The 69,417-nt window shown below is 51.1% G+C and overlaps 1 protein-coding gene across 1 annotated transcript; it reads right to left on the bottom strand.

The window, feature by feature from the left end:
* Positions 1-973: 973 nt before the first annotated feature.
* PLVAP (plasmalemma vesicle associated protein) lies at positions 974-31,293 on the bottom strand. The gene is made up of 7 exons (XM_078669645.1): positions 31,189-31,293; positions 30,605-31,105; positions 17,755-17,851; positions 13,038-13,762; positions 9,770-9,794; positions 5,472-5,553; positions 974-3,032 (listed from the first exon to the last, which is right to left on the bottom strand). Exons 2-6 carry the CDS (start codon positions 30,986-30,988, stop codon positions 5,474-5,476), a joined length of 1,311 nt encoding a protein of 436 aa, XP_078525771.1. The 5' UTR covers positions 30,989-31,105; positions 31,189-31,293; the 3' UTR covers positions 974-3,032; positions 5,472-5,473.
* Between the last annotated feature and the right edge of the window lie 38,124 nt (positions 31,294-69,417).

Here is a 69,417-nt window from a genome sequence, read left to right on the forward strand (position 1 = left end):
TGGTGCGTTTATTGTGATCAGTTGAAACCGGTGGCCGAAGATATGGCGTTCCGTATCTTACAATCATATTTATAAATTGCTAGGCCAGTTTAACTATGACTACACATTTACTATACATCAGAGGAGCACTGGAAATTTATTTAATATGCATATCCCTGTTATAGCCACAAAAAGGCAAAAAAAAAAAAAAGATTGGTGTGAATTGAAAATGGTGGCGGTTAACATCTGTGTCTTAACCTTTGAATCCACTTGATGACAGCCATCCCTTTTCACTAAGCTTTTAAGGTTTCATCTCTCTGCCCAGCAACAGGGGACAGCCAATCAGTAGGTTTTAGGACCAGCAGAGGAAGTTTGATAGAGGTCATTTCCTGATATACTAACTTAGAATATCGAGGCGCACTACCTCGTTCTCGGTTGATATCCATACGAGTGAAATGACAGTCTGTCCTAGGCCGCGGGTGATACCATGATTGACAGCCGGGGGTGGTGTGGTTCAAGGAAAGACTTGGTGTAAGATGTATAGCGATAACTCGCCTCACCCGGACTCTTCGTCTTCCTCCTCTATTGTCAGGACAACACCATATCTGTATCTTAATGTAAATATCTTGTGATTGGCTGAGGGCCTGATGTAGCGGTGAATAGAAATGGAAAACCCTCGAATTCCTGTTGGAAGTGCTGAATGGAGAAAATAATCCACTAGTGGAGAGTTGACCTTTATGGGGATACAGCGGTGGAGGACAATTTGCAGATTAATTCTCCTGCGGAAATGGAGTTTCCAATACCACCCAGCTGTACATGAGATCCTATAAGTTTGTCGTATTTGGTAACCTCATTGTTAAGTTTGGCACTTTGTGGTTCTAAAGATTTTTGTAAAGAAAGATAACTCCTCAGAGAGTTAAGTTACAACCACAAAGAACATTTCACGAAATCAAGTCTTTAATAAAACCTTTGTAAGGAGACCACAAACTACAAATGACTTTACATAAAATCTTTATTGTGCACCAGAAAGGATTAAATATTTACAAGTCAAATTTCTTCAGTAGCCTTTTACTGTTATCAGGATAAGTTACATCGGCAACCAAAGGAATGCCCAGCCTTGTAACTACAAAGGACATGGTGTTTATTTGTAAAACAAAATCCACAGCAGGGTAAAAATATTTACAAGTCATATTACCTGCATTTGCATCTCAATAAGATTACGTTTGCTATGAGTCCTCTACATGTAATCAACAAAATTGCACAATAAAAAGTGTAACTGAAAGATGTTTCACCAGAGAACAAAGATCAGAGACAGCAGACGTCTGGTTTCTTCACAAAAAGTGAGAACGAAGAATGCAAAATATGCGATTGTGTGTTCTAGGTTTACTTTACACGGAGACCTTAAATATAATATGTAGGGATTTTTCTGTGTCTATTTGTGGTACATGTGCTTAAAGACACACTCTGCAAACATCAAGATGTTTCCTCCAGCACTTCACAAACTTTATCATCTTCTCAAAGATTGATCATTTTGAATCATAAGGAAATATCTGGCAAAAGTATGTTTTGGTAAAAAGGCCTGCCTGTATTTGAATGATTCTCTGGCAAAAATAACACATTTGCTGTGAAATTCTTCTGCAGAAACTCCTTTTGTGAAAAAATGTGTCCCACAAGCAAAGTTTTGTTGAGCGGATACATTTTTGCAAGCTTCACAAAGTGCAAAATGTGGATAATAAGCAAAAAAAAAAAAAAGCCACCCACAACTCCTCAGACTTTTCTGTCGCTTCGGAGAAAGAGGTGTCTTGTTTCTCTTGTGCGTTTATAGGGCGTGATTTATTGAAAAATGCTTGCCAAGTTTATTTGATTCGATTATTTCCACAGAAGCTTGTTCTTGTATGATGGGTGTTACATTAAGACGACTGTATGCAGCCGGTTTCAGGTGCAACAACATTGGTGCTTCAGCTTAGAACAAAAAGCTTAACAAATGGCTTCAGTGGTAGGGGAGACACAGCACCAAGACCTAAAATCTAATTTTGCTTGAAGCTCAAAAAATTCATACTGCTACAAGAAACTGGCCTCATTCTACATTGAGAAAGTAGCTCTGTGAGTCAACAAAACAGGCGTTGATGTTGCAAGCACAGCTACATGTGCAGCACAAACTGTAGAAATAAAAAGTCACACCATAATAATGTACTATAAAAGTAGAACACATTTTAAGGAAAGAAATTGGTTCAACTGGATATTGAGGCAAAGGTATTCTGTACTTCTGTGTTCTCAAATTCTGCAATAAATTAGACTGATGACAGTAATTATTGAGCAGAGTTGGTACTGGACTGTGCTGTGAAATAATGTAACAATATTATTTTGAGGCCTGCTGAGGATGGGGTGCATGTTTATGAGAGACAAGAAGTTTGAAAATGCAGACATATGTACTAGTTTGACTAAATAACATTCTGACAATGGAGACAAAATCTTAAATCATGAGGACATTCCGTCAACCATGCAAGTGTCGATAGAAAAATCTGCGTACAGCAGCCAAATACAAGCACCTCCTGTAAAGGATTTCACAGTCTGCCCTAGAGTACAGAGAAGGCTTGGTGCGATGTACAATTAGTTGGGAACTCTGCTGCTGTAGATCTGTATGTTGATCAGTTGCGTAGGAGTGGGTTTGGCCTAAATATGTTCCATCTTGCTTGTCTCTCAGATTTCCTGTTGCGTGCCAATTTCCAAATAAGAGATTGCTCTCTCTCACAGCAATATTTTGTTTATTGTCTTGACTCCTATGAATGCTGTGGCGTCTCGGAGTCCAGAAAGGAGACGCCCAACTAAGAGGAACTGGAGACTTGGAATATTCCATATAACCCAGGCTAACAATCGGTGTCAGCGGTGGGATCTTGTTGACCTTACTCATAGATGGCACATCCTTCAGGAGAAGTAAAACGAGGAACGACGCACGCAAGTTCTCAAATCTGTGCCCCAGATGAGTCTCTCTTGGGAGCTTCCTGTTGAGTCAAACTAATTTTTCTCCTGCGATAAGAATGTTTAATTGGCCCCTGAGGTGGGAAAGAAAAGCAAAACAATTAAACATGGCCAGCAGATTCTGTAAACAATGCATGTGTCATAAAGGATGTTACAAATTGCTTCTGGTTTTGCGTAACTTGTTTTTCATTGTTTTCAAGTGGTCTTCAGGATGTGTTTCCCTGTCCCACCCCTCCTAGATTTTCCAACAACCGTCTGAATCTTGGACGCTGGACCTCATGTCCTCTAACTTTTGACTTTCTGAAAAGAACGGAAAGTAACTGAGAGGACCATGACGTGGGTAGAGTTATATATAGAATAGAAAGAAAAAAACTGTTAAAACATTACCCCCTTCTCAATTTCACTCTACTCAAAGTGACTCCATAGTGCAGGCGCAGAACGGAAGAAGTGCCTAGAGACGGGTGATAGCAAAGCCTTCACACGTGATGTTGGGCAAACTGGAAAAATTGGCTTTACCGAAGGAACACTGAGTTTTAGATCCTTAATTGATGTTGCTGATGCAACATTTACCAGGGCATCAACAACAGGGCTGTTTTCCAACCGCAGGAATACCTACCCATGAAAGGCATGACATACGACTGGGAGGGGATGGGGTGACTTATCTCCTCGGACAAGCATTCAGGTTGGGGAGGTCTGGGCCACTGAGACCTTGGTGTGGGGTGTGGGAGGAATTCCAGAGGCAGGTGAGGAGGTGTTGGAAATGAGACCAATAACAGCTCATCCACTGCTTCTCTTGGCAGTGGGAACAGCTTCCCGTTGCTGCATTGGCCCAATGAAACTTCCATACTTCTTATGAAAAAACTTTTAAGCATCACACTTAATAAACCTCAGTAAGTTAATTTTTAGCGCATTTGAAGTTACAAGTTGAAGGCTTCACAACATTGCACACTTTTGAGAAAAATAAATCCTTCCAAAAAAAAAAAAACTCTGCTCAGGACAGGTTTTGTACAGATAAATCTTAGAAATCATATTATTGTCATGGCTTCAATAAATATGAAAATAATGTAAGCTTTGAAGAAAGTAATGGACAGGTCCCACCACTCCAACTAGCAGCCATTACACACATTTATCAGCATTTCTCCAAAGCATAGGTGCTCCTAAACATTTCCCCGGGGGTCACAAAGTACTGTCTGTGGCATGCCCGAGGGCCGCACTTATGCCAGCAGGGCGAGAGCCGATATAATAAAAGGTGGGCGTAGGGAGACGCAAGGCAGATGCATGGTGTGGACAACAAACCAAGCCCACGTGACTTCTGTCTGCTATCCACACTGTATTCTCACACACCAAGAATTAAAGTCGAAGCATTAACTTCAAATGTAAAATGTGAGAGGGAAAGAGATACTCATCTGGTGGTTTAATTGCCCCGCTAATTTGCAACTTGCCCCACCGTACTTCTGTGGCTCTCATTTTAAGGGACTTTCACTGGCTGCCCATAAAAAACCCACATATTCTTCAAGATATGTTGCCTGACACAGAATGCCTTAATCAAGGCCTAACCCACCTATTTGCATTCCATGCATTGCTAGTACCAGATGTCTCAAGTTTTAAGATATTCCAACATATCCTATCTAAAAACACCTCGCATCGCACAGCTAGATTTGGCAGTAGACCTTTTTCTTATTTTGCGTCATCTTATTGGAATAAACTTCCACAATCTATTCGCCCATGTGAGGATCATGCTAAATTCAAAACGCTATTAAAAACATGGGTGTTTAATGTTTCTCTTTTAGTCTCTGGTGACTGTGCATGCCAATCTGCTGTGCCTAGTGCCAAGATGCTCCTCAGGGAGTGAGTTGTGCTCAATTTGCAAGCTTCCAGAATAACATCCAACTGTCGCGTCACTGAATAAGACATGTACTTCTAACCTTCAGGTCACTGAAAAGGACATGTTCACCCAACCTGGACATAGACCAGAAGATGAAACCCTCAGTGGAGAACCCAGACTCTTATCTGTGGAGAAGTGTGGCTCAATGGTTAGAGTGGCAGACCCTGATGCAGAGGTCTGGCCCGGGACCAGGGTTCAATTCCCCGCCTCGGCGGGTCTTGGGCTCAAAAATTCCACGGACCTGATAATTCTCGCCTCGGTGCCTATTCCAATCATGGAGTCCCACTCTGCAACTCTGGGCAATAGCTTGCTTAATCTCCACAACGGCCCCCACAACGCTAAGGATGCCTGGCCCCCACCTCGGGGGTGCCCAGGAGTGGACACCTCACAGGGAAAGCCAGGATGGGTTCCACAGCGGTATTCGTACAAGCGCCTTGAGACCCTTGCGGGTGAGTAGTGCGCTATACAAGTATCAATTTACAATTATCTGCAACAGTGAGGAATGGCACGGCCAGTGAGGCGAGAGTGGTACCCGTCCATCCCGATAACCAAAGTGTCTGCTGTAGAAATGAAAAAAAAAACACAATATGCTTCTCAGGGCTCTCCCTTTGGCTTCTTGCCCTCTTACCTTCAGTATGAGCCCGGGTTCTTGGATTTGTCTCCCAAAAGCCTGTTTATTTGATCATTCAAATCATTTAGGTTTACACTGCCTAAAAAAAAAAATACATAAAAATTAAAAAAACAGAAATGAACTTGGTTGGAAGGGTGGGGTTTGTGCTGCAAGCATTTACCAGAACATGGTTTGAATATTGGGTCACCTCCCCCAATTTAAACCCTCCCGATATACACTTTGCTTCATGTCCACCACTTCACCCAACAAGCCACCCATACACAGGATGTTTTGTATTCTCAGACTGTGCTAATGGTGCATCGACTGATGCACACAGAGGATTTACCACTGCTGAAACAGTTTGCAAAGAGCATAGACTGTGGGTACAAAGAAAACTGGTTCTTAGATAAAGTTGCTGAGGGGTGGACAGACATTTATGCATACTCAGATTTCCAATAGAGTTGTGTCTCTGAAAGGCATATAGGGAGATCCACCATCTCACAAGTGATGTTGCTACTTCACCCCCATACCCAGAGGTCTCCACATAGGCATACCACCCACTAATTGCAGTTGTGCCATCATCTGACCCTACTGCAGGTTGGAATTTGTGGTTGTGTCTGTTCCCAGGGCTACTTGTCAGAAGAGCTGCCCTCCCTAGAAGGGTGTAAAGACATTTGGGGTCAAAGTTAATCTCTGAAATGTGGAATCATATACTGATTTTGAAATCTTATGTGCAGTGCTTAATTTGAGCCGGTGGTTTCCAGTGTTCGGCACCAGCACTTAATTGTCAACACCGATGCTGATGACAGTCTGCCACATGGTGGCGCTGTATGAGATGAGCACAACAACAGTCAAGTGTGAATACAATATACATTAAAAATGACTGTTACCTGTTGCCCAAGCCATTTTTATAGCTTTGGGGACTTGAAATAGGCTGAACTGTCACACTTGTAGGAGTGCAATGGTTATTGGTTCTGTTTGTACGGTCACTGACAGCCGCAATGTGTGGTGCAAGCTGCAGTGACCTCCTGACGAGAGCCCTGGCTCGTATTTTTTTTATTTTTTATAAATTAAGCGCTGCTTACGCTGCATCTATGTCGATGGTGGCCACGGTGTGAGGAATTAATACACTTCTCAGAACCCACTATGCTGACACCCAACTGGGTATCAACATTGGGTTAGGAGGGCACTCAACCACGCCGCACGGTCATGCCTGGCCCAAGTGGCCGGCGGCCTTGGTGAGTGAAGGACCAGTCACAGGCAGATGCTGGCCGGATTATGTCCCTTGTTTATCCAGGGATAAGGGAAATGATAGGGTAAAGGGAAGTGGGTAGGGTGGGTATAAGGCGGTAGAAGGTTTACGATTAAATATTGGGATGGTGTGTGGTGAGTGAGGATTAGGTTTGGGTTAAGAGTAAGAGATACGTTTGGTAAAAGGGATGGAATTTGTGGAAAGTGTAGGAATAAAGTGGGAGCTGGTGTTCGGTTTAGAGTAAGGGTTTGACGTTAACATCAAGGGTTAGGACAAGGTATCGGGGCGGGGTACGGGATGGAGGGGGAACAGCGTTTACAACGCAACTTTCACAACGCAGTACCTTTACCACGCAACGTTTACAACGCAAGTCGTTACAACGCATTGCGCTGGGGGGCGCTCTAGGATAGGGAATAGTTAATTTACTATCCACAACCTTCCCTACTATTCACGGGGACTGGAATTGGAATAGTAAATTAAACTATTCACTATCCAGCGCCCCCCAACGCAAGTCGTTGTAACGACTTGCGTTGTGAAAGTTGTGTGGTAAAGGCATACATCCGGGATGAAGTTTGTGGTAGGTTTAGGATTATTGACAGAGTTGGGGTTAGTTTTAGAGGGAAGGTATAAGGGTTAGTGTCAAGGTTTAGAGCAAGAGGAGGGGGCAAGGGATTGGGTTTGTGTATGGTGTAGAGTCAGGGTTAAAGGCAGGAATGCTGTTGTGTCCAGATGTGGGGCTCGGGACCAGTGGTAGCAGGATCTAAAGAAGGGTCTGACTTACCAGGGGCAAAGCCTGTTGCCTGAGTTGGAAATGAGCGGTACGGTTAGGGTCACATACAAGGGGCTGGGGACCTCTTATCGGAAGGTCCCAAAAAGGGAATGCCCCAATTTAACCTGGACCATGTGTCACTGGCTGGCTGCGAACAAGTACTTTACTGAGTCCACCTCAAGCACTGGTGCTTTGTCTGCATTGTGGCATGAATAGGATAGATGTAGTAGGCGCGGACATGACCAGGCCGGAACACGTGTGACAATAAAGACCAGGAGCTTACATATGTGCCAGTGAAGGTCAGGAAAATGCATAAGTGCTTAGAAGAAACAAGCATTTCAGCCATCACTGTTTTGTATACTTATTGTGCCGTCGTAAGTGGGACGTGTACGCCCAAACGTGGGCCCCGTGTACACTGTGGAGAAGTGTGGCTCACTGATTAGAGCGGCAGACCCTGAGGCAGAGGTCTGGCCCGGGACCAGGGTTCAATCCCCGTCGTGGCAGGGTCTTGGGCTCAATGTCCTCGGACCTGATAATTCTCGCCTCGGTGCCTATTCTAATCATGGGTCCCACTCTGCAACTCTGGGCAATAGCTTGCTTAATCTCCACACCGGCCCTAACAACGCTAGGATGCCTGGCTTCACCTTGGGGGTGCTCAGGAGTGGACATCTTACAGGAACAGGCCAGGAAGGGTTCCACAGCGGTATTCGTACAGCGCTTAGAGACCCCTGGGTGATAGGCGCTATACAAGTGCAAATTACATTTACTGTGTCACTGGAGCCAAGCTGTACCCAGCTGATGAGTCTATAACTAGGGCAAAACCTGGCTTGGGTTGATTGTTTTCTGGTCCAGGGAGGGCCTGGCTTGGCTGTTCGGGCCGGACTGTTCCTATAGGTGCAAGGTAAAGACTGATTTGCGTATAGCTGGGTCCAAACGGAGGTGGCATGGTGGGCAAATCAACCATAGATTGGGATGCTGCTCTAGTAATTACCAGTGGCTGTGATTAATTCAAACATTCATCCATCACAATTTTGTTTACTTATTTAGAAGAAACAGGTCAGCACAAGCCCAGAGGTGGAGTTTTGAGAGGGTCACTATGCAGTGACCGGAGATAACTTTGGTCATAAATAGCATATTAGACTCTGAGGATCTGCATGGAAGGCTCATGCTGTGATCTTTTGTAAGGTGTAGTAGTTATAAACATAAGTGTTGAACCTCAAATTGAACACAAAGGCCTTATTCCAGGCATTCAAACAATATCCTACAAATAGGCCCTGTTAGCAGAGTTTGTTTCTTGTGTACAGTCATCGTAGCATGGAACAGTGAGTCGGGAAACAGTGTTTTCACGCCTTAGTTATGCCCTACTGTGGTAACAACGTGGAACTTGACCGTTGCTCTGTAGGAATAAATGGGTGAATGTGCACCGGGGCAGGACAGCCGAACCACCGGGGCAGGACAGCCGAACCACCAGGGCAGGACAGCCGAACCACCAGGGCAGGACAGCCGAACCACCAGGGCAGGACAGCCAAAACCACCAGGGCAGGACAGCCAAAACCACCAGGGCAGGACAGCCAAAACCACCAGGGCAGGACAGCCAAAACCACCAGGGCAGGACAGCCGAAACCACCAGGGCAGCACAGCCGAAACCACCAGGGCAGCACAGCCGAAACCACCAGGGCAGCACAGCCGAAACCACCAGGGCAGCACAGCCGAAACCACCAGGGCAGCACAGCCGAAACCACCAGGGCAGCACAGCCGAAACCACCATGGCAGCACAACCGAACCACCAAGGCAGCACAGACGAACAAGCAGGACAGGACAGACGAACAAGCAGGACAGGACAGACGAACAAACAGGACAGACGAACAACCAGGGCAGGACAGCCGAACAACCAGGGCAGGACAGCCGAACAACCAGGGCAGGACAGCCGAACCACCAGGGCAGGACAGCCGAACAACCAGGGCAGGACAGCCGAACAACCAGGGCAGGACAGCCGAACAACCAGGGCAGGACAGCCGAACAACCAGGGCAGGACAGCCGAACAACCAGGGCAGGACAGCCGAACAACCAGGGCAGGACAGCCGAATCACTAGGGCAGGGCAGCCAAAGACCAGGGCAGCCAAAGACCAGGGCTTTTTTTTTAAGGGTGCCAGGTCACTGCCAATGTCATGCCCACATGTTTTGGGTTGCAAGCACTACGGGGGGCGCGCGCGCCGGAGCAGAGACAGACTGGCAGAATTCACCAACACCTCACAGGGGTGGAGAATGCGCAGTTAGGTAGATGCAAACACTTACCGGCTGGCTTTGGGCCTGTTCCGAACTGTGGGAAAGAGCGAGAGACACGTCAGAAAAGTACAAACATTGAGAAAAGAGCAACTGAAAAAAAAATTGGTGTCTTAACAGCGGTATTTGAACCCTTAGTTGTAATAATCATTGATACAACGCACATCACTCACTAAATTGTCTACTGCCTACGAAGCAAGTTTTATTATTTACATCTTTGTTACTGGTGTTCAAAGTAAGAAGGGGGTCACGAGATGGGCCTAATTCAACTCAAATTTTTCTGCTTTTCTGATGTTAAGGTTTTACAAAATTGGCAAATTTGTACTTGTTTATATTTATCGGAAAAAACCTCTCCAATAAACTGGTTAATGTTTTTAACAGCAAAATATCTACTTCCTTTTGAAAGAAAGTGTTTCTTTTATCAGGCAGTTGCACAAAGTTGGGAATACTTTTATAGTATTTTATTTAGAAATTACTCCGTTTTGAAAATTGTACATTATTTTGTGCAACTTTAAAGTCCAGATTTGTGAATTAAAGTTCGTTTTTTTAAATAAAAAATTATACCCTGGTTTGCTGTAAATAGTTTATCTGTGCAACAAAAGATACCCGACTACTACTTGTGTACAGGACACTGCTAAACCGCAACTTCAGATTAGAAATACTTTTTTTGTCACATAAGAAGAACTTCTTAACTGAGCTGAAACTCTAGAATGTTCATGTAGAGTGAATTTTGCCTACAAATTTTGTAAATAGTTAAATAGGTGTAACCTTAGTGCGCGGATACACACACACTTTCTCACCACTTTCCCTGGTTTTGCACCAACTTTTGTACTAACATGTAAGTGAATAATTACTTTTTGAAGTGGTCTGTATATCCAAATTTCTATTTTCAATTTTGTGACTGAAGAATACACAACTTTTATTATTTCACCACTGAAATCAATTGTCATCTTAGACTAGTGTGGCGACCCAGTGTCTATATATTGACAAAGTTGTCACCCTAAGCGCCAGGAATTGTCTACATGTGAACATGTACTGTACGTAAACACACAAAACGAAACCTTAAAGGCAAGCAGATCTTCAATGTCTTCAAGCCTTGCTGGCATTTAAAACGTATTACGAGTATCATTTTAATCTAATTCATGGTGTGCGGAATGAGACCAAAACCTGTGTACTTATGAAATTTGATCCAGACATTTTAGTCATTTTTTTTTTAAAGATTATGAAAACGTCTTTGTCTTTGCTTTTTCATGATTGTTCTTTAGTTTCCTGGTCTCTTGCAACCCAACATTTTTGTAGGTCTTCTTTTTGAAAATGTGTATGTCTTCAATTGGTTGTAGCTTGGTTGAACATGGTGTAATTATGTGTTAGATATTCTAATTTTCTCAACAATCTATAATAGATGGTGAATTAATTTTTACATGGACAACTTGTAGACCGTCTTACTGATAAACTTTACACGTTTACGTTGTTATTATTGGGTATAAATAAACTTTTAGAAATGTATGCAAGTATTTGTTCTACATGCAGTCCCACTGAAATTATACAGCAAAGAAGGACAGAATTATGAGCCAGGGCAGACTACATTAAGCCACAAATCTGTGGCTTAATGTGGCACATTTTGTGCCAATGCTATCTCACCATATAGCTATTTTAACAGATTAATACTGTCTGGGTAGACGTTTTGCATCCCAAGTACCATTTTGATACCCGAATGCAGCACTCGCGGCGACCAGTTTACCGGAGTTGAATTTTTTTTTTTAAACTAGCAAATTATACGGCACATGGTGGGTTATGTGGCAATCTTAGTAAATGCTAAAAACAGGGCAGCCACAGAATTGCATAATTATAGTGAACCCCTCCATATAGAACAGTGAAATAAGTCTCTAAATTGTATAAGAGATGCACATGCTGAGCGGTCAGTATTTTTGCGTGTCTCAATGTCAGATGTTTTTGTTAGACAGGTGGTGTGGATTTTAAAAGGTTTGTTCCTAAACAGGATTTTGTTTCTCCTGTACTTGTCCAAATTATTTACAAAACCAGAGTTTGTTCAAACTCATTCCTTCAAAATGGATGGATGATTTTCACGATTTTTAAGAGCACCTTTAATCCCAGTGTGTTCTAGATATATATGCAGTTTAATAAAGTTTGACAATTCAGTGCATCCCCAACTACTCTGCTAGCTTGGAAATAACCGAAAAACTTGTCCAAAAAGACCAAGCCAACTAGGAAATATCTAAAAATTTGACCCAAAGACCAGGTCAGCTCCAAAATACATAAAAAACAACCCCAAAGTCCAGGCCAGCGTGGAAATTCCTCATAATTTGCCTAAAACACCAGGCTAGCTTGGAAAAACCTGAAAACCCCATCCCAAATACAAGACTAACTCAGAGATACCAGAGTACCTGTCTGCCAGACCAGACCAGCATGGAAATACCTGAACTGCTGCTCATTTAATGCAAAAACATGACCTCTGTCTCTGCACTAACACTTCTCAGAGGCTTCGCTACAGCCCCCGCTCGCATTCTGCAGTTTACTTTCATGATCTTAAGTTTCCAAAATAGGTAAATTGCCAGAATTATATACTAGCCAATAATTAGGGGAGCTAATTCGCTCCACTTTACCAATTCACTCCAATCTACTAATTCACGCCAACCTCACTCCAGCAAATCAAACTTTGGAAAAATAAAGTGCAATTCCCAATTTGCGTAGAAAAGTTTAGAATGTATTAAGTTTATAATATATGGATTGTCCGGATTAGTCGTTTTTGCATATTTAATGATTCTACCCATAAATTGCATTTCACTATTAATTTAGGGGTTTTGTTTTAGCACTGGACATGTATTCCCCAGTCGGCGTCCCAGCATTTAGAATGAGAGAGCACATGTCGAGGACTTTCTCAACCCAACTAGTTCGAGTAACCTTAAATTTGCTCTTTGTCAATGTGGCGTTGTCCCACAATGGTCTCTCTCGTAGGACTGTGCCGTTTAAAATCAACTTCAAGGAACTATTCAGTGTAGAGAACTTAAAACAAAAACAACTTACTTTTTACTCAGGCCTACATCTCTCACAATCAGCAAGAACAGACATTCTAGAATGTTTGTCTGATGAGGTCTGATTGGGTTTTTAGATCTACTGTGACATCATTCACCCAGGACCACTTTATGTCACTCTAGTCTAAAGATGAATTTGTTAACGACGTAAAATTCAACAATCAATTTCTATCAATAAAAAAGCAGGCGTATTTGTGCTCCATGAATGGGTTGTTCGGGTCACCTACCGGGATCTTGGGGCATCGCTCTGCCTCCCTGGTCTTCACCGACAGCTGCATCTGGGTTGTTTGTAGCGCCTGGCTCGTCTCAACGACGCGCTTCCCCAGGTCCTCCTTCTCTCGCTTCAGACCCTCCTTCTCCTTGTAGATGATGGACATCTCGGCATCGCACATGGCCTGCTGCCGCTGGGTCGCCGCCTTTATCTCCAGCCCCATGGACTCCTTGGTCCTCCGGCATTCGTCCAGTTGGTTTGTGGCCTGTGCCTGCTGTGTCCTGAGCAGGCTGTTGTCTGCTAAGACAGAGGACACTTGGCGGTTGAGTCGTTCGACTGATTCTTTCATAATACTGTTGATCTCAGAAGAGAGAAGCTTGCAGTCCTGGCCAAGCGGGTTAAAATGTTGACCAACGCCTGGGCGAGACTCGAAGGGAGATGAGGCCTGGTTGGGCAGGGCCCTTTGCAAAGCTGCGTTAAAGTTAACCTCCAACTGCCTCAGCTCCCCCTGGAACCGGTCATCAATGGCTGAGCAGGAGGTCTTGAACTGGTTGAGTTGGTCTGAGAGGGATCTCTTCTCTTCCCGCAACGCAATCATTTGCTTGTGGAAGTTTTCGCGCTCCGCCACCGCTGAATCTGCTGTCTGCACCAGTGCTTGTTTGCCTGTGGTGCAGTTGTGAATTGCCGCAAGCTGGTTCGTCTCCAAGCGATGCTTCTCCTCCCTCAGCTGCAGCTTCTCAGCTAGGCGTGCAAGAAAGAAGGGTCAAAGTTAGCGGAAGAAAAACTCACTTTTTATTACCAACAAAGAGAATTGTTTGATGCAGAATATTTTTCATGCTCTCAGGGTCTATTGAAAAGGACTCCCCTTTCCTATAAGAAGGCAAAGTGGTTTGCCTTAGATCACACAATGCGTAGAAGGTCTATAGCCAGGGACTCACCCAGCATACACGGCTGTAACTTTAGTCATTGACCACTATTGTTGCCCCTAGGAGACAAGGCAGGTGTTGTGTTGGAGTTAGATGCATGGTGTGACAACACTGAAGCAGGAGGAAAAACACTGGAATGCTGGGAGCTCTTGATCACAATGGAGTAGTGCGCGGCCAACTATGGCTAACAGAGGCCTTCCCCATCACTCTGTAGTATCTCTACGTTTCATTTTCTACCATTAATGGAGAGAAAATTGCCTTTTAGCCCCCTCCCTCGTTATATAACATGGGGAGAGGGCCTTAAAAGGACTGTATACCCCAAGAATGAAGTGCTATAATGCTGTTGGGGCATTCCACACACTGTGGGTAGAATGTTCTAAATTAAACAAGGAGAAACATAAACATATTAAAATGTTAATGCAGAGGGCCTATATCCGATATTACTGGCCCTCTTCCGCTCTGTTGTCTTCAATGGAGCTCCCATGATTCCAATGCTTTAAGACTGATGCTTGGTCTTTTCTGCTACTTGAGACAATTAGGGGTACGGTTTACTACTGGGTCAACCCCCAATAAAGTCTGAATAAGTAGTTGTGCCCTCTTACACATTCGCACAAACGCAAGCTTCAAGAATGACCAGACTCCTCCTGGGCCAACCTCCGCACTGCGTGCGGTAACATATTTGGCCTTAGTCGCCAGTTTCATTTTAACGAGGAGATGTCTCTACTCAATCTACAGGGACAATCTTTCTGCAGAGAAGACAGAATTGTTAGCTACTGGCTGATTGGGTTGGGGGTAGAATTTCCCATAGATTTTGGTTATTTTGCAATTTCTTCAAATGTTGGACTTTTAGGAAATTTCCTGCAAGTGATTCGGAAAGGAAGGGAGAATGACTGAGGCCGAGAAGTGGAGACACGGCGGCTAATGTGGCCTCGGACAAACTATTGGCGCGGATAGAGCTACTGATTTTGTAATAAAAGGCTGAGATAAGTTGAGAGCCTGGACCAAGTGGAGTGGCAAGAAGAACCTGAAGAGGAAATCTTTGTAGGGAGGTCTCCTCTCCCACATCCCCATGGAATAAAGCTTAATATCCAACGGCAAAATGTGACAAGCTCTCAGAGGGTAGCCAACGATGTAAACTGGGACCGATGATAAACTGTATGAGATGGTTGTATGTCAGAAAACTGTGTGCAAAAATATTGTCCTGCAAAAATATGGAATCCATAATATTGTCTAGCACAATATCGTCAAGGTAAGTGTATACACACGACTAGAGATGTACTACACGCCGCTCATCATCGATATACCTTGAAGATGGTTACATCACCAAAGTACGTTTATGAAGTTAAGAATAGTTCATCTCTACTTATCTCCATGTACATACCTTATGATAGTGTTGTAATCAATACTTTGGGAATTTTATTTTCACAGGAAGATATTTAATATGAGATATTAGGGTAGGACACATTGCGCAGGGTCAAAGAACCCAAGATACAAGAGATGAGGAAACGTATGTGGTAGAAATAAAGAGGGTTTGAGGGGAGATGTGGTGAAGGAATTAGAGTTCTTACATATTTCAATTAGCTTCCTTTTTAAAACATTTTTGAATGGAATAAGTGTGCATGGTGACCTTGATTTCAATGCTTTTAGCATTAAATTCAGAAACATGGATATAGATTTTCACTGACATTTCTGCAGATTTCCTGCTCTGATTTTACATTTTATTCTTGCAAAAAATGTGAAAATATATCAAAAAATATTCACATATTTTTTTAAAGATCTAGATTACTTCTAGTCTCAACTTTGCAGTGGTTTATCTTCTCAAAATCACAAATTGCTTTACAATGTGAAGATGATTCTGGGTGGCTGAGCTCGGATTTGTAGGGGTACGCTTTTATCAACTGGCAGAAAGCGTCATTATTCTGTGGCATAAGATGCATATATTGACGAGCCCTCGCCGCCACTCCACCGTGTGAAACTCTTAGATGATGTCGTGAGCTCTCCGCTTGCCGCTGGATGTAAACTGAGGTTTTCCCTTTACCACTTAGATTCTCCTACACTGGGGTAAGCAGTGCTAGACTTTTTAGGATCTTTGTGGTGGACGGAGAGCTTCCTAGGGACCCACTCCATTATGCATAAAAAAATACAATATCAAAAAAATAGATTAAAAAAACTTCTGTTGAAAAAGTCGAGTTAAGAGTCATATTTATGGAAAACACAAATAGGTAAACAAGCACTCCTCACTATATTTGTGAATTGTAACCAGACGTATGTTAATACTTAAAATAACTCCTATCTGTTACTTCCACACTTAACATTAACTCCAGGTCTTACCCCCTACCCGTTACACCCTCAAACGTAATCGTAACCAAAGACTTTATTTCCTTTTACTCCAAGTTGTTGTTCCCATCTTACAGTGGTGGGGAGACGGGGTAACCACCCTACTGCTGTCCAACTTCCCTTTACACCCTGCGTTACTCTCACTATGACCAACTCCTTTCCTCACCTACAGTTAATTCATCCCTTATCAGAAGCTTTACCAAAATCCTAACACTAACCTTTCCCCACACACATCATTGCTTTATGTAACCTTTACCCTACACCTAAAGTTAACCAAACCCTAGTATTACCCTAAATTACCCTAACCATCAAACTTTCCTTCCCACTATGCCATCCTTATGCCAACAACTAAACAGACTGTTTTGCGATTAATTCACTTGTCACACCTCGAACGATCCGATACGGGCGGCCAAGATTTGGGTTGGACCCTCCCAACATTATCACACCGCGGGTATCTATTCTGCCACTTATCTTAGAACGGACGACTACCACTTTATTTATCTAGTGGCCAACTACCTTTTTTGGCATTTTGTGGAATTACTGTGTGTCGAACCCTCACCACATACCAATGATGGGTTAAACTTTACGGAATTTTCCTCTATTTTGATAGACCTGACGAAGTTCAATGTGAACGAAACGCGTTGGCTGAGGAATTTGTTTTAATTCGAATTGAATAAAAGAATCTTGAAATAAGAATTGGAGCTTTCGAGCACTCCTTTTTGGTGCACCGTCCTTTTACATATAGACTATAGAAGGGAGTATTGAAACCGAATATTGTTACAACAACATCGATGGACCAAAAGTCCACAGGTAGAGGTAAGGATGTACTATTCTTAACTCCACGTACCTTGAAAATATATACCTCCAATGTATGTATACTTCGTGTCGGGTGTTGTAGCAATATTCTGTCCCGTAAAAATTCGGGTTTGATATTCCCAGCCTACGCCAACTAACCCCATCATCATTTATAAGCCATTTCCTTACCACAGCCCTTACTAGAATCCAAACACAAACCCTTAGTCTAACCACAACCACCTTTTCCTGGATCACCCTTTACCCTTAATCCACCCATGGTCCAAGTTCCAAAATTAATCTACTCCTTACTCTTATTCTATCCCTGTTACCCCAATCCTTACCCCAACACCTCCTATACCCTAGACCTAACTTCTACAAAGTACCCAACATAATCACTCACACCAGACCTTGCTTAAGCATAACCTACCTCGAAAAATACCCTAAACATAACTGTCACTAACCCTAAACGTCCCCTCGACCTCCTCAGTTCTCTCCCCTAAACATACACACACACACACACATATATATATGTGTTTATTTTTCTAATTTTTGTCTCCATTTTTTGTTATACTTCTTTATTATATTTTATTTTTATACTGCGAAATGCCCAAACCTTATTCCCCCTCTGGCCACGAGGCTTTTCACAGCTCTGAACTAAGGATCGGTCTCTCTTACCGCTACATGTCAGGTTGAGTTCCTTCATCTGCTGTTCGCACTTGGTTGCTGTGTTTATTGCACTTCTGCAATTCATCGTAAGCATTCGGTGTTGCATCTGCACATTGGGACAACAGGGGAAGAAAAAGTTTGGTGAGAAACAAAAAAAGTGCAGCAAGCATCTGACTTGTGATGGGGAAATGTTTAGTATTTTATAAGGAAGCTTGGAAGAAAATTCATTAGGTATCCCACAGAAGTAGCTTGTAAACTTCTATGTGCAACATCTGGCATAGACAGTTTAAATACACTTCCTCTGAGAATGGCCTCACTGCCCCCCTCCCACCATGGAATCCAGGCTTTAGGGGGATTGTGGCTGAGAAAACTTCCAATGTTTGACTTCAGGGGCTCCAAACATTAGCTAAGAACTACATCATTAATACAGTTATTACTAATTGGAAATCTTCATCGAAATGTTTTACTTTCCAAATAAAAAGAGAATGCAAAGTAGTTTTTTTTCAACATTTTATTTTTCCCTAATCTTGAATTGAAAAAGGGCCAAGAGTTTGGCAATGTTCCTGCTCTTTTACAATGTACCTCTCGCAATTGTGACCTCACGAGTAAAGCTTCGGTGTACTCACTAAAACTGTGTAAGTGGGGAAACATCCTTAACAACATGGGCATTACCCTGCGTTGCTATTACGACGCTGCCTTTACAACGCAAGTCGTTACGACGACTTGCACTGGCGGGCGCTATTGGATAGGGAATAGTTAGTTTTCTATTCCAACACCTTCCCTACTGTAACGTGGGCTGGAGTTGGAATAGAAAATTAAACTATTCCACTATCCAGCCCTTACAGCGCAAGTCGTTGTAACGACTTGCGTTGTAAAAACAGCGTTGTAACGGCACGCGGTGTAAATGCCCGCGTTGTAATGCCGTACATCCGTGTAAGTGGCATTCGTGATAATGCACGACATACATTTAAAAAAATTGTTGCTCAGAAATATATCAACTTGTTAGGACGGTGAAGCATTATTGTGCCACAGGATATGGAGTGCTAATGCAATTCCCTGAGAAAAAAGGTAAAATGAAAGCCCTATGACGAGGGAATGACATCAGTTGTTATCGGCGTACAAAGCCTGTGTCCACATTTCCCCTGCATGTGAAGGTCGGTCAGACCAGACTACACTTTGCCCCAGCATGTGAAGTTCAAATGCCAGACCAGAATATGCATTGCCCCAGCATGTGAAGCTATAATGCCAGACCAGAATATGCATTGCCCCAGCATGTGAAGTTATAATGCCAGACCAGAATATGCATTGCCCCAGCATGTGAAGCTATAATGCCAGACCAGAATATGCATTGCCCCAGCATGTGAAGCTATAATGCCAGACCAGAATATGCATTGCCCCAGCATGTGAAGCTATAATGCCAGACCAGAATATGCATTGCCCCAGCATGTGAAGCTATAATGCCAGACCAGAATATGCATTGCCCCAGCATGTGAAGTTCAAATGCCAGACCAGAATACACATTGCTGGCCTACCAAAGACCTCAACGGTCCCTCTAAAAGCTTGCCTCAACGCAGCAGCCAGACTCTTATCTGGTTCAAAACAATTGGACTACATTTCACCACATCTGAAGGCCTTGAACTGGCTTCCTCTTGAAGGCAGAATCCAGCTCAAGCTGGCCTGCATCACTCACAAAGCCTTGTACACGAACTCCCCGGCATATCTCGCCCAGAAAATTGTGATATCTGGGAGATCCAGAAACTCTCGGTCCGCCAGAGACCGTGTGCTCCAATCACCCGGCTTCGGCAGTAAAAAAACCATATAACAAAGCGTTCTCTGGGGCTGCACCAAGAATCTGGAACTCACTACCTACCTCCATCAGAAGAATACCTTCTCTGTCGCTCTTCAAAAAGGAAGCGAAAACCTTCCTATTGGCCAAATTCATCCAATAACTCTCCTTCTTTGCGCATACCGCCTTTTTCATGGCTTTGTTTCTATTAATAATTCCCTGTATTGCTTGTCCCTCTCCGTGCACCAATTCTCACTCCTCCTAATTTTCTGCCACTTCTCTTTACCTTTTACTATCACTTGTATACATTTGCTGGTTTCCTCTTTTTATCGATGACATCTCGCTCGCTGTTTTTGGTGCTGTAATGTTTATTGTACAGAACTCTGGCTGTGTCCTACTGTAGTCAATTCCCTAACCCCCTTCTTTGTATTTTGCCTTTGCTTCTCCTGTACGTAACGCATTTATCCCAGTAAAGTGCTCTGATACCCCAACGGGTCATGTTCGTGCTATATAAAACCTCAAATAAATAAATATAAATAAATAAAATGTGAAGTACTAATGCCACACCAGAATACACATTGCCCCTGTGTGTAAAGTTATAATGCCAGACCAGAATACACATTGCCCATGCTTGTGAAGTAATAATGCCAAACTAGAATACACACAGCCCCAACAGTATCAACATTGCCCACACATGTAAAGCACTAATGCCAGACAAGAACCCACATTGCCTTAGCATACACAGCACTATTTGATGCCAATATCATCATTGCCAGAGCATGTAAACACTAATTCAAGACCTGTATCCACTTTACCCATGCATATGAAGGAATAATGCCAGACCGGTATCAACATTGCCATAGAATCTAAAGTACAATTGCCACCACACAGTGTACCCATAGTGCCCCACTATGTGAAGCACTGTCCATACCCAGCTCACACAATTCCTCAGGGTTAAATGCCTCATAGTTATGCTAGTTCTACATTGCCCTGGTATTACTAGGGCTGGGCTTGGTTCCTTCTGTATGTATATGGTAATGGTTCAGGTGGTGAGGCTAGTAGTGGGGTGCGGAGGGAACTTCTGGGGTGTCGCTGGAGTCTGTCGTCCTAATCTTCTGATTTCACTGCTGTTGGGCAGAAGACACTCCTGTCTCACAGAGGTTTACATTGTTCCTGGGTGGGTAGGCCGGGCTGTGGTGACGCCTCCTGCGGCCAGCACTTGCCTTGGCAGAGACGGTGCTCTGGGCAGGACTGAAAACCAAAATCAGTCTTGGCAACAATGTTTAAAACCTGCACAACACTTCCCCAAGGAAGTGTGGCTCAATGTTTAGAGCGGCAAACCCTGATGCAGAGGTCTAGCCTGGGACCGGGTTCAATTCCCGCCTCGGCGGGTCTTGGGCTCAATTTCCTTGGACCTGATAATTCTCGCCTCGGTGCCTATTCTAAATCATGGAGTCCCACTCTGCAACTCTGGGCAATAGCTTGCTTAATCTCCACAACGGCCCCAACAGCGCTAAGGATGCCTGGCCTCCACCTTGGGGGTGCCCAGGAGTGGACACCTCACAGGGAAAGCCAGGATGGGTTCCACAGCGGTATTCGTACAAGCGCCTTGAGACCCTTGCGGGCGAGTAGTGCGCTATACAAGTATCAATTTACAAGGGGCACAGGTGGGCCATGCAACGTACCAAAGCAGCCCCTTACACCACAGCCCACCTGGGGGTGCCATTGTGGCAGATCGGAAGTCTGGTACTGGTGGGTCCTGGCTGGTAGGGCAGGGTGGTCTGTGAGATAGCCCTCCCTCAGTGATGTCATCAGTGATGTCACTGACCATGTCATGAATGATGTAATATGTGACATCATCAGCAGTGGATTGCGGGTGCGCGATATATAGTTAGTGCAACTACCTATATATGGAATTTCATTGGTTTTATGTCAATAAAATATCCCGCTAACTATATATGGTCTCTAACCTATGGTTTTTTCAGTGAATTTTCAAGGTTTTGTAAATGCAAATTCCTAACTATATATGGTCTATAACCTATGGGTTTTTCAGTGAATACATATATAAACATATATAGTCTGCATATCTATATAAATGCATGCATACATATACATATATGCATACATATGCATGTTATTTACATGAAAGTTTTAAAAACACTAATAAAAGCAAAGCTAAAAAGCCACCTCATTACAAACAGAATGGCTTTAACTTAAACGAGGGCGAGATCTATTGCATTTTCAATGCTTGTTTACTTTGGTTCTATCAAGAAGGCATTCAGATGTGTCACACGTTTGCCATAAATTCTGAATGTTAGCACTCTAGTTGCTCATTAGATCACTGTAGTAAAGCTAGTGCTCACCAGGGAAGTCTGCTGCTAATCATGGTTTGCAGCCATTTTCCTGCATTTTTTATCCCGCAGACTTTCAGTCCGCATACCATTATCCCGCAAGGTCATTGACCTCGCATACCATTATCCCGCATTTTTTCAAAACGCATGTGCATTTATCGCGCATGCCTTTACAAAGAATTACGTTTTAAAGGCATGTATGGTAAATGCATTTGCGTTGTGAAAACCACGATGACGAGAGAGGTAAGTGGGTTTGTGTTAATTTTTTCGTGGGTTAGTGATTGTGTAGTGTAGTGTAGTGTAGTGTAGTGTAGTGTTGTGTAGTGTAGTGTTGTGGTGGTTGTTTAGTGTAGGGTCATGCTGGGGGTAGTGTTTTAGGGTTGTGTTGTAGTGTTTGCGTAGTGTAGGGTCATGCGGGAGGTAGTGTTTTAGGGTTTAGGGTAGTGTTGTAGTGTTTGCGTAGTGTAGGGTCATGCTGGGGGTAGTGGTTTAGGGTTGTGTTGTAGTGTTTGCGTAGTGTAGGGTCATGCTGGGGCTAGTGTTTTAGGGTTTAGGGTAGTGTTGTAGTGTTTGCGTAGTGTAGGGTCATGCTGGGGGTAGTGTTTTAGGGTTTAGGGTAGTGTTGTAGTGTTTGCGTAGTGTAGGGTCATGCTGGGGGTCGTGTTTTAGGGTAGTGTTGTAGTGTTTGCGTAGTGTAGGGTCATGCTGGGGTGTAGTGTTTTAGGGTTTTGGGTAGTGTTGTAGTGTTTGCGTAGTGTAGGGTCATGCTGGGGGTAGTGTTTTAGGGCTTGGGGTAGTGTTGTAGTGTTTGCGTAGTGTAGGGTCATGCTGGGGTGTAGTGTTTTAGGGTTTTGGGTAGTGTTGTAGTGTTTGCGTAGTGTAGGGTCATGCTGGGGGTAGTGTTTTAGGGTTTAGGGTAGTGTTGTAGTGTTTGCGTAGTGTAGGGTCATGCTGGGGGTAGTGTTTTAGGGTTTAGGGTTGTGTTGTAGTGTTTGCGTAGTGTAGGGGCATGCTGGGGGTAGTGTTTTAGGGTTTAGGGTTGTGTTGTAGTGTTTGTGTAGTGTAGGGTCATGCTGGGGGTAGTGTTTTAGGGTTTAGGGTAGTGTTGTAGTGTTTGCGTAGTGTAGGGTCATGCTGGGGTGTAGTGTTTTAGGGTTTTGGGTAGTGTTGTAGTGTTTGCGTAGTGTAGGGTCATGCTGGGGGTAGTGTTTAGGGTTTAGGGTAGTGTTGTAGTGTTTGTGTAGTGTAGGGTCATGCTGGGGGTAGTGTTTTAGGGTTTAGGGTAGTGTTGTACTGTTTGTGTAGTGTAGGGTCATGCTGGGGGTAGTGTTTTAGGGTTTAGGATAGTGTTGTAGTGTTTGCGTAGTGTAGGGTCATGCTGGGGTGTAGTGTTTTAGGGTTTTGGGTAGTGTTGTAGTGTTTGCGTAGTGTAGGGTCTTGCTGGGGGTAGTGTTTTAGGGTTTAGGGTAGTGTTGTAGTGTTTGTGTAGTGTAGGGTCATGCTGGGGGTAGTGTTTTAGGGTTTAGGGTAGTGTTGTACTGTTTGTGTAGTGTAGGGTCATGCTGGGGGTAGTGTTTTAGGGTAGTTTAGTTGTTTAGTGTATGCTAAAGGCATATTCGTTCTAAAAGTTTTCGTTATTTTAATTTGCGGCCTAATAGTACATGCGGGATTTTTTTTGCGGACTGATGGTATGCGGGATTTCGTCATATATTCGCTAATCATACTTTCTATGGCAAAATGAACCCCCTCATTTTGTTCCTTTTTAAATTAAATGTTTTAAGAGTTACCACTTTATTCCAATCAAGATGGCTTCAGGTGTGCCATACCTTTGTAATAAGTAGGACTGTTAGCACTCTAGTTGTTCTTTAGAACACTCTGGGACATTCTGTCATTGGGCTATAGTTGGGCTACATCTGGCTGATATTTGGGCTACATTTGTTTTTTTTTGTCTCTGGTGGCCATCTTTGGGCTACATTGGGCTACATTGGGCTACATTTGGGCTCCAACATATATATAGCCCAATGTAGCCCAATATATATTTTTCAAAGTTAATTTTCGTAAAAACCACTGGAGCCTATATCTTGAGACATAGCAAAGGCACATCGGGCTACCAGTCCCTACAATTTTGCCAAGTTTGGTGTAAATCCATTCAGCCGTTCAGGCTAAAAGTGAGGCCAACCGCCCTATGGAAAATTGCATGGGAAAAACACGTTTTGGGACCCCCCTTTTTTCTCGGCCCCCCCTTGACGAAACCCCCCCAAATTTTCAGGGGCTGCTCAGAAACAAAATGTTCCATTTTCCTGAAAATTTCAGCCAATTCTGTCCCCAAACGCCAAAGTTATTAGACATAGAATTTTCAAAAATCCCATAGGAAAAAAATCCTAACTATATATACCTACTGGCTATCGCCAGTAGGTAATATATATATATATATATATATATATACACACACACACATATACACACACACACATATATATATATACACACACACACACATATATACACACATATATATATTCACCATTCCGTCGCTTTCACCTCGTTCTGGAGTTACAGCCAGCCAGGGTAAATAGCACTCTGACACGGACCAGTCAAGTTTCGTTTTCGTTTATTTAGTGCAGGTAAAGTCCATGACGTTTCGGCTCCACGAGCCTTGTACACACACACACACGTATATAAAAATAATGCAGCTATTCATATTTTATTTATATCTTTATGTATACTTAAAGTTCTGAGTTTCTATTCATTTTAATTCTTTGTTTGTTTACTGTAAATTAACATTTGTCCAAAATTACATTTCATTTCAATATGAAAAGTACTCTTGCAGCAGCATTTAGGACTATCCAAAAATCTATTAGTGACCTTACCCATCGCCCGTTTCTAAAAGTGATTTCTGCTAAACTTCTACCCTCACTAACTTACAGAAGTGAAGCCTTAAATGGGAAAGATGCAGCCACCATCAACAATGCTATCTCAAAAATGTATAAAATTATTTTCCATTTGCCCTTCAACGCCTCACAAGCACAAGTCAGGCTGGAATTCGGTCTAAATAACCAGATGTATGCTCGAAAGGGGCACGCAATCAAAGTCTGGTTTAAAATAAAAAATGACCAAGACAACCTAATGTCCCAGTTAATCTGGAGGGAAATAAGTGGCAGCAGCAAATCCCCAGCGTGGAAATACTTGGATGAGGCCTTGGAGGAATTTAAGGTCAGGCAGGTATGGGACTCTTCTATTACTCAGGAATCATTTAACCCCTTCTGCGCTCATGACAAGGTCAGCTCGTCATGGGCGTAACCTGCGCTACGCGGATGACGAGCTGACCTTGTCACGTAACGCAGGATTTTTAAAATCGCAGCGCACAGCGGGAAAACCGCTAGCGCGCATGCGGTTAAAAAAATTGTCAATAAAACAACAGACCATTTATGATTGATTAAATGACAAGGCCACTTTCGCAAAAAGGAAGCATGCATAGTCCATAATAAACGGCTTTGCAAAAAAGATGGCTCGGCAATATATGGTCACTCCATGGTCGTTGAAAAATAAACAAATCTTTATGAAAGCGCGTTTTGGTGTATTGCCGGGTCTATGCCATCTACCTCCCTGGAAAAAGCAAGCACCGGAAACGGTATGTAGGCTGTGCAAAGCTGGTGAGGAGGATATTATGCATCTCCTGTGTCTCTGCTCTGAACTGAGAACTGAAAGAGTAACTGTACCAAAAAGTCTATTAAATGAAAGAGGGGTGAAAACTTGCAGACAGGCACTGATCTTATGTCTTTCCCCAGACGATTTACCTTTGAATTCCGCCCTGGCAACATTTTTAACAAAAGTATGGAAAAAATGCTAACTCTATGAAACAAAAATGTAATAATTATTTTATATTCTGCCCTTTTAAAAAATGGTTTTATTGATTATTCTCTAAGGGATTTTTTGCATTTAAAAAAAATGTTTTCTATTTGGATTCTATATAATGGTGTAATGCATGATTTTGTTTTATTGTAAGATTTTTATTAATCAAACAATAAAGAATATATATACTCTGATATGCTTGATTTTAACTTTTCATATATTTTATGTAGATTTTATTATTATCCTTACATATATTTATCTATAAACATCTATATATTTAAGCTATGTACGTGTGTGCATGTGCTTTAAATGGAGGCACCCACACCCGTATTATTTATTAATTATATCACCCTCTTTTTGAGGGATAAATGCCCCATCTCAGAGCCAGGCTCACACTGCTCACGAGAATCAGGCTTTCGAACCGCTCACCAGTGAAAGCTTCGCTCAGTGTTCACCAGTGCCTGCCTCTCACACTGTTCACATGGATACATCATTTTAGACTGCTCATCAGTGATTGCCTTTCACAATGCTCACCAGATCACAATTCGGTGTGTATTCATCAGCGAGAGGCTCTCGTGATGCTGGCCCGAGCCAACACTCACACTGCTCACCAGTGATAGCTTTTCACACTGCTCACCTGTGTCAGGAGTTCACCTTACTCACTAAATGAAGCTCCCTACAGTGCTCACCAGTTATAGCGACTGACACGGTTTACTGGTGGGCTACACTGCTCACCGGTGACAGTCTCATACTGCTCATCCGTGCGTACTTCTCTCACTAGTGACAGCCTTGCAGTTTGCCCACCAGAGCCAGGCTCTCAGGCTGCTCACCAGTGATAGCCTCTCACACCACCCGTCAGGGCCAGCCTCTCAGGCTGCTCCCCAATCATAGCTACACACAGTGCTCCTCAGTGACAGCTTTTCACCTTTTTCACCAGTGCCAGTTTGTTATACTGCTCATCAGCGATCGTCACTCACACTGCTCACCAGTTGAGCCTTCAGTGCTCACCTCTAATAGCTTCTCACAATGGACACCACTGGCAACCTCACACTGCTCACCAGTGATAGCTGCTCACACTGCACACCACTGACCTCTCACACTGCTCACCAGTGATAGCTTCTCACACCCCCACCACTGACCACCTCTCAGACCGCTCACCAGTGATAGCTTCTCACACCCCACACCACTGACCACCTCTCACACCTCTCACCAGTGATAGCTTCTCACACCCCACACCACTGACCACCTCTCAGACCGCTCACCAGTGATAGCTTCTCACACGCCCACCACTGACAACCTCTCAAGCCACTCACCAGTGATAGCTTCTCACACCCCCACCACTGACAACCTTTCACACCGCTCACCAGTGATAGCTTCTCACACCCCACACCACTGACAACCTCTCAAGCCACTCACTAGTGATAGCTTCTAACACCCCACACCACTGACCACCTCTCAGACCGCTCACCAGTGATAGCTTCTCACACCCCACACCACTGACAACCTCTCAAGCCACTCACCAGTGATAGCTTCTCACACCCCCACCACTGACAACCTCTCAAGCCACTCACCAGTGATAGCTTCTCACACCCCCACCACTGACAACCTCTCAAGCCACTCACCAGTGATAGCTTCTCACACCCCCACCACTGACAACCTCTCAGACCGCTCACCAGTGATAGCTTCTCACACCCCACACCACTGACAACCTCACACCGCTCACCAGTGATAGCTTCTCACACCCCCACCACTGACAACCTCTCACACCTCTCCACCAGTGATAGCTTCTCACACCCCCCACCGCTGACAACCTCTCAAGCCACTCACCAGTGATAGCTTCTCACACCCCCACCACTGACAACCTCTCAGACCGCTCACCAGTGATAGCTTCTCACACCCCCACCACTGACAACCTCTCAGACCGCTCACCAGTGATAGCTTCTCTCACCCCCACCACTGACAACCTCTCAGACCGCTCACCAGTGATAGGCTTCTCACACCCCACACCACTGACAACCTCTCAAGCCACTCACCAGTGATAGCTTCTCACACCCCACACCACTGACAACCTCTCAAGCCACTCACCAGTGATAGCTTCTCACACCCCCACCACTGACAACCTCTCAGACCGCTCAACAGTGATAGCTTCTCACACCCCCACCACTGACAACCTCTCAGACCGCTCACCAGTGATAGCTTCTCACACCCCCACCACTGACAACCTCTCAGACCGCTCACCAGTGATAGCTTCTCACACCCCCACCACTGACAACCTCTCAGACCGCTCACCAGTGATAGGCTTCTCACACCCCACACCACTGACAACCTCTCAAGCCACTCACCAGTGATAGCTTCTCACACCCCCACCACTGACAACCTCACACCGCTCACCAGTGATAGCTTCTCACACCCCCACCGCTGACAACCTCTCAAGCCACTCACCAGTGATAGCTTCTCACACCCCCACCACTGACAACCTCTCAGACCGCTCAACAGTGATAGCTTCTCACACCCCCACCACTGACAACCTCACACCGCTCACCAGTGATAGCTTCTCTCACCCCCACCACTGACAACCTCTCAGACCGCTCACCAGTGATAGGCTTCTCACACCCCACACCACTGACAACCTCTCAAGCCACTCACCAGTGATAGCTTCTCACACCCCCACCACTGACAACCTCACACCGCTCACCAGTGATAGCTTCTCACACCCCCACCACTGACAACCTCACACCGCTCACCCGTGATAGCTTCTCTCACTGCCTGGCGACCAGCACGATCACTGCACACCAGGGCAAGCTCCTTGCCCATGCCAGCTTCGTAAAATGTCCACCCGCGCCTGCTTCTCGCAGTGATCACCAGTGAATGTCGACTTTTCTCGGTTGAGGAAGAGGAGTTCTTCCTCCAAGCTCATTCAATGCGTGGCCTCTCTGCTGAGACCTAACGCCGGTGGGGCCGTTTTACTGGAAGCCGCGCATTCATTGCACATAATTGTGCTTGGAAACGTTAACCCCTTTACCAAGCACGAGCCACGCAGTGAACAGGCCACGAGGACACCGGTATATATGTATTACAAATACGAAACAGCCAATAGGAAGCCTGCCTGAGCCCTGGGTCCACAGGTGCACTCGGAACTGGTTCAGCATGTCCACGTGTCCTGCAGAACAACCGAGGATCACCACAGACCACCCAGGCCTCGCTCTGAAGACTTCTGAGGGGCGCCGGGGAGGACTGAACTCAGAGCAGAGCCGGACTGCACCCCTGCACTGGAGTACACCGACCCACTCAACACCAGACCACTCCGGCCCATAACCTGCCCGAGAACACACTCCCACAGACCACAGCTCCCCACTAGCTCCCCACTAGCTCATGTCCTATTCTCAGGCGCGCCACCGGCCCTTCTCTACTTCCAAAGGCTACCAGTTTCCACAGACCGCCTCTCCTCCAAAGGCTTCTTGTTTCCACAGACCACCTCTCCTCCAAAGGCTACCAGTTTCCACAGACCACCTCTCCGCCAAAGGCTACCAGTTTCCACAGACAACCTCTCCGCCAAAGGCTACCAGTTTCCACAGACCACCTCTCCGCCAAAGGCTACCAGTTTCCACAGATCACCTCTCCGCCAAAGGCTACCAGTTTCCACAGACCACCTCTCCGCCAAAGGCTACCAGTTTCCACAGACCACCTCTCCGCCAAAGGCTACCAGTTTCCACAGATCACCTCTCCGCCAAAGGCTACCAGTTTCCACAGACCACCTCTCCTCCAAAGACTACCAGTTTCCACAGACCCCCCACTCCTCCAAAGGTGACCAGTTTCCACAGACCCCCCACTCCTCCAAAGATGACCAGTTTCCACAGACCCCCCACTCCTCCAAAGGTGACCAGTTTCCACAGACCCCCCACTCCTCCAAAGGTGACCAGTTTCCACAGACCCCCCACTCCTCCAAAGGTGACCAGTTTCCACAGACCCCCCACTCCTCCAAAGGTGACCAGTTTCCACAGACCCCCCACTCCTCCAAAGATGACCAGTTTCCACAGACCTCCCTCTCTTCCAACGACTACCAGTTTCCACAGACCCCCGCTCCTCCAAAGATTACAAGTTTCCACAGAACACCGCTCCTCTGTGGACCACTTTCCCCAAAGTTGACCAAGACCACCTCTCCGCCACACCATCAATCCTCCATCTGCCACCGCTCCTTCCTTGACCACCAATCTCTTCCACATACCGCCTCTTCTCCACTGACATCGCTCTTCCTCAGACCACCTCTCCACTGGACCTTGAATCTCACAGAGAATGCCTCCTCTCCTCCGCATATCAACTCTTTTCCACAGACCAACTCTCGACCACTTACCAACTTTCCTCCGTGAACCACTTCACCCGTAGTTACCTATCTCTTGACCAACTCCACCTCTCTGCCAGACCACCAATCCCCCACGTACCTCAGACCATTTCTCACCCTAGCCCACGTTCATTTCCCACCAGTGGCGTAACGCAAAATGAGGCCCCTCCTTGCAGATTACGAGGGGCCCCTTTAGTCGCCAATATCTCACAGATGTACATTAGCCTCGTGCTAGCTGAAGGATGGGCCCCTGAAAGGTGTGGGGCCCCCGTGCACTGCAGGGGGCGCAGGGACCTGTGTTGATCACCCCAGACCACCCTCCACCCATTAATCCCCTACCATCATATACCCCTGTACCGTGCCCCGTGTTGTCCAAAGTCGGTCCAGGAGGGCCGGATCCATGCCAGGTTTTTAAGATAACTACATTAATCCAAATGGGGATATGCAAAAAATCTGGCATGGATCCGGCCCCCCCAGGACCGACTCTGGAGACCCCTGCTTGAGGTGACCCCTCCCGCCGCCCCAACTCACGTTCTCCATGCGCAGCGCCGCGTTGGTCTGGTTCAGCGCCGCCATGTGGCGCAGCGCCATCTGCTGGAGCAGCCGGGCCTGCTCGGCCTCGCGGGCCGTGGCGTTCAGCAGCCGCGAGGCGTTGGCCCTCTGCGCCTGCAGCTCCAGCACCTGCCGGCTGAGGCCGTGCGCGCTGCGCTCGCGCTCCTGCAGCCGCTCCTCCTGGCTGAGCTGCGGGTTCCCGTAGACCATGAAGAGCACCAGCCCCAGGATGATGAGCGACTGGATCAGCGACGTGAAGAGGAAGAAGTACTTCAGGTACGACCAGCAGCCCTTCTGCTTGGAGTGCAGGCTGTCCTTGTACTCCAGCCCGAACTTGGACATGGTGTACGGGCTCTTGTCCATGGCGCCCGGGGGCGTCTGGGCGCTCCGGGCCTGGCTCCTGTGCCCCTGCGCGCTCTGGGCTCTCCCTTGCGCGCTCTGGGCTCTCCCCTGCGCGCCCTGGGCTCTCCCCTGCGCGCCCTGTTCTCTCCCCTGCGCGCCCTGTTCTCTCCCCTGCGCGCCCTGTTCTCTCCCCTGCGCGCTCTGGGCTCTCCCCTGCGCACTCTGGGCTCTCTCTTGCGCGCTCTGTCCTCTCTCTTGCGCGCTCTGGGCTCTCCCCTGCGCACTCTGGGCTCTCTCTTGCGCGCTCTGTCCTCTCTCTTGCGCGCTCTGTCCTCTCTCTTGCGCGCTCTGGCCTCTCTCTTGCGCGCTCTGTCCTCTCTCTTGCGCGCTCTGGCCTCTCTCTTGCGCGCTCTGGCCTCTCTCTTGCGCGCTCTGGCCTCTCTCTTGCGCGCTCTGGCCTCTCTTGCGCACTCTGGCCTCTCTTGGGCGCCCTCCTGCGCGCCCTCCTGCGCGCCCTGTATCCTCTCTGTACTCTCTCTTGCGCGCCCTGTCTCTCCCTCTCTGTACTCTCAGCCCCTGCTCACGCGCGCACTGACCTCCCTCCCGCAGGGGGCCGCTGGGTTTATGCTCGGGGTGTGGCCAGGGCTGGCAGCCCTCCCCTCCTGCCCCAGCCGGGGTGTTTACATTGGTGCACGGGGTGCATCCTCGCACCCCCTGGCTCCTTCCTGCCCGGCCGGATGCCCCCGGGGCCGGAGGGTCGGCTTGGCCCGGCTCCCGGAGGAAGGGACATTGTTAAGAAGTTGATGTGTCGGACACATGATCCTCGCGCCGTGCCAAGACCCCTCTGTGCCTCAGCCCTTCTTTCAGCGCTCGGAGTGAGCGGGTACCGAAAGGGTGGCCACTGGAGTGAGAGTGTGTGGGCGCAGGGTGGTGGTGGCCAGTGGAGTGAGAGTGTATGGGCGCAGGGTGGTGGTGGCCACTGGAGTGAGAGTGTGTGGGCGCAGGGTGGTGGTGGCCAGTGGAGTGAGAGTGTATGGGTTCAGGAGGATGGTGCCAGTGGAGTGTGAGGGTGTGGGCTGTTGAGGATGGTGCCAGTCGAGTGTGAGGGTGTGGGCACTGGGTGGTGGTGGCCAGTGGAGTGTGAGGGTGTGGGCTGTGGAGGATGGTGCCAGTGGAGTGTGAGGGTGTGGGCTGTGGAGGATGGTGCCAGTGGAGTGTGAGGGTGTGAGCACAGGGTGGTGGTGGCCAGTGGAGTGTGAGGGTGTGGGCTGTGGAGGATGGTGCCAGTGGAGTGTGAGGGTGTGGGCTGTTGAGGATGGTGCCAGTCGAGTGTGAGGGTGTGGCCACAGGGTGGTGGTGGCCAGTGGAGTGTGAGGGTGTGGGCTGTGGAGGATGGTGCCAGTGGAGTGTGAGGGTGTGGGCTGTGGAGGATGGTGCCAGTGGAGTGTGAGGGTGTGGGCTGTGGAGGATGGTGCCAGTGGAGTGTGAGGGTGTGGGCTGTTGAGGATGGTGCCAGTGGAGTGTGAGGGTGTGGGCACTGGGTGGTGATGGCCAGTGGAGTGTGAGGGTGTGGGCTGTGGAGGATGGTGCCAGTGGAGTGTGAGAGTGTGGGCTGTGGAGGATGGTGCCAGTGGAGTGTGAGGGTGTGGGCTGTTGAGGATGGTGCCAGTGGAGTGTGAGGGTGTGGGCACTGGGTGGTGGTGGCCAGTGGAGTGTGAGGGTGTGGGCTGTGGAGGATGGTGCCAGTGGAGTGTGAGGGTGTGGGCTGTGGAGGATGGTGCCAGTGGAGTGAGAGTGTATGGGTTCAGGAGGATGGTGCCAGTGGAGTGTGAGGGTGTGGGCTGTTGAGGATGGTGCCAGTCGAGTGTGAGGGTGTGGGCACTGGGTGGTGGTGGCCAGTGGAGTGTGAGGGTGTGGGCTGTGGAGGATGGTGCCAGTGGAGTGTGAGGGTGTGGGCTGTGGAGGATGGTGCCAGTGGAGTGTGAGGGTGTGAGCACAGGGTGGTGGTGGCCAGTGGAGTGTGAGGGTGTGGGCTGTGGAGGATGGTGCCAGTGGAGTGTGAGGGTGTGGGCTGTTGAGGATGGTGCCAGTCGAGTGTGAGGGTGTGGCCACAGGGTGGTGGTGGCCAGTGGAGTGTGAGGGTGTGGGCTGTGGAGGATGGTGCCAGTGGAGTGTGAGGGTGTGGGCTGTGGAGGATGGTGCCAGTGGAGTGTGAGGGTGTGGGCTGTGGAGGATGGTGCCAGTGGAGTGTGAGGGTGTGGGCTGTTGAGGATGGTGCCAGTGGAGTGTGAGGGTGTGGGCACTGGGTGGTGATGGCCAGTGGAGTGTGAGGGTGTGGGCTGTGGAGGATGGTGCCAGTGGAGTGTGAGGGTGTGGGCTGTGGAGGATGGTGCCAGTGGAGTGTGAGGGTGTGGGCTGTTGAGGATGGTGCCAGTGGAGTGTGAGGGTGTGGGCACTGGGTGGTGGTGGCCAGTGGAGTGTGAGGGTGTGGGCTGTGGAGGATGGTGCCAGTGGAGTGTGAGGGTGTGGGCTGTGGAGGATGGTGCCAGTGGAGTGTGAGGGTGTGAGCACAGGGTGGTGGTGGCCAGTGGAGTGTGAGGGTGTGGGCTGTGGAGGATGGTGCCAGTGGAGTGTGAGGGTGTGGGCTGTGGAGGATGGTGCCAGTGGAGTGTGAGGGTGTGGGCACAGGGTGGTGGTGGCCAGTGGAGTGTGAGGGTGTGGGCTGTGGAGGATGGTGCCAGTGGAGTGTGAGGGTGTGGGCTGTGGAGGATGGTGCCAGTGGAGTGTGAGGGTGTGGGCTGTGGAGGATGGTGCCAGTGGAGTGTGAGGGTGTGGGCTGTTGAGGATGGTGCCAGTGGAGTGTGAGGGTGTGGGCACTGGGTGGTGGTGGCCAGTGGAGTGTGAGGGTGTGGGCTGTGGAGGATGGTGCCAGTGGAGTGTGAGGGTGTGGGCTGTGGAGGATGGTGCCAGTGGAGTGTGAGGGTGTGGGCTGTGGAGGATGGTGCCAGTGGAGGGTGTGGGCTGTGGAGGATGGTGCCAGTGGAGTGTGAGGGTGTGGGCACAGGGTGGTGGTGGCCAGTGGAGTGTGAGGGTGTGGGCTGTGGAGGATGGTGCCAGTGGAGTGTGAGGGTGTGGGCTGTGGAGGATGGTGCCAGTGGAGTGTGAGGGTGTGGGCACAGGGTGGTGGTGGCCAGTGGAGTGTGAGGGTGTGGGCTGTGGAGGATGGTGCCAGTGGAGTGTGAGGTTGTGGGCTGTGGAGGATGGTGCCAGTGGAGTGTGAGGGTGTGGGCTGTGGAGGATGGTGCCAGTGGAAAGTGAGGGTGTGGGCTGTTGAGGATGGTGCCAGTGGAGTGTGAGGGTGTGGGCACTGGGTGGTGGTGGCCAGTGGAGTGTGAGGGTGTGGCCACAGGGTGGTGGTGGCCAGTGGAGTGTGAGGGTGTGGCCACAGGGTGGTGGTGGCCAGTGGAGTGTGAGGGTGTGGGCTGTGGAGGATGGTGCCAGTGGAGTGTGAGGGTGTGGGCTGTTGAGGATGGTGCCAGTGGAGTGTGAGGGTGTGGGCACTGGGTGGTGGTGGCCAGTGGAGTGTGAGGGTTTTGGCTGTGGGGGATGGTGCCAGTGGAGTGTGAGGGTGTGGGCTGTTGAGGATGGTGCCAGTGGAGTGTGAGGGTGTGGGCTGTGGAGGATGGTGCCAGTGGAGTGTGAGGGTGTGGGCTGTTGAGGATGGTGCCAGTGGAGTGTGAGGGTGTGGGCACTGGGTGGTGGTGGCCAGTGGAGTGTGAGGGTGTGGGCTGTGGAGGATGGTGCCAGTGGAGTGTGAGGGTGTGGGCTGTGGAGGATGGTGCCAGTGGAGTGTGAGGGTGTGAGCACAGGGTGGTGGTGGCCAGTGGAGTGTGAGGGTGTGGGCTGTGGAGGATGGTGCCAGTGGAGTGTGAGGGTGTGGGCTGTGGAGGATGGTGCCAGTGGAGTGTGAGGGTGTGGGCACAGGGTGGTGGTGGCCAGTGGAGTGTGAGGGTGTGGGCTGTGGAGGATGGTGCCAGTGGAGTGTGAGGGTGTGGGCTGTGGAGGATGGTGCCAGTGGAGTGTGAGGGTGTGGGCTGTGGAGGATGGTGCCAGTGGAGTGTGAGGGTGTGGGCTGTTGAGGATGGTGCCAGTGGAGTGTGAGGGTGTGGGCACTGGGTGGTGGTGGCCAGTGGAGTGTGAGGGTGTGGGCTGTTGAGGATGGTGCCAGTGGAGTGTGAGGGTGTGGGCTGTGGAGGATGGTGCCAGTGGAGTGTGAGGGTGTGGGCTGTGGAGGATGGTGCCAGTGGAGTGTGAGGGTGTGGGCTGTGGAGGATGGTGCCAGTGGAGTGTGAGGGTGTGGGCTGTGGAGGATGGTGCCAGTGGAGGGTGTGGGCTGTGGAGGATGGTGCCAGTGGAGTGTGAGGGTGTGGGCACAGGGTGGTGGTGGCCAGTGGAGTGTGAGGGTGTGGGCTGTGGAGGATGGTGCCAGTGGAGTGTGAGGGTGTGGGCTGTGGAGGATGGTGCCAGTGGAGTGTGAGGGTGTGGGCACAGGGTGGTGGTGGCCAGTGGAGTGTGAGGGTGTGGGCTGTGGAGGATGGTGCCAGTGGAGTGTGAGGTTGTGGGCTGTGGAGGATGGTGCCAGTGGAGTGTGAGGGTGTGGGCTGTGGAGGATGGTGCCAGTGGAAAGTGAGGGTGTGGGCTGTTGAGGATGGTGCCAGTGGAGTGTGAGGGTGTGGGCACTGGGTGGTGGTGGCCAGTGGAGTGTGAGGGTGTGGCCACAGGGTGGTGGTGGCCAGTGGAGTGTGAGGGTGTGGGCTGTGGAGGATGGTGCCAGTGGAGTGTGAGGGTGTGGGCTGTGGAGGATGGTGCCAGTGGAGTGTGAGGGTGTGGGCTGTTGAGGATGGTGCCAGTGGAGTGTGAGGGTGTGGGCACTGGGTGGTGGTGGCCAGTGGAGTGTGAGGGTTTTGGCTGTGGAGGATGGTGCCAGTGGAGTGTGAGGGTGTGGGCTGTTGAGGAAGGTGCCAGTGGAGTGTGAGGGTGTGGGCTGTGGAGGATGGTGCCAGTGGAGTGTGAGGGTGTGGGCTGTTGAGGATGGTGCCAGTCGAGTGTGAGGGTGTGGCCACAGGGTGGTGGTGGCCAGTGGAGTGTGAGGGTGTGGGCTGTGGAGGATGGTGCCAGTGGAGTGTGAGGGTGTGGGCTGTGGAGGATGGTGCCAGTGGAGTGTGAGGGTGTGGGTTGTGGAGGATGGTGCCAGTGGAGTGTGAGGGTGTGGGCTGTTGAGGATGGTGCCAGTGGAGTGTGAGGGTGTGGGCACTGGGTGGTGGTGGCCAGTGGAGTGTGAGGGTGTGGCCACAGGGTGGTGGTGGCCAGTGGAGTGTGAGGGTGTGGCCACAGGGTGGTGGTGGCCAGTGGAGTGTGAGGGTGTGGCCACAGGGTGGTGGTGGCCAGTGGAGTGTGAGGGTGTGGGCTGTGGAGGATGGTGCCAGTGGAGTGTGAGGGTGTGGGCTGTGGAGGATGGTGCCAGTGGAGTGTGAGGGTGTGGGCTGTTGAGGATGGTGCCAGTGGAGTGTGAGGGTGTGGGCACTGGGTGGTGGTGGCAAGTGGAGTGTGAGGGTTTTGGCTGTGGGGGATGGTGCCAGTGGAGTGTGAGGGTGTGGGCTGTTGAGGATGGTGCCAGTGGAGTGTGAGGGTGTGGGCTGTGGAGGATGGTGCCAGTGGAGTGTGAGGGTGTGGGCTGTTGAGGATGGTGCCAGTCGAGTGTGAGGGTGTGGCCACAGGGTGGTGGTGGCCAGTGGAGTGTGAGGGTGTGGGCTGTGGAGGATGGTGCCAGTGGAGTGTGAGGGTGTGGGCTGTGGAGGATGGTGCCAGTGGAGTGTGAGGGTGTGGGCTGTTGAGGATGGTGCCAGTGGAGTGTGAGGGTGTGGGCACTGGGTGGTGATGGCCAGTGGAGTGTGAGGGTGTGGGCTGTGGAGGATGGTGCCAGTGGAGTGTGAGGGTGTGGGCTGTGGAGGATGGTGCCAGTGGAGTGTGAGGGTGTGGGCTGTTGAGGATGGTGCCAGTGGAGTGTGAGGGTGTGGGCACTGGGTGGTGGTGGCCAGTGGAGTGTGAGGGTGTGGGCTGTGGAGGATGGTGCCAGTGGAGTGTGAGGGTGTGGGCTGTGGAGGATGGTGCCAGTGGAGTGTGAGGGTGTGGGCTGTTGAGGATGGTGCCAGTGGAGTGTGAGGGTGTGGGCACTGGGTGGTGGTGGCCAGTGGAGTTTGAGGGTGTGGGCTGTGGAGGATGGTGCCAGTGGAGTGTGAGGGTGTGGGCTGTGGAGGATGGTGCCAGTGGAGTGTGAGGGTGTGGGCTGTGGAGGATGGTGCCAGTGGAGTGTGAGGGTGTGGGCTGTGGAGGATGGTGCCAGTGGAGGGTGTGGGCTGTGGAGGATGGTGCCAGTGGAGTGTGAGGGTGTGGGCACAGGGTGGTGGTGGCCAGTGGAGTGTGAGGGTGTGGGCTGTGGAGGATGGTGCCAGTGGAGTGTGAGGGTGTGGGCTGTGGAGGATGGTGCCAGTGGAGTGTGAGGGTGTGGGCACAGGGTGGTGGTGGCCAGTGGAGTGTGAGGGTGTGGGCTGTGGAGGATGGTGCCAGTGGAGTGTGAGGTTGTGGGCTGTGGAGGATGGTGCCAGTGGAGTGTGAGGGTGTGGGCTGTGGAGGATGGTGCCAGTGGAAAGTGAGGGTGTGGGCTGTTGAGGATGGTGCCAGTGAAGTGTGAGGGTGTGGGCACTGGGTGGTGGTGGCCAGTGGAGTGTGAGGGTGTGGCCACAGGGTGGTGGTGGCCAGTGGAGTGTGAGGGTGTGGCCACAGGGTGGTGGTGGCCAGTGGAGTGTGAGGGTGTGGGCTGTGGAGGATGGTGCCAGTGGAGTGTGAGGGTGTGGGCTGTTGAGGATGGTGCCAGTGGAGTGTGAGGGTGTGGGCACTGGGTGGTGGTGGCCAGTGGAGTGTGAGGGTTTTGGCTGTGGAGGATGGTGCCAGTGGAGTGTGAGGGTGTGGGCTGTTGAGGAAGGTGCCAGTGGAGTGTGAGGGTGTGGGCTGTGGAGGATGGTGCCAGTGGAGTGTGAGGGTGTGGGCTGTTGAGGATGGTGCCAGTCGAGTGTGAGGGTGTGGCCACAGGGTGGTGGTGGCCAGTGGAGTGTGAGGGTGTGGGCTGTGGAGGATGGTGCCAGTGGAGTGTGAGGGTGTGGGCTGTGGAGGATGGTGCCAGTGGAGTGTGAGGGTGTGGGTTGTGGAGGATGGTGCCAGTGGAGTGTGAGGGTGTGGGCTGTTGAGGATGGTGCCAGTGGAGTGTGAGGGTGTGGGCACTGGGTGGTGGTGGCCAGTGGAGTGTGAGGGTGTGGCCACAGGGTGGTGGTGGCGGCCAGTGGAGTGTGAGGGTGTGGCCACAGGGTGGTGGTGGCCAGTGGAGTGTGAGGGTGTGGCCACAGGGTGGTGGTGGCCAGTGGAGTGTGAGGGTGTGGGCTGTGGAGGATGGTGCCAGTGGAGTGTGAGGGTGTGGGCTGTGGAGGATGGTGCCAGTGGAGTGTGAGGGTGTGGGCTGTTGAGGATGGTGCCAGTGGAGTGTGAGGGTGTGGGCACTGGGTGGTGGTGGCCAGTGGAGTGTGAGGGTTTTGGCTGTGGGGGATGGTGCCAGTGGAGTGTGAGGGTGTGGGCTGTTGAGGATGGTGCCAGTGGAGTGGGAGGGTGTGGGCTGTGGAGGATGGTGCCAGTGGAGTGTGAGTGTGTGGGCTGTTGAGGATGGTGCCAGTGGAGTGTGAGGGTGTGGGCACTGGGTGGTGGTGGCCAGTGGAGTGTGAGGGTGTGGGCTGTGGAGGATGGTGCCAGTGGAGTGTGAGGGTGTGGGCTGTGGAGGATGGTGCCAGTGGAGTGTGAGGGTGTGAGCACAGGGTGGTGGTGGCCAGTGGAGTGTGAGGGTGTGGGCTGTGGAGGATGGTGCCAGTGGAGTGTGAGGGTGTGGGCTGTGGAGGATGGTGCCAGTGGAGTGTGAGGGTGTGGGCACAGGGTGGTGGTGGCCAGTGGAGTGTGAGGGTGTGGGCTGTGGAGGATGGTGCCAGTGGAGTGTGAGGGTGTGGGCTGTGGAGGATGGTGCCAGTGGAGTGTGAGGGTGTGGGCTGTGGAGGATGGTGCCAGTGGAGTGTGAGGGTGTGGGCTGTTGAGGATGGTGCCAGTGGAGTGTGAGGGTGTGGGCACTGGGTGGTGGTGGCCAGTGGAGTGTGAGGGTGTGGGCTGTTGAGGATGGTGCCAGTGGAGTGTGAGGGTGTGGGCTGTGGAGGATGGTGCCAGTGGAGTGTGAGGGTGTGGGCTGTGGAGGATGGTGCCAGTGGAGTGTGAGGGTGTGGGCTGTGGAGGATGGTGCCAGTGGAGTGTGAGGGTGTGGGCTGTGGAGGATGGTGCCAGTGGAGGGTGTGGGCTGTGGAGGATGGTGCCAGTGGAGTGTGAGGGTGTGGGCACAGGGTGGTGGTGGCCAGTGGAGTGTGAGGGTGTGGGCTGTGGAGGATGGTGCCAGTGGAGTGTGAGGGTGTGGGCTGTGGAGGATGGTGCCAGTGGAGTGTGAGGGTGTGGGCACAGGGTGGTGGTGGCCAGTGGAGTGTGAGGGTGTGGGCTGTGGAGGATGGTGCCAGTGGAGTGTGAGGTTGTGGGCTGTGGAGGATGGTGCCAGTGGAGTGTGAGGGTGTGGGCTGTGGAGGATGGTGCCAGTGGAAAGTGAGGGTGTGGGCTGTTGAGGATGGTGCCAGTGGAGTGTGAGGGTGTGGGCACTGGGTGGTGGTGGCCAGTGGAGTGTGAGGGTGTGGCCACAGGGTGGTGGTGGCCAGTGGAGTGTGAGGGTGTGGGCTGTGGAGGATGGTGCCAGTGGAGTGTGAGGGTGTGGGCTGTGGAGGATGGTGCCAGTGGAGTGTGAGGGTGTGGGCTGTTGAGGATGGTGCCAGTGGAGTTTGAGGGTGTGGGCACTGGGTGGTGGTGGCCAGTGGAGTGTGAGGGTTTTGGCTGTGGAGGATGGTGCCAGTGGAGTGTGAGGGTGTGGGCTGTTGAGGAAGGTGCCAGTGGAGTGTGAGGGTGTGGGCTGTGGAGGATGGTGCCAGTGGAGTGTGAGGGTGTGGGCTGTTGAGGATGGTGCCAGTCGAGTGTGAGGGTGTGGCCACAGGGTGGTGGTGGCCAGTGGAGTGTGAGGGTGTGGGCTGTGGAGGATGGTGCCAGTGGAGTGTGAGGGTGTGGGCTGTGGAGGATGGTGCCAGTGGAGTGTGAGGGTGTGGGTTGTGGAGGATGGTGCCAGTGGAGTGTGAGGGTGTGGGCTGTTGAGGATGGTGCCAGTGGAGTGTGAGGGTGTGGGCACTGGGTGGTGGTGGCCAGTGGAGTGTGAGGGTGTGGCCACAGGGTGGTGGTGGCCAGTGGAGTGTGAGGGTGTGGCCACAGGGTGGTGGTGGCCAGTGGAGTGTGAGGGTGTGGCCACAGGGTGGTGGTGGCCAGTGGAGTGTGAGGGTGTGGGCTGTGGAGGATGGTGCCAGTGGAGTGTGAGGGTGTGGGCTGTGGAGGATGGTGCCAGTGGAGTGTGAGGGTGTGGGCTGTTGAGGATGGTGCCAGTGGAGTGTGAGGGTGTGGGCACTGGGTGGTGGTGGCAAGTGGAGTGTGAGGGTTTTGGCTGTGGGGGATGGTGCCAGTGGAGTGTGAGGGTGTGGGCTGTTGAGGATGGTGCCAGTGGAGTGTGAGGGTGTGGGCTGTGGAGGATGGTGCCAGTGGAGTGTGAGGGTGTGGGCTGTTGAGGATGGTGCCAGTCGAGTGTGAGGGTGTGGCCACAGGGTGGTGGTGGCCAGTGGAGTGTGAGGGTGTGGGCTGTGGAGGATGGTGCCAGTGGAGTGTGAGGGTGTGGGCTGTGGAGGATGGTGCCAGTGGAGTGTGAGGGTGTGGGCTGTTGAGGATGGTGCCAGTGGAGTGTGAGGGTGTGGGCACTGGGTGGTGATGGCCAGTGGAGTGTGAGGGTGTGGGCTGTGGAGGATGGTGCCAGTGGAGTGTGAGGGTGTGGGCTGTGGAGGATGGTGCCAGTGGAGTGTGAGGGTGTGGGCTGTTGAGGATGGTGCCAGTGGAGTGTGAGGGTGTGGGCACTGGGTGGTGGTGGCCAGTGGAGTGTGAGGGTGTGGGCTGTGGAGGATGGTGCCAGTGGAGTGTGAGGGTGTGGGCTGTGGAGGATGGTGCCAGTGGAGTGTGAGGGTGTGGGCTGTTGAGGATGGTGCCAGGCGAGTGTGAGGGTGTGGCCACAGGGTGGTGGTGGCCAGTGGAGTGTGAGCGTGTGGGCTGTGGAGGATGGTGCCAGTGGAGTGTGAGGGTGTGGGCTGTGGAGGATGGTGCCAGTGGAGTGTGAGGGTGTGGGCTGTGGAGGATGGTGCCAGTGGAGTGTGAGGGTGTGGGCTGTGGAGGATGGTGCCAGTGGAGTGTGAGGGTGTGGGCTGTGGAGGATGGTGCCAGTGGAGTGTTAGGGTGTGGGCTGTTGAGGATGGTGCCAGTGGAGTGTGAGGGTGTGTGCTGTGGAGGATGGTGCCCGTGGAGTGTGAGGGTGTGGGCACAGGGGGGTGGTGGCCAGTGGAGTGTGAGGGTGTGTGCTGTGCAGGATGGTGCCAGTGGAGTGTGAGGGTGTGGGCACTGGAAGTTGGCCTGTGAAGTAAGAGGTACCCTACGGATTGTGGGGGTGCTGCAGGATGGATGACCTACCAGCCACCGCTCTGCTGTGACTTGGCACCAGATATTTCCTTGTGGCTTGGCAGGAGATACCCCTGATGGTGCCAGTGTACTGCACAATGATTCTTGCAGTTTTGTGGTGTTATGTTGATTTGTATAGCGCACTAATCACATGAGATAGTATGCAGGCGCTCGGGCAGGTGTGTAGGTGTGTGGTCCCCAAGGTGATTATACGAAGAGCCAGGTCTCCAGCTTCCTGCAGAAAGTAAGGAGGGGTCTCTGATGTGTTCAGGGAGGTCTCAAGAAGTGAGAAGGGGACTCTGTGTTCAGAGAGGTCGCGCCATGTCTTGAGTGCCAAGGCGGGGAATGAGCGACCTCCAGTTTTGCTTTGGCGGATGCGGGGAGTGAGGCAGAGCGTAGGCGTCGGGTGGGTTGGCGAAAGTGTATGCAGCTCTCCAGGTGTTCTGGTCCTGTGTCGTGTAGGGCTTTGTATGGGTGAAAAAAACACAAAACCCGGGAAACGCAGTTCCCAGGTGGGCTGAGAGGTCCTCACAACGGAGGTTAGAAAGGACTCGTCTTCACTAATTCATAGTCCTATGCGCAAGAATGTCCCTTCGCTGGTCGAGTGGTGCTTTTCACTGTGTTGGTCGAAGCAACTCAAGAGCAATCCCGACTGGGCGGGGGTTCCTAAACGTATAAAGGCGATCCTCTCATTAACACGTACACAAGGGAAATAATCAAATGGTGTCCAATCCGTTGTTACGGTTGGAAGGGAAAAATACCCTTTTCTTTAAATAGCCCTCACTCACTCTAATAGTGACCTGCTTCATCATAGGGCGCAGCCAGACTGCTAAAGGTCAGGGTGGGCTCAACCTTGTTTCAGGGAGCACTCAATGATATTTTGTATGGGGGTGTACTGTTAAAGATAAAATTCCTCACCCACTCCTAAATAAATCTTTAGCTCGTTCCATGCTGATGACGGAACCGCTCTGTCATCCGTGGTGGCGCTGTGCTGATGACGGAGCGGTTCCGTCATGGCCCGCTCGCCGCGCCTGCACTGGGAGTTCCATTGAGCGGGCGGGGCCATGACGGAACCGCTCCGTCATGAGCACAGCTCAACCGCGGCTGGTGACGGAGTGGTTCCGTCACCAGCATGGGCCGGCCGCGCGACCCCCCTGCCCCCTTAGCGCTGCAGCGTAATAGCCGCTGCAGCAGAATAGCCGCTGCAGCGATGTGGTTAATAGTGGAGTGGGAGGGAAGGTTAAAATATAAACAAACAGGGTGGCTAAGGATGCAATGGTCCTATGACCCATATTGTAGCACCTTTGTATGTGTGCCACAGAAGTTTGAATTGCGCGGGTGGGGTCGAAACACTGAGCTGCCTTCATCCGGGACAGATTGGCTGGGATGTTAGCTCCAAGCCTCAATTGATAAGTGCATAGCAAGGACCCTGTTTTATTTAATTTGGTAGGACGATTATTCCAGGTTGGGGTGGGCCGGCAAAGTATGGGGGCGAAAAAATAACTTTGTTTCTATAGCACTTTGTACCAGTGAGTACCATCCCGAAGGGCTCTAAATTACAGGTATTATTTGTGCCTAATTATATGGTAGTCACCCTACTCATTGCTATTGGGTAGCTACTCATACCGGGCAGGTACAGAGTACTCATGTTTCCCAGGTCCAGGTGTGAGTAGCTCATCCAGGCCATGTTTGTGCTTCACATTCTTGTAGTAAAATCAGCACTACAAGTTCCAGAATGCCATAAAACCTTGTAATGGGTGTCCAACTTGAGAGCTCTGCTGGTGTCTCAGGTCATGTCTAAAACTACATTCTTCTTTGTGAGTTCAACATATCATTCTGTAGATAATATATTGTTTCTTAATATGCTTCCAAATGATGTAAACCTTGAATCTGCTGTACACCCAGTGATCAGTGTATTGTTTTCTTGAACTTTCCTCATTCCTATCTAGTCACATTGTGATGTTGTTCTCCATTAATGCAGGCTTCTCCAACTAGTAGCTCGTGAGCTACTGTAGCTCTTCAGCTACCTGTAAGTAGCTCTCCTGTGTGCAGCCCAGCCTCCTAAATTAGAAGCTTATGCTTGGTTGAATTAATATATGTATACTTGAAAAGTGTGCATTCAAGATCAAAATGTGTGTATTTTCAGAACTCATACGCAGATGTTTGGAGAAAAAAGGTTGAATTTCCTAAATATATTTAAAGCTCATATTTGTTTGCTAAATCAGGCCCCGTTGGGGAGACTTATTTCTCATATTGTTACCTTGGTACCAGTGGTATTCCTGCTGTGGCCGTTAGGTATTACCCATATAGAGGCCTTCAACACTGATCCAGCCTTTTTTACATCACTGCTAACCCTGCCTGATAAATTTAGGTAATCTCTGGTGGTAATCCTACATGGGGGGCTACTAATGTAATCTTGTTTGTTGTGGCCACTATGACATTACTAAACATATTAGTAGCTCTGGATGATTTTCAGTGAACATAAGTAGCTCTTAGTAAAGAAAAGGTTAGAGACTTCTCTATTAATGCATTACAAATACCATTAAGTGAAAGCAGCTTATAAAAGTGCACTTTTTAAAGCCTTTGCTTCCTCCGGAAGTAGGTACAGTCAAATTGAAAATATTCATAGATTACTTTTTCTCTGGTGACGTGGCTTTATGGAGATGTACAAAGGGCTTTGCATCAGTCATTGCTGATGGCCTGTGACCAGGCATGCTTTCTATAATCCCACATGTAACTTGGCACCATATACCTTAGAAGACACCAGGTATGACCCCGATAAATTCCATACATGGCACAAAACTCCTTGAGGGCTGGTGTCTGACGACACCACTTTTTATAACTTTTTAGGTCTCGCCTACGCAGCGCGCATACGCTGCATAGGAGACCTTTAGCCGTCGTGCAGCTCTTTCTCAAAGCACATACTCGTGCTTGTGGCGGCATCGGCTTGTGGGAGTGCGCAGTTGCGCGCCACAAGCACGAGTATGTGTTTTGAAAAAGAGCAGACTGCTCTACCCAGCGCAGCCATGCAGACTTTCAGCACGAGGCGTGCGCTTGTCTGCTCTACAATAACGATCCCTTCCTTCTCCACCTCAGCGGTAAGTCCTAACTCTGCAGCGTGTTCGAGTACCAGAGGTTGTTCCAGATATGTATTGTCACTCTTTATTATAGTGGTCTGACTACAAGGTCCTGAATGCACTAGTTAGGACTCTCTTGTCTTCCACCAGTGTGTTGCACCTCTGCTATTTTTTCCTCACACCGGTCTTGCTATTAGTTTGCTTGCAAATAGGTGTCACTCTTTGTTGCCCCTACTGTCCTGCCACTTCCTTAGGGCCCCCACATATGATATGACTTCTTTTTATCTTGTTTGATTTTGTCTTCAAATAACCTCAATTCCACCCTCCTCGAATTGTTCTTTTATCAATCACCAACACAATTCAGAAAACATATAATTTCAGACCGGGCCACGATTACAAACTTGTACTCACACGTGTTATCTTTCACATCTTCGCTATCTTACATCGCCTTCACTGGCAAATGGCCCCAAGTCTAGCTCCATTCAGAATCCAGTGCGTCTTCTCAGTTTCTGCTACCAATTGCTTGCTTAAAGACAGCTTGTAAAACTAGCATTGGCAAAGCCAACAGGTTTCACCGATTCAACATCTATGGCTTAAAGAAACAAGCATTGGCATAGCCAATAGGTCTCGCCTTTGGGATCTTATAAGTGTTTAGTTTTCCAGCACAATATCCTTGGTGCAACAACAGCAACTGTTGCATGGCTAAACACTTATACGGTCCCAAAGGCGAGACCTATTAGCTATGCCAATGCTTGTTTCACTTTCGGTTCAGTTCACACCCAACCTCGTTCGCACATGTTTGTTTCTTAATCCTTGGATCCAGTGACTTTCTTGATCCGGTATTAACTCCAGACTTGTCTTTCTTTCTTCCAAACCTTTAGTTTTTCCTACTGTGGTCCTGTTCTGGTATCTAACACAACACCACCATCCTGGTGCTATGGAGTTCACCTTGCTTCAGTACTCGGGCAAATTTGCAAATTTTCCTGGGGTCTAATTCTAGTTAAACTACTTAGTCAACCGTGAAAGTTTGTGTCTTGTATCATTGTTATAGGATTTCCCTTTCAATTGGTGACACGCGTGCCATCTTCCTCTCTGTGGTTTAACAGATAATTTGTGCCACGTATGTGTGACACTGCCCCACCGGTGGTCCTGAGAGCCCAGTCCAGGCCTTCTACCATCCAGTAAGCTAGCACACCTGTTTTCTCGCTCACCCCAGTCTCTTTTCCCCTAGCCATAGCAAAATAATTTATTAAAATGAATTCTGTACATAATTGTTTGTAAATATATGCGTTTGACTTCAGGTGGGATTTTTTAATTAACTATCCAAAAATAGAATTTTAATGTAATGCATTTTATTAAATATTAATTTCCAAAATTAAGGTAATAGGGCAGTAACATTATTTAAGTGTTTTTTCTACATTTAAAATACATATGGCATTCATTCAAATTAATATTTTACATATTTTTAAATGTAATAATTTTTAAAATGCCCCAATACTTTTCCATAGGTAGAGCTCTGCTGCATTTGCAAAGAACTCCACCTATGTTTGAAAAGTGACCAGTGGCAACTTAATACTCGTACATTTGGTGCTACTCCCTGGTTTAAGAGATAAAGATATCTAAGACGACACTTTGTAGCATAGACACACTTGGAAATGGTGAGAAGCCAAATGTAGCAAATTCACCACAAAGTGCAAGAGTAATTTTATACACATAGATTTAGTTTTGTGTAAATTTACCTTTGTGAAGGGCTCACTAGTCTGTACGTGAGTAAAATATTACACCAACAGGCATAGACTATATGTGGGTTTTTTTCTGCTCATTGGCAATGTCCGGTCGATAGATTGCTTGCAAGGAACGTCTACGTTTCATGGTTTATGGGGTACCTTGGATGAAGGAGAGTGTGCACGAGGATGATATGATGACGTAATAGTTAATTTGCGGAGGTTTGAATTTTGGTGGTGAACGTTTTCTTATATACTTTTTGGAAAATCGCCATGCAACTACTGAATGTACTTTAATGCCATACGAGTGGCAAACTTTGTGCCCAATAAATCAGAAATAATGACAATAAGAACACAGGGGTAGTGTATCCATGGTTTTGGGGTCTGGCCAGTGGAGTGAGAGTGTGTGGGCTCAGGGTGGTGGTGGCGGCCAGTGGAGTGAGAGTGTGTGGGCTCAAGGTGGTGGTGGCGGCCAGTGGAGTGAGAGTGTGTGGGCTCAGGGTGGATGATGGCCAGTGGAGTGAGAGTGTGTGCGCTCAGGGTGGTGGTGGCCAGTGGAGTGAGAGTGTGTGGGCTCAGGGTGGTGGTGGCCAGTGGAGTGAGAGAATGTGCGCACAGGGTGGTGGTGGCCAGTGGAGTGAGAGTGTGTGGGCACAGGGTGGTGGTGGCTAGTGGAGTGAGAGTGTGTGGGCTCAGGGTGGTGGGGGCCAGTGGAGTGAGAGTGTGTGGGCTCAGGGTGGTGGTGGCCAGTGGAGTGTGAGTGTGTGGGTTCAGGTGGATGATGGCCAGTGGAGTGAGAGTGTGTGCGCTCAGGGTGGTGGTGACCAGTGGAGTGAGAGTGTGTGCGCTCAGGGTGGTGGTGGCCAGTGGAGTGAGAGTGTGCGCTCAGGGTGGTGGTGGCCAGTGGAGTGAGAGTGTGTGGGTGGTGGTGGCCAGTGGAGTGAGAGTGTGTGGGCTTAGGGTGGTGGTGGCCAGTGGAGTGAGAGTGTGTGGGCTCAGGGTGGTGGTGGCCAGTGGAGTGAGTGTGTGGGCTCGGGGTGGTGGTGGCCAGTGGAGTGTGAGTGTGTGGGCTCAGGAGGATGATGGCCAGTGGAGTGAGAGTGTGTGCGCTCAGGGTGGTGGTGGCCAGTGGAGTGAGAGTGTGTGGTTACAGGATGGTGGTGGCCAGGGAAGTGTGAGGGTGTGTGCTGTGGAGGATGGTGCCAGTGGAGTGTGAGGGTTTTGGCTGTGGAGGATGGTGCCAGTGGAGTGTGAGGGTGTGTGCTGTGGAGGATGGTGCCAGTGGAGTGTGAGGGTGTGGGCTGTGGAGGATGGTGCCAGTGGAGTGTGAGGGTGTGGGCTGTTGAGGATGGTGCCAGTGGAGTGTGAGGGTGTGGCCTGTTGAGGATGGTGCCAGTGGAGTGTGATGGTGTGGGCTGTTGAGGATGGTGCCAGTGGAGTGTGAGGGTGTGGGCACAGGGTGGTGGTGGCCAGTGGAGCGAGTGTGTGCGCTCAGGGTGGTGGTGGCCAGTGGAGTGTGAGCGTGTGGCACAGGGTGGTGGTGGCCAGTGGAGTGTGAGGGTGTGGGCTCAGGGTGGTGGTGGCCAGTGGAGTGAGAGTGTGTGCGCTCAGGGTGGTGGTGGCCAGTGGAGTGAGAGTGTGTGGTTACAGGATGGTGGTGGCCAGGGAAGTGTGAGGGTGTGTGCTGTGGAGGATGGTGCCAGTGGAGTGTGAGGGTTTTGGCTGTGGAGGATGGTGCCAGTGGAGTGTGAGGGTGTGTGCTGTGGAGGATGGTGCCAGTGGAGTGTGAGGGTGTGGGCTGTGGAGGATGGTGCCAGTGGAGTGTGAGGGTGTGGGCTGTTGAGGATGGTGCCAGTGGAGTGTGAGGGTGTGGCCTGTTGAGGATGGTGCCAGTGGAGTGTGATGGTGTGGGCTGTTGAGGATGGTGCCAGTGGAGTGTGAGGGTGTGGGCACAGGGTGGTGGTGGCCAGTGGAGCGAGTGTGTGCGCTCAGGGTGGTGGTGGCCAGTGGAGTGTGAGCGTGTGGCACAGGGTGGTGGTGGCCAGTGGAGTGTGAGGGTGTGGGCTGTGGAGGGTGGTGCCAGTGGAGTGTGAGGGTGTGAGCTGTTGAGGATGGTGCCAGTGGAGTGTGAGGGTGTGGGCTGTGGAGGATGGTGCCAGTGGAGTGTGAGGGTGTGTGCTGTTCAGGATGGTGCCAGTGGAGTGTGAGGGTGTGTGCTGTGGAGGATGGTGCCAGTGGAGTGTGAGGGTGTGGGCTGTGGAGGATGGTGCCAGTGGAGTGTGAGGGTGTGGGCTGTTCAGGATGGTGCCAGTGGAGTGTGAGGGTGTGTGCTGTGGAGGATGGTGCCAGTGGAGTGTGAGGGTGTGGGCTGTGGAGGATAGTGCCAGTGGAGTGTGATGGTGTGGGCTGTGGAGGATGGTGCCAGTGGAGTGTGAGGGTGTGGGCTGTTCAGGATGGTGCCAGTGGAGTGTGAGGGTGTGTGCTGTGGAGGATGGTGCCAGTGGAGTGTGAGGGTGTGTGCTGTGGAGGATGGTGCCAGTGGAGTGTGAGGGTGTGGGCTGTTCAGGATGGTGCCAGTGGAGTGTGAGGGTGTGTGCTGTGGAGGATGGTGCCAGTGGAGTGTGAGGGTGTGGGCTGTGGAGGATGGTGCCAGTGGAGTGTGAGGGTGTGGGCTGTGGAGGATGGTGCCAGTGGAGTGTGAGGGTGTGGGCTGTTCAGGATGGTGCCAGTGGAGTGTGAGGGTGTGTGCTGTGGAGGATGGTGCCAGTGGAGTGTGAGGGTGCGGGCACTGGAAGTTGGCCTGTGAAGTAAGAGGTACCCTACGAATTGTGGGGGTGCTGCAGGATGGATGACCTACCAGCGACCGCCCTGCTGTGACTCGGCACCAGATATTTCCTTGTGGCTTGGCAGGAGATACCCCTGATGGTGCCTGTGTACTGCACAATGATTCTTGCAGTTTTGTGGTGTTATGTTGATTTGTATAGCGCACTAATCACATGAGATAGTATGCAGGCGCTTGGGCAGGTGTGTAGGTGTGTGGTCCCCAAGGTGATTATACGAAGAGCCAGGTCTCCAGCTTCTTGCAGAACGCAAAAAGTAAGGAGGGGTCTCTGATGTCATCAGGGAGGTCTCAAGAAGTGAGGAGGGGTCTCTGATGTCATCAGGGAGGTCTCAAGAAGTGAGGAGGGGTCTCTGATGTGTTCAGGGAGGTCTCAAGAAGTGAGGAGGGGTCTCTGGTGTGCTCAGGGAGGTCTCAAGAAGTGAGGAGGGGTCTCTGATGTGTTCAGGGAGGTCTCAAGAAGTGATGAGGGGTCTCTGATGTGCTCAGGGAGGTCTCAAGAAGTGAGGAGGGGTCTCTGATGTGTTCAGGGAGGTCTCAAGAAGTGAGGAGGTGTCTCTGATGTGTTCAGGGAGGTCTCAAGAAGTGAGGAGGGGTCTCTGATGTGTTCAGGGAGGTCTCAAGAAGTGAGGAGGGGTCTCTGATGTGTTCAGGGAGGTCTCAAGAAGTGAGGAGGGGTCTCTGATGCGTTCAGGGAGGTCTCAAGATATGAGATGGGGTCTCTGATGTCATCAGGGAGGTCTCAAGAAGTGAGGAGGGGTCTCTGAGGTCATCAGGGAGGTCTCAATAAGTGAGGAGGGGTCTCTGATGTGCTCAGGGAGGTCTCAAGAAGTGAGGAGGGGTCTCTGATGTGTTCAGGGAGGTCTCAAGAAGTGAGGAGGGGTCTCTGATGTGTTCAGGGAGGTCTCAAGAAGTGAGGAGGGGTCTCTGATGTCATCAGGGAGGTCTCAAGAAGTGAGGAGGGGTCTCTGATGTGTTCAGGGAGGTCTCAAGATGTGAGGAGGGGTCTCTGATGCGTTCAGGGAGGTCTCAAGAAGTGAGGAGGGGTCTCTGATGTCATCAGGGAGGTCTCAAGAAGTGAGGAGGGGTCTCTGATGTGTTCAGGGAGGTCTCAAGAAGTGAGGAGGGGTCTCTGATGTCATCAGGGAGGTCTCAAGAAGTGAGGAGGGGTCTCTGATGTCATCAGGGAGGTCTCAAGAAGTGAGGAGGGGTCTCTGATGTGTTCAGGGAGGTCTCAAGAAGTGAGGAGGGGTCTCTGATGTGTTCAGGGAGGTCTCAAGAAGTGAGGCGGGGTCTCTGATGCGTTCAGGGAGGTCTCAAGAAGTGAGGAGGGGTCTCTGATGTGTTCAGGGAGGTCTCAAGAAGTGAGGAGGGGTCTCTGATGTCATCAGGGAGGTCTCAAGAAGTGAGGAGGGGTCTCTGATGTGTTCAGGGAGGTCTCAAGAAGTGAGGAGGGGTCTCTGATGTCATCAGGGAGGTCTCAAGAAGTGAGGAGGGGTCTCTGATGTCATCAGGGAGGTCTCAAGAAGTGAGGAGGGGTCTCTGATGTGTTCAGGGAGGTCTCAAGAAGTGAGGAGGGGTCTCTGATGTGTTCAGGGAGGTCTCAAGAAGTGAGGAGGGGTCTCTGATGTGCTCAGGGAGGTCTCAAGAAGTGAGGAGGGGTCTCTGATGTGATCAGGGAGGTCTCAAGAAGTGAGGAGGGGTCTCTGATGTCACCAGGGAGGTCTCAAGAAGTGAGGAGGGGTCTCTGATGCGTTCAGGGAGGTCTCAAGAAGTGAGGAGGGGTCTCTGATGTCATCAGGGAGGTCTCAAGAAGTGAGGAGGGGTCTCTGATGTGTTCAGGGAGGTCTCAAGAAGTGAGGAGGGGTCTCTGATGTGCTCAGGGAGGTCTCAAGAAGTGAGGAGGGGTCTCTGATGTGATCAGGGAGGTCTCAAGAAGTGAGGAGGGGTCTCTGATGTCACCAGGGAGGTCTCAAGAAGTGAGGAGGGGTCTCTGATGCGTTCAGGGAGGTCTCAAGAAGTGAGGAGGGGTCTCTGTGTTCAGGGAGGTCTCAAGAAGTGAGGAGGGGTCTCTGATGTGATCAGGGAGGTCTCAAGAAGTGAGGAGGGGTCTCTGATGTCATCAGGGAGGTCTCAAGGAGTGAGGAGGGGTCTCTGATGTGGTCAGGGAGGTCTCAGGAAGTGAGGAGGGGTCTCTGATGTGTTCAGGGAGGTCTCAAGAAGTGAGGAGGGGTCTCTGATGTGTTCAGGGAGGTCTCAAGAAGTGAGGAGGGGTCTCTGATGTCATCAGGGAGGTCTCAAGAAGTGAGGAGGGGTCTCTGATATGTTCAGGGAGGTCTCAAGAAGTGAGGAGGGGTCTCTGATGTGTTCAGGGAGGTCTCAAGAAGTGAGGAGGGGTCTCTGATGTGCTCAGGGAGGTCTCAAGAAGTGAGGAGGGGTCTCTGATGTGATCAGGGAGGTCTCAAGAAGTGAGGAGGGGTCTCTGGTGTGCTCAGGGAGGTCTCAAGAAGTGAGGAGGGGTTTCTGATGTGGTCAGGGAGGTCTCAAGAAGTGAGGAGGGGTCTCTGATATGTTCAGGGAGGTCTCAAGAAGTGAGGAGGGGTCTCTGATGTGTTCAGGGAGGTCTCAAGAAGTGAGGAGGGGTCTCTGATGTGATCAGGGAGGTCTCAAGAAGTGAGGAGGGGTCTCTGATGTGTTCAGGGAGGTCTCAAGAAGTGAGGAAGGGTCTCTGATGTGTTCAGGGAGGTCTCAAGAAGTGAGGAGGGGTCTCTGATGTGTTCAGGGAGGTCTCAAGAAGTGAGGAGGGGTCTCTGATGTGATCAGGGAGGTCTCAAGAAGTGAGGAGGGGTCTCTGTGCTCAGGGAGGTCTCAAGAAGTGAGGAGGGGTCTCTGATGTGTTCAGGGAGGTCTCAAGAAGTGAGGAGGGGTCTCTGATGTGCTCAGGGAGGTCTCAAGAAGTGAGGAGGGGTCTCTGTGTTCAGGGAGGTCTCAAGAAGTGAGGAGGGGTCTCTGATGTGTTCAGGGAGGTCTCAAGAAGTGAGGAGGGGTCTCTGATGTGTTCAGGGAGGTCTCAAGAAGTGAGGAGGGGTCTCTGATGTGTTCAGGGAGGTCTCAAGAAGTGAGGAGGGGTCTCTGATGTGTTCAGGGAGGTCTCAAGAAGTGAGGAGGTGTCTCTGATGTGTTCAGGGAGGTCTCAAGAAGTGAGGAGGGGTCTCTGATGTGTTCAGGGAGGTCTCAAGAAGTGAGGAGCGGTCTCTGATGTGTTCAGGGAGGTCTCAAGAAGTGAGGAGGGGTCTCTGATGCGTTCAGGGAGGTCTCAAGAAGTGAGGAGGGGTCTCTGATGCGTTCAGGGAGGTCTCAAGATATGAGATGGGGTCTCTGATGTCATCAGGGAGGTCTCAAGAAGTGAGGAGGGGTCTCTGAGGTCATCAGGGAGGTCTCAATAAGTGAGGAGGGGTCTCTGATGTGCTCAGGGAGGTCTCAAGAAGTGAGGAGGGGTCTCTGATGTGTTCAGGGAGGTCTCAAGAAGTGAGGAGGGGTCTCTGATGTGTTCAGGGAGGTCTCAAGAAGTGAGGAGGGGTCTCTGATGTCATCAGGGAGGTCTCAAGAAGTGAGGAGGGGTCTCTGATGTGTTCAGGGAGGTCTCAAGATGTGAGGAGGGGTCTCTGATGCGTTCAGGGAGGTCTCAAGAAGTGAGGAGGGGTCTCTGATGTCATCAGGGAGGTCTCAAGAAGCGAGGAGGGGTCTCTGATGTGTTCAGGGAGGTCTCAAGAAGTGAGGAGGGGTCTCTGATGTCATCAGGGAGGTCTCAAGAAGTGAGGAGGGGTCTCTGATGTCATCAGGGAGGTCTCAAGAAGTGAGGAGGGGTCTCTGATGTGTTCAGGGAGGTCTCAAGAAGTGAGGAGGGGTCTCTGATGTGTTCAGGGAGGTCTCAAGAAGTGAGGCGGGGTCTCTGATGCGTTCAGGGAGGTCTCAAGAAGTGAGGAGGGGTCTCTGATGTGTTCAGGGAGGTCTCAAGAAGTGAGGAGGGGTCTCTGATGTCATCAGGGAGGTCTCAAGAAGTGAGGAGGGGTCTCTGATGTCATCAGGGAGGTCTCAAGAAGTGAGGAGGGGTCTCTGATGTCATCAGGGAGGTCTCAAGAAGTGAGGAGGGGTCTCTGATGTGTTCAGGGAGGTCTCAAGAAGTGAGGAGGGGTCTCTGATGTGTTCAGGGAGGTCTCAAGAAGTGAGGAGGGGTCTCTGATGTGTTCAGGGAGGTCTCAAGAAGTGAGGAGGGGTATCTGATGTGCTCAGGGAGGTCTCAAGAAGTGAGGAGGGGTCTCTGATGTGATCAGGGAGGTCTCAAGAAGTGAGGAGGGGTCTCTGATGTCACCAGGGAGGTCTCAAGAAGTGAGGAGGGGTCTCTGATGCGTTCAGGGAGGTCTCAAGAAGTGAGGAGGGGTCTCTGTGTTCAGGGAGGTCTCAAGAAGTGAGGAGGGGTCTCTGATGTGATCAGGGAGGTCTCAAGAAGTGAGGAGGGGTCTCTGATGTCATCAGGGAGGTCTCAAGGAGTGAGGAGGGGTCTCTGATGTGGTCAGGGAGGTCTCAAGAAGTGAGGAGGGGTCTCTGATGTGTTCAGGGAGGTCTCAAGAAGTGAGGAGGGGTCTCTGATGTGTTCAGGGAGGTCTCAAGAAGTGAGGAGGGGTCTCTGATGTCATCAGGGAGGTCTCAAGAAGTGAGGAGGGGTCTCTGATATGTTCAGGGAGGTCTCAAGAAGTGAGGAGGGGTCTCTGATATGTTCAGGGAGGTCTCAAGAAGTGAGGAGGGGTCTCTGATGTGCTCAGGGAGGTCTCAAGAAGTGAGGAGGGGTCTCTGATGTGATCAGGGAGGTCTCAAGAAGTGAGGAGGGGTCTCTGGTGTGCTCAGGGAGGTCTCAAGAAGTGAGGAGGGGTTTCTGATGTGGTCAGGGAGGTCTCAAGAAGTGAGGAGGGGTCTCTGATATGTTCAGGGAGGTCTCAAGAAGTGAGGAGGGGTCTCTGATGTGTTCAGGGAGGTCTCAAGAAGTGAGGAGGGGTCTCTGATGTGATCAGGGAGGTCTCAAGAAGTGAGGAGGGGTCTCTGATGTGTTCAGGGAGGTCTCAAGAAGTGAGGAAGGGTCTCTGATGTGTTCAGGGAGGTCTCAAGAAGTGAGGAGGGGTCTCTGATGTGTTCAGGGAGGTCTCAAGAAGTGAGGAGGGGTCTCTGATGTGTTCAGGGAGGTCTCAAGAAGTGAGGAGGGGTCTCTGATGTGCTCAGGGAGGTCTCAAGAAGTGAGGAGGGGTCTCTGATGTGATCAGGGAGGTCTCAAGAAGTGAGGAGGGGTCTCTGATGTCACCAGGGAGGTCTCAAGAAGTGAGGAGGGGTCTCTGATGTGTTCAGGGAGGTCTCAAGAAGTGAGGAGGGGTCTCTGTGTTCAGGGAGGTCTCAAGAAGTGAGGAGGGGTCTCTGATGTGATCAGGGAGGTCTCAAGAAGTGAGGAGGGGTCTCTGATGTCATCAGGGAGGTCTCAAGGAGTGAGGAGGGGTCTCTGATGTGGTCAGGGAGGTCTCAAGAAGTGAGGAGGGGTCTCTGATGTGTTCAGGGAGGTCTCAAGAAGTGAGGAGGGGTCTCTGATGTGTTCAGGGAGGTCTCAAGAAGTGAGGAGAGGTCTCTGATGTCATCAGGGAGGTCTCAAGAAGTGAGGAGGGGTCTCTGATATGTTCAGGGAGGTCTCAAGAAGTGAGGAGGGGTCTCTGATGTGCTCAGGGAGGTCTCAAGAAGTGAGGAGGGGTCTCTGATGTGATCAGGGAGGTCTCAAGAAGTGAGGAGGGGTCTCTGGTGTGCTCAGGGAGGTCTCAAGAAGTGAGGAGGGGTTTCTGATGTGGTCAGGGAGGTCTCAAGAAGTGAGGAGGGGTCTCTGATATGTTCAGGGAGGTCTCAAGAAGTGAGGAGGGGTCTCTGATGTGTTCAGTGAGGTCTCAAGAAGTGAGGAGGGGTCTCTGATGTGATCAGGGAGGTCTCAAGAAGTGAGGAGGGGTCTCTGATGTGTTCAGGGAGGTCTCAAGAAGTGAGGAAGGGTCTCTGATGTGTTCAGGGAGGTCTCAAGAAGTGAGGAGGGGTCTCTGATGTGTTCAGGGAGGTCTCAAGAAGTGAGGAGGGGTCTCTGATGTGATCAGGGAGGTCTCAAGAAGTGAGGAGGGGTCTCTGTGTTCAGGGAGGTCTCAAGAAGTGAGGAGGGATCTCTGATGTGTTCAGGGAGGTCTCAAGAAGTGAGGAGGGGTCTCTGATGTGTTCAGGGAGGTCTCAAGAAGTGAGGAGGGGTCTCTGATGTGCTCAGGGAGGTCTCAAGAAGTGAGGAGGGGTCTCTGATGTGATCAGGGAGGTCTCAAGAAGTGAGGAGGGGTCTCTGATGTCACCAGGGAGGTCTCAAGAAGTGAGGAGGGGTCTCTGATGCGTTCAGGGAGGTCTCAAGAAGTGAGGAGGGGTCTCTGTGTTCAGGGAGGTCTCAAGAAGTGAGGAGGGGTCTCTGATGTGATCAGGGAGGTCTCAAGAAGTGAGGAGGGGTCTCTGATGTCATCAGGGAGGTCTCAAGGAGTGAGGAGGGGTCTCTGATGTGGTCAGGGAGGTCTCAAGAAGTGAGGAGGGGTCTCTGATGTGTTCAGGGAGGTCTCAAGAAGTGAGGAGGGGTCTCTGATGTGTTCAGGGAGGTCTCAAGAAGTGAGGAGGGGTCTCTGATGTCATCAGGGAGGTCTCAGGAAGTGAGGAGGGGTCTCTATGTTCAGGGAGGTCTCAAGAAGTGAGGAGGGGTCTCTGATATGTTCAGGGAGGTCTCAAGAAGTGAGGAGGGGTCTCTGATGTGCTCAGGGAGGTCTCAAGAAGTGAGGAGGGGTCTCTGATGTGATCAGGGAGGTCTCAAGAAGTGAGGAGGGGTCTCTGGTGTGCTCAGGGAGGTCTCAAGAAGTGAGGAGGGGTTTCTGATGTGGTCAGGGAGGTCTCAAGAAGTGAGGAGGGGTCTCTGATATGTTCAGGGAGGTCTCAAGAAGTGAGGAGGGGTCTCTGTGTTCAGGGAGGTCTCAAGAAGTGAGGAGGGGTCTCTGATGTGATCAGGGAGGTCTCAAGAAGTGAGGAGGGGTCTCTGATGTGTTCAGGGAGGTCTCAAGAAGTGAGGAAGGGTCTCTGATGTGTTCAGGGAGGTCTCAAGAAGTGAGGAGGGGTCTCTGATGTGTTCAGGGAGGTCTCAAGAAGTGAGGAGGGGTCTCTGATGTGATCAGGGAGGTCTCAAGAAGTGAGGAGGGGTCTCTGATGTGCTCAGGGAGGTCTCAAGAAGTGGGGAGGGGTCTCTGATGTGGTCAAGGAGGTCTCAAGAAGTGAGGAGGGGTCTCTGATGTGTTCAGGGAGGTCTCGAGAAGTGAGGAGGGGTCTCTGATGTGCTCAGGGAGGTCTCAAGAAGTGAGGAGGGATCTCTGTGTTCAGGGAGGTCTCAAGATGTGAGGAGGGGTCTCTGATGTGTTCAGGGAGGTCTCAAGAAGTGAGGAGGGGTCTCTGATGTGATCAGGGAGGTCTCAAGAAGTGAGGAGGGGTCTCTGATGTGATCAGGGAGGTCTCAAGAAGTGAGGAGGGGTCTCTGATGTCATCAGGGAGGTCTCAAGAAGTGAGGAGGGGTCTCTGATGTGTTCAGGGAGGTCTCAAGAAGTGAGGAGGGGTCTCTGATGTGTTCAGGGAGTTCTCAAGAAGTGAGGAGGGGTCTCTGTCATCAGGGAGGTCTCAAGAAGTGAGGAGGGGTCTCTGATGTCATCAGGGAGGTCTCAAGAAGTGAGGAGGGGTCTCTGATGTGTTCAGGGAGGTCTCAAGATGTGAGGAGGGGTCTCTGATGCGTTCAGGGAGGTCTCAAGAAGTGAGGAGGGGTCTCTGATGTCATCAGGGAGGTCTCAAGAAGTGAGGAGGGGTCTCTGATGTGTTCAGGGAGGTCTCAAGAAGTGAGGAGGGGTCTCTGATGTCATCAGGGAGGTCTCAAGAAGTGAGGAGGGGCCTCTGATGTGTTCAGGGAGGTCTCAAGAAGTGAGGAGGGGTCTCTGATGTGCTCAGGGAGGTCTCAAGAAGTGAGGAGGGGTCTCTGATGTGCTCAGGGAGGTCTCAAGAAGTGAGGAGGGGTCTCTGATGCGTTCAGGGAGGTCTCAAGAAGTGAGGAGGGGTCTCTGATGTCATCAGGGAGGTCTCAAGAAGTGAGGAGGGGTCTCTGTGTTCAGGGAGGTCTCAAGATGTGAGGAGGGGTCTCTGTGTTCAGGGAGGTCTCAAGAAGTGAGGAGGGGTCTCTGATGCGTTCAGGGAGGTCTCAAGAAGTGAGGAGGGGTCTCTGATGTCATCAGGGAGGTCTCAAGAAGTGAGGAGGGGTCTCTGTGTTCAGGGAGGTCTCAAGAAGTGAGGAGGGGTCTCTGATGTGTTCAGGGAGGTCTCAAGAAGTGAGGAGGGGTCTCTGATGTGTTCAGGGAGGTCTCAATAAGTGAGGAGGGGTCTCTGATGTGTTCAGGGAGGTCTCAAGGAGTGAGGAGGGGTCTCTGATGTCATCAGGGAGGTCTCAAGAAGTGAGGAGGGGTCTCTGATGTCATCAGGGAGGTCTCAAGAAGTGAGGAGGGGTCTCTGATGTGCTCAGGGAGGTCTCAAGAAGTGAGGCGGGGTCTCTGATGCGTTCAGGGAGGTCTCAATAAGTGAGGCGGGGTCTCTGATGTCATCAGGGAGGTCTCAAGAAGTGAGGAGGGGTCTCTGATGTGTTCAGGGAGGTCTCAAGAAGTGAGGAGGGGTCTCTGATGTGTTCAGGGAGGTCTCAAGAAGTGAGGAGAGGTCTCTGATGTGTTCAGGGAGGTCTCAAGAAGTGAGGAGGGGTCTCTGATGTGTTCAGGGAGGTCTCAAGAAGTGAGGAGGGGTCTCTGATGTGTTCAGGGAGGTCTCAAGAAGTGAGGAGGGGTCTCTGATGTGTTCAGGGAGGTCTCAAGAAGTGAGATGGGGTCTGTGTTCAGGGAGGTCTCAAGAAGTGAGGAGGGGTCTCTGATGTGTTTAGGGAGGTCTCAAGGAGTGAGGGGGGGTCTCTGATGTGTTCAGGGAGGTCTCAAGAAGTGAGGAGGGGTCTCTGATGTGTTCAGGGAGGTCTCAAGAAGTGAGGAGGGGTCTCTGTGTTCAGGGAGGTCTCAAGAAGTGAGGAGGGGTCTCTGATGTGATCAGGGAGGTCTTAAGAAGTGAGGAGGGGTCTCTGATGTCATCAGGGAGGTCTCAAGAAGTGAGGAGGGGTCTCTGATGTGTTCAGGGAGGTCTCAAGAAGTGAGGAGGGGTCTCTGATGCGTTCAGGGAGGTCTCAAGAAGTGAGGAGGGGTCTCTGATGCGTTCAGGGAGGTCTCAAGAAGTGAGGAGGGGTCTCTGCTGTCATCAGGGAGGTCTCAAGAAGTGAGGAGGGGTCTCTGATGTGTTCAGGGAGGTCTCAAGATGTGAGGAGGGGTCTCTGATGTGTTCAGGGAGGTCTCAAGAAGTGAGGAGGGGTCTCTGATGTGCTCAGGGAGGTCTCAAGAAGTGAGGAGGGGTCTCTGATGTGTTCAGGGAGGTCTCAAGAAGTGAGGAGGGGTCTCTGATGTCATCAGGGAGGTCTCAAGAAGTGAGGAGGGGTCTCTGATGTGTTCAGGGAGGTCTCAAGAAGTGTGGAGGGGTCTCTGATGTGTTCAGGGAGGTCTCAAGAAGTGAGGAGGGGTCTCTGATGTCATCAGGGAGGTCTCAAGAAGTGAGGAGGGGTCTCTGATGTGTTCAGGGAGGTCTCAAGAAGTGAGGAGGGGTCTCTGATGTGATCAGGGAGGTATCAAGAAGTGAGGAGGGGTCTCTGATGTGTTCAGGGAGGTCTCAAGAAGTGAGGAGGGGTCTCTGATGTGTTCAGGGAGGTCTCAAGAAGTGAGGAGGGGTCTCTGATGTCATCAGGGAGGTCTCAAGAAGTGAGGAGGGGTCTCTGATGTGTTCAGGGAGGTCTCAAGAAGTGAGGTGTCTCTGATGTGTTCAGGGAGGTCTCAAGAAGTGAGGAGGGGTCTCTGATATGTTCAGGGAGGTCTCAAGAAGTGAGGAGGGGTCTCTGTGTTCAGGGAGGTCTCAAGAAGTGAGGAGGGGTCTCTGATGTGATCAGGGAGGTCTCAAGAAGTGAGGAGGGGTCTCTGATGTGTTCAGGGAGGTCTCAAGAAGTGAGGAAGGGTCTCTGATGTGTTCAGGGAGGTCTCAAGAAGTGAGGAGGGGTCTCTGATGTGTTCAGGGAGGTCTCAAGAAGTGAGGAGGGGTCTCTGATGTGATCAGGGAGGTCTCAAGAAGTGAGGAGGGGTCTCTGATGTGCTCAGGGAGGTCTCAAGAAGTGGGGAGGGGTCTCTGATGTGGTCAAGGAGGTCTCAAGAAGTGAGGAGGGGTCTCTGATGTGTTCAGGGAGGTCTCGAGAAGTGAGGAGGGGTCTCTGATGTGCTCAGGGAGGTCTCAAGAAGTGAGGAGGGGTCTCTGTGTTCAGGGAGGTCTCAAGATGTGAGGAGGGGTCTCTGATGTGTTCAGGGAGGTCTCAAGAAGTGAGGAGGGGTCTCTGATGTGATCAGGGAGGTCTCAAGAAGTGAGGAGGGGTCTCTGATGTGATCAGGGAGGTCTCAAGAAGTGAGGAGGGGTCTCTGATGTCATCAGGGAGGTCTCAAGAAGTGAGGAGGGGTCTCTGATGTGTTCAGGGAGGTCTCAAGAAGTGAGGAGGGGTCTCTGATGTGTTCAGGGAGTTCTCAAGAAGTGAGGAGGGGTCTCTGTCATCAGGGAGGTCTCAAGAAGTGAGGAGGGGTCTCTGATGTCATCAGGGAGGTCTCAAGAAGTGAGGAGGGGTCTCTGATGTGTTCAGGGAGGTCTCAAGATGTGAGGAGGGGTCTCTGATGCGTTCAGGGAGGTCTCAAGAAGTGAGGAGGGGTCTCTGATGTCATGAAGGGAGGTCTCAAGAAGTGAGGAGGGGTCTCTGATGTGTTCAGGGAGGTCTCAAGAAGTGAGGAGGGGTCTCTGATGTCATCAGGGAGGTCTCAAGAAGTGAGGAGGGGCCTCTGATGTGTTCAGGGAGGTCTCAAGAAGTGAGGAGGGGTCTCTGATGTGTTCAGGGAGTTCTCAAGAAGTGAGGAGGGGTCTCTGTCATCAGGGAGGTCTCAAGAAGTGAGGAGGGGTCTCTGATGTCATCAGGGAGGTCTCAAGAAGTGAGGAGGGGTCTCTGATGTGTTCAGGGAGGTCTCAAGATGTGAGGAGGGGTCTCCGATGCGTTCAGGGAGGTCTCAAGAAGTGAGGAGGGGTCTCTGATGTCATCAGGGAGGTCTCAAGAAGTGAGGAGGGGTCTCTGATGTGTTCAGGGAGGTCTCAAGAAGTGAGGAGGGGTCTCTGATGTCATCAGGGAGGTCTCAAGAAGTGAGGAGGGGCCTCTGATGTGTTCAGGGAGGTCTCAAGAAGTGAGGAGGGGTCTCTGATGTGCTCAGGGAGGTCTCAAGAAGTGAGGAGGGGTCTCTGATGTGTTCAGGGAGGTCTCAAGAAGTGAGGAGGGGTCTCTGATGCGTTCAGGGAGGTCTCAAGAAGTGAGGAGGGGTCTCTGATGTCATCAGGGAGGTCTCAAGAAGTGAGGAGGGGTCTCTGTGTTCAGGGAGGTCTCAAGAAGTGAGGAGGGGTCTCTGATGTCATCAGGGAGGTCTCAAGAAGTGAGGAGGGGTCTCTGATGTGTTCAGGGAGGTCTCAAGAAGTGTGGAGGGGTCTCTGATGTGTTCAGGGAGGTCTCAAGAAGTGAGGAGGGGTCTCTGATGTCATCAGGGAGGTCTCAAGAAGTGAGGAGGGGTCTCTGATGTCATCAGGGAGGTCTCAAGAAGTGAGGAGGGGTCTCTGATGTGTTCAGGGAGGTCTCAAGAAGTGAGGAGGGGTCTCTGATGTGATCAGGGAGGTCTCAAGAAGTGAGGAGGGGTCTCTGATGTGTTCAGGGAGGTCTCAAGAAGTGAGGAGGGGTCTCTGATGTGTTCAGGGAGGTCTCAAGAAGTGAGGAGGGGTCTCTGATGTCATCAGGGAGGTCTCAAGAAGTGAGGAGGGGTCTCTGATGTGTTCAGGGAGGTCTCAAGAAGTGAGGTGTCTCTGATGTGTTCAGGGAGGTCTCAAGAAGTGAGGAGGGGTCTCTGATATGTTCAGGGAGGTCTCAAGAAGTGAGGAGGGGTCTCTGTGTTCAGGGAGGTCTCAAGAAGTGAGGAGGGGTCTCTGATGTGATCAGGGAGGTCTCAAGAAGTGAGGAGGGGTCTCTGATGTGTTCAGGGAGGTCTCAAGAAGTGAGGAAGGGTCTCTGATGTGTTCAGGGAGGTCTCAAGAAGTGAGGAGGGGTCTCTGATGTGTTCAGGGAGGTCTCAAGAAGTGAGGAGGGGTCTCTGATGTGATCAGGGAGGTCTCAAGAAGTGAGGAGGGGTCTCTGATGTGCTCAGGGAGGTCTCAAGAAGTGGGGAGGGGTCTCTGATGTGGTCAAGGAGGTCTCAAGAAGTGAGGAGGGGTCTCTGATGTGTTCAGGGAGGTCTCGAGAAGTGAGGAGGGGTCTCTGATGTGCTCAGGGAGGTCTCAAGAAGTGAGGAGGGGTCTCTGTGTTCAGGGAGGTCTCAAGATGTGAGGAGGGGTCTCTGATGTGTTCAGGGAGGTCTCAAGAAGTGAGGAGGGGTCTCTGATGTGATCAGGGAGGTCTCAAGAAGTGAGGAGGGGTCTCTGATGTGATCAGGGAGGTCTCAAGAAGTGAGGAGGGGTCTCTGATGTCATCAGGGAGGTCTCAAGAAGTGAGGAGGGGTCTCTGATGTGTTCAGGGAGGTCTCAAGAAGTGAGGAGGGGTCTCTGATGTGTTCAGGGAGTTCTCAAGAAGTGAGGAGGGGTCTCTGTCATCAGGGAGGTCTCAAGAAGTGAGGAGGGGTCTCTGATGTCATCAGGGAGGTCTCAAGAAGTGAGGAGGGGTCTCTGATGTGTTCAGGGAGGTCTCAAGATGTGAGGAGGGGTCTCTGATGCGTTCAGGGAGGTCTCAAGAAGTGAGGAGGGGTCTCTGATGTCATCAGGGAGGTCTCAAGAAGTGAGGAGGGGTCTCTGATGTGTTCAGGGAGGTCTCAAGAAGTGAGGAGGGGTCTCTGATGTCATCAGGGAGGTCTCAAGAAGTGAGGAGGGGCCTCTGATGTGTTCAGGGAGGTCTCAAGAAGTGAGGAGGGGTCTCTGATGTGCTCAGGGAGGTCTCAAGAAGTGAGGAGGGGTCTCTGATGTGTTCAGGGAGGTCTCAAGAAGTGAGGAGGGGTCTCTGATGCGTTCAGGGAGGTCTCAAGAAGTGAGGAGGGGTCTCTGATGTCATCAGGGAGGTCTCAAGAAGTGAGGAGGGGTCTCTGTGTTCAGGGAGGTCTCAAGATGTGAGGAGGGGTCTCTGTGTTCAGGGAGGTCTCAAGAAGTGAGGAGGGGTCTCTGATGCGTTCAGGGAGGTCTCAAGAAGTGAGGAGGGGTCTCTGATGTCATCAGGGAGGTCTCAAGAAGTGAGGAGGGGTCTCTGTGTTCAGGGAGGTCTCAAGAAGTGAGGAGGGGTCTCTGATGTGTTCAGGGAGGTCTCAAGAAGTGAGGAGGGGTCTCTGATGTGTTCAGGGAGGTCTCAATAAGTGAGGAGGGGTCTCTGATGTGTTCAGGGAGGTCTCAAGGAGTGAGGAGGGGTCTCTGATGTCATCAGGGAGGTCTCAAGAAGTGAGGAGGGGTCTCTGATGTCATCAGGGAGGTCTCAAGAAGTGAGGAGGGGTCTCTGATGTGCTCAGGGAGGTCTCAAGAAGTGAGGCGGGGTCTCTGATGCGTTCAGGGAGGTCTCAATAAGTGAGGCGGGGTCTCTGATGTCATCAGGGAGGTCTCAAGAAGTGAGGAGGGGTCTCTGATGTGTTCAGGGAGGTCTCAAGAAGTGAGGAGGGGTCTCTGATGTGTTCAGGGAGGTCTCAAGAAGTGAGGAGAGGTCTCTGATGTGTTCAGGGAGGTCTCAAGAAGTGAGGAGGGGTCTCTGATGTGTTCAGGGAGGTCTCAAGAAGTGAGATGGGGTCTGTGTTCAGGGAGGTCTCAAGAAGTGAGGAGGGGTCTCTGATGTGTTTAGGGAGGTCTCAAGGAGTGAGGGGGGGTCTCTGATGTGTTCAGGGAGGTCTCAAGAAGTGAGGAGGGGTCTCTGATGTGTTCAGGGAGGTCTCAAGAAGTGAGGAGGGGTCTCTGTGTTCAGGGAGGTCTCAAGAAGTGAGGAGGGGTCTCTGATGTGATCAGGGAGGTCTTAAGAAGTGAGGAGGGGTCTCTGATGTCATCAGGGAGGTCTCAAGAAGTGAGGAGGGGTCTCTGATGTGTTCAGGGAGGTCTCAAGAAGTGAGGAGGGGTCTCTGATGCGTTCAGGGAGGTCTCAAGAAGTGAGGAGGGGTCTCTGATGCGTTCAGGGAGGTCTCAAGAAGTGAGGAGGGGTCTCTGCTGTCATCAGGGAGGTCTCAAGAAGTGAGGAGGGGTCTCTGATGTGTTCAGGGAGGTCTCAAGATGTGAGGAGGGGTCTCTGATGTGTTCAGGGAGGTCTCAAGAAGTGAGGAGGGGTCTCTGATGTGCTCAGGGAGGTCTCAAGAAGTGAAGAGGGGTCTCTGATGTGTTCAGGGAGGTCTCAAGAAGTGAGGAGGGGTCTCTGATGTCATCAGGGAGGTCTCAAGAAGTGAGGAGGGGTCTCTGATGTGTTCAGGGAGGTCTCAAGAAGTGTGGAGGGGTCTCTGATGTGTTCAGGGAGGTCTCAAGAAGTGAGGAGGGGTCTCTGATGTCATCAGGGAGGTCTCAAGAAGTGAGGAGGGGTCTCTGATGTCATCAGGGAGGTCTCAAGAAGTGAGGAGGGGTCTCTGATGTGTTCAGGGAGGTCTCAAGAAGTGAGGAGGGGTCTCTGATGTGTTCAGGGAGGTCTCAAGAAGTGAGGAGGGGTCTCTGATGTCATCAGGGAGGTCTCAAGAAGTGAGGAGGGGTCTCTGATGTGTTCAGGGAGGTCTCAAGAAGTGAGGTGTCTCTGATGTGTTCAGGGAGGTCTCAAGAAGTGAGGAGGGGTCTCTGATGTGCTCAGGGAGGTCTCAAGAAGTGAGGAGGGGTCTCTGATGTCATCAGGGAGGTCTCAAGAAGTGAGGAGGGGTCTCTGATGTCATCAGGGAGGTCTCAAGAAGTGAGGAGGGGTCTCTGATGTCATCAGGGAGGTCTCAAGAAGTGAGGAGGGGTCTCTGATGTGCTCAGGGAGGTCTCAAGAAGTGAGGAGGGGTCTCTGATGTGTTCAGGGAGGTCTCAAGAAGTGAGGAGGGGTCTCTGATGTACTCAGGGAGGTCTCAAGAAGTGAGGAGGGGTCTCTGATGTGCTCAGGGAGGTCTCAAGAAGTGAGGAGGGGTCTCTGACGTCATCAGGGAGGTCTCAAGAAGGGAGGAGGGGTCTCTGATGTGCTCAGGGAGGTCTCAAGAAGTGAGGAGGGGTCTCTGATATGTTCAGGGAGGTCTCAAGAAGTGAGGAGGGGTCTCTGATGCGTTCAGGGAGGTCTCAAGAAGTGAGGAGGGGTCTCTGATGCGTTCAGGGAGGTCTCAAGAAGTGAGGAGGGGTCTCTGATGCGTTCAGGGAGGCCTCAAGAAGTGAGGAGGGGTCTCTGTGTTCAGGGAGGTCTCAAGAAGTGTGGAGGGGTCTCTGATGTGTTCAGGGAGGTCTCAAGAAGTGAGGAGGGGTCTCTGATGTGTTCAGGGAGGTCTCAAGAAGTGAGGAGGGGTCTCTGTGTTCAGGGAGGTCTCAAGAAGTGAGGAGGGGTCTCTGATGCGTTCAGGGAGGTCTCAAGAAGTGAGGAGGGGTCTCTGATGTGTTCAGGGAGGTCTCAAGAAGTGAGGAGGGGTCTCTGATGTCATCAGGGAGGTCTCAAGAAGTGAGGAGGGGTCTCTGATGTCATCAGGGAGGTCTCAAGAAGTGAGGAGGGGTCTCTGATGTCATCAGGGAGGTCTCAATAAGTGAGGAGGAGTCTCTGATGTGCTCAGGGAGGTCTAAAGAAGTGAGGAGGGGTCTCTGATGTCATCAGGGAGGTCTCAAGAAGTGAGGAGGGGTCTCTGATGTGTTCAGGGAGGTCTCAAGAAGTGAGGAAGGGTCTCTGATGTCATCAGGGAGGTCTCAAGACGTGAGGAGGGGTCTCTGATGTGTTCAGGGAGGTCTCAAGAAGTGAGGAAGGGTCTCTGATGTCATCAGGGAGGTCTCAAGAAGTGAGGAGGGGTCTCTGATGTGCTCAGGGAGGTCTCAAGAAGTGAGGAAGGGTCTCTGATGTCATCAGGGAGGTCTCAAGAAGTGAGGAGGGGTCTCTGGTGTGTTCAGGGAGGTCTCAAGAAGTGAGGAAGGGTCTCTGATGTCATCAGGGAGGTCTCAAGAAGTGAGGAGGGGTCTCTGATGTGTTCAGGGAGGTCTCAAGAAGTGAGGAAGGGTCTCTGATGTCATCAGGGAGGTCTCAAGAAGTGAGGAGGGGTCTCTGATGTGCTCAGGGAGGTCTCAAGAAGTGAGGAGGGGTCTCTGATGTGCTCAGGGAGGTCTCAAGAAGTGACGAGGGGTCTCTGTCATCAGGGAGGTCTCAAGAAGTGAGGAGGGGTCTCTGTGTTCAGGGAGGTCTCAAGATGTGAGGAGGGGTCTCTGTGTTCAGGGAGGTCTCAAGAAGTGAGGAGGGGTCTCTGATGCGTTCAGGGAGGTCTCAAGAAGTGAGGAGGGGTCTCTGATGTCATCAGGGAGGTCTCAAGAAGTGAGGAGGGGTCTCTGTGTTCAGGGAGGTCTCAAGAAGTGAGGAGGGGTCTCTGATGTGTTCAGGGAGGTCTCAAGAAGTGAGGAGGGGTCTCTGATGTGTTCAGGGAGGTCTCAATAAGTGAGGAGGGGTCTCTGATGTGTTCAGGGAGGTCTCAAGGAGTGAGGAGGGGTCTCTGATGTCATCAGGGAGGTCTCAAGAAGTGAGGAGGGGTCTCTGATGTCATCAGGGAGGTCTCAAGAAGTGAGGAGGGGTCTCTGATGTGCTCAGGGAGGTCTCAAGAAGTGAGGCGGGGTCTCTGATGCGTTCAGGGAGGTCTCAATAAGTGAGGCGGGGTCTCTGATGTCATCAGGGAGGTCTCAAGAAGTGAGGAGGGGTCTCTGATGTGTTCAGGGAGGTCTCAAGAAGTGAGGAGGGGTCTCTGATGTGTTCAGGGAGGTCTCAAGAAGTGAGGAGAGGTCTCTGATGTGTTCAGGGAGGTCTCAAGAAGTGAGGAGGGGTCTCTGATGTGTTTAGGGAGGTCTCAAGGAGTGAGGGGGGGTCTCTGATGTGTTCAGGGAGGTCTCAAGAAGTGAGGAGGGGTCTCTGATGTGTTCAGGGAGGTCTCAAGAAGTGAGGAGGGGTCTCTGTGTTCAGGGAGGTCTCAAGAAGTGAGGAGGGGTCTCTGATGTGATCAGGGAGGTCTTAAGAAGTGAGGAGGGGTCTCTGATGTCATCAGGGAGGTCTCAAGAAGTGAGGAGGGGTCTCTGATGTGTTCAGGGAGGTCTCAAGAAGTGAGGAGGGGTCTCTGATGCGTTCAGGGAGGTCTCAAGAAGTGAGGAGGGGTCTCTGATGCGTTCAGGGAGGTCTCAAGAAGTGAGGAGGGGTCTCTGCTGTCATCAGGGAGGTCTCAAGAAGTGAGGAGGGGTCTCTGATGTGTTCAGGGAGGTCTCAAGATGTGAGGAGGGGTCTCTGATGTGTTCAGGGAGGTCTCAAGAAGTGAGGAGGGGTCTCTGATGTGCTCAGGGAGGTCTCAAGAAGTGAGGAGGGGTCTCTGATGTGTTCAGGGAGGTCTCAAGAAGTGAGGAGGGGTCTCTGATGTCATCAGGGAGGTCTCAAGAAGTGAGGAGGGGTCTCTGATGTGTTCAGGGAGGTCTCAAGAAGTGTGGAGGGGTCTCTGATGTGTTCAGGGAGGTCTCAAGAAGTGAGGAGGGGTCTCTGATGTCATCAGGGAGGTCTCAAGAAGTGAGGAGGGGTCTCTGATGTCATCAGGGAGGTCTCAAGAAGTGAGGAGGGGTCTCTGATGTGTTCAGGGAGGTCTCAAGAAGTGAGGAGGGGTCTCTGATGTCATCAGGGAGGTCTCAAGAAGTGAGGAGGGGTCTCTGATGTGTTCAGGGAGGTCTCAAGAAGTGAGGAGGGGTCTCTGATGTGATCAGGGAGGTCTCAAGAAGTGAGGAGGGGTCTCTGATGTGTTCAGGGAGGTCTCAAGAAGTGAGGAGGGGTCTCTGATGTGTTCAGGGAGGTCTCAAGAAGTGAGGAGGGGTCTCTGATGTCATCAGGGAGGTCTCAAGAAGTGAGGAGGGGTCTCTGATGTGTTCAGGGAGGTCTCAAGAAGTGAGGTGTCTCTGATGTGTTCAGGGAGGTCTCAAGAAGTGAGGAGGGGTCTCTGATGTGCTCAGGGAGGTCTCAAGAAGTGAGGAGGGGTCTCTGGTGTCATCAGGGAGGTCTCAAGAAGTGAGGAGGGGTCTCTGATGTCATCAGGGAGGTCTCAAGAAGTGAGGAGGGGTCTCTGATGTACTCAGGGAGGTCTCAAGAAGTGAGGAGGGGTCTCTGATGTGCTCAGGGAGGTCTCAAGAAGTGAGAGGGGTCTCTGACGTCATCAGGGAGGTCTCAAGAAGGGAGGAGGGGTCTCTGATGTGCTCAGGGAGGTCTCAAGAAGTGAGGAGGGGTCTCTGATATGTTCAGGGAGGTCTCAAGAAGTGAGGAGGGGTCTCTGATGCGTTCAGGGAGGTCTCAAGAAGTGAGGAGGGGTCTCTGATGCGTTCAGGGAGGTCTCAAGAAGTGAGGAGGGGTCTCTGATGCGTTCAGGGAGGCCTCAAGAAGTGAGGAGGGGTCTCTGTGTTCAGGGAGGTCTCAAGAAGTGTGGAGGGGTCTCTGATGTGTTCAGGGAGGTCTCAAGAAGTGAGGAGGGGTCTCTGATGTGTTCTGGGAGGTCTCAAGAAGTGAGGAGGGGTCTCTGTGTTCAGGGAGGTCTCAAGAAGTGAGGAGGGGTCTCTGATGCGTTCAGGGAGGTCTCAAGAAGTGAGGAGGGGTCTCTGATGTGTTCAGGGAGGTCTCAAGAAGTGAGGAGGGGTCTCTGATGTCATCAGGGAGGTCTCAAGAAGTGAGGAGGGGTCTCTGATGTCATCAGGGAGGTCTCAAGAAGTGAGGAGGGGTCTCTGATGTCATCAGGGAGGTCTCAAGAAGTGAGGAGGAGTCTCTGATGTGCTCAGGGAGGTCTAAAGAAGTGAGGAGGGGTCTCTGATGTCATCAGGGAGGTCTCAAGAAGTGAGGAGGGGTCTCTGATGTGTTCAGGGAGGTCTCAAGAAGTGAGGAAGGGTCTCTGATGTCATCAGGGAGGTCTCAAGAAGTGAGGAGGGGTCTCTGATGTGTTCAGGGAGGTCTCAAGAAGTGAGGAAGGGTCTCTGATGTCATCAGGGAGGTCTCAAGAAGTGAGGAGGGGTCTCTGATGTGCTCAGGGAGGTCTCAAGAAGTGAGGAGGGGTCTCTGATGTGTTCAGGGAGGTCTCAAGAAGTGAGATGGGGTCTGTGTTCAGGGAGGTCTCAAGAAGTGAGGAGGGGTCTCTGATGTGTTTAGGGAGGTCTCAAGGAGTGAGGGGGGGTCTCTGATGTGTTCAGGGAGGTCTCAAGAAGTGAGGAGGGGTCTCTGATGTGTTCAGGGAGGTCTCAAGAAGTGAGGAGGGGTCTCTGTGTTCAGGGAGGTCTCAAGAAGTGAGGAGGGGTCTCTGATGTGATCAGGGAGGTCTTAAGAAGTGAGGAGGGGTCTCTGATGTCATCAGGGAGGTCTCAAGAAGTGAGGAGGGGTCTCTGATGTGTTCAGGGAGGTCTCAAGAAGTGAGGAGGGGTCTCTGATGCGTTCAGGGAGGTCTCAAGAAGTGAGGAGGGGTCTCTGATGCGTTCAGGGAGGTCTCAAGAAGTGAGGAGGGGTCTCTGCTGTCATCAGGGAGGTCTCAAGAAGTGAGGAGGGGTCTCTGATGTGTTCAGGGAGGTCTCAAGATGTGAGGAGGGGTCTCTGATGTGTTCAGGGAGGTCTCAAGAAGT

This window comes from Lissotriton helveticus, chromosome 12 (genome assembly GCF_964261635.1).
Source record: "Lissotriton helveticus chromosome 12, aLisHel1.1, whole genome shotgun sequence".
Lineage (NCBI taxonomy): Eukaryota > Metazoa > Chordata > Amphibia > Caudata > Salamandridae > Lissotriton > Lissotriton helveticus.

Bases quoted from the DNA above. Each gene is read 5' to 3' on its own strand.
- PLVAP (XM_078669645.1), bottom strand. From the start codon at position 30,988: ATGGACAAGAGCCCGTACACCATGTCCAAGTTCGGGCTGGAGTACAAG. The intron at 13,763-17,754 runs GTAAGAGAGACC...TTGCACGCCTAG, and splicing joins ACTCAACCTGACATGTAGCG to CTGAGAAGCTGCAGCTGAGG. The intron at 9,795-13,037 runs GTAGGTGACCCG...TCTTTCCCACAG, and splicing joins AGCGATGCCCCAAGATCCCG to TTCGGAACAGGCCCAAAGCC.